This window comes from Struthio camelus, chromosome 1, assembly GCF_040807025.1.
Source record: "Struthio camelus isolate bStrCam1 chromosome 1, bStrCam1.hap1, whole genome shotgun sequence".
NCBI lineage: Eukaryota > Metazoa > Chordata > Aves > Struthioniformes > Struthionidae > Struthio > Struthio camelus.
This window is the reverse complement of record NC_090942.1, coordinates 179,752,353-179,824,441: the sequence shown is the minus strand read 5'-3', so window position 1 is coordinate 179,824,441 and position 72,089 is coordinate 179,752,353. Positions and strand designations below refer to the sequence as shown.

Here is a 72,089-nt window from a genome sequence, read left to right as displayed (position 1 = left end):
ACTTGTTCTTCAAGGGTAACTCTTGAGGAGGAGCAAGAGCCTTTCTCCTTCTACGAGAGGTCACCAGCTTCCAGCCCTTTTCAACACTGTTATGATGTACCGTTACACACGGTGCTGAGCCCTCTGACAACTCCACTGCAGTCGGGGCAGGGGACTCCCGGAGCTGAACAGTCTCCGAGAACGCCCTGTCAATCTCCCGCTCATCCTCTCGGATGCTACGCAGCCTACTAACTTCCTCCCGTAACTCCTTTATCTGGTGATGCAACTGGTCAACCACAGCACACCCTCTGCAGGAGGGCTGACTGTCAGCCCAGGCCTCACAGAGAGGCCCCAGGCACTCCCTGCAGCCTGACACCTGCAGAGCTGCATCTGCTGTCCGAGGGTCTGTCTGGGTTGAGGCCTCAGACACAGCTGATGCAGCACCTCCAGCAGCCATGGGGGAACGTGCTCTGCAGTGTGTCATGACCATGCCCCGGGGAAGGACACACCACTGTGCAAAATGGAGAGGTGCCTTCTGGCACCCTGCTGCACAAACTGCTGCATCTGTTCACCTGCTCACTGCCTCTGTTGGCTGTGCTCTGGGAGCTGTGCTCTGGGCCTGGCTCTTATATAGGCCTCTGCCTAGCAGTGGCTCACAAGGGTGCTTGACCCACCCAATCAGGAGCCACCTGAAACAAAAGCCCCAACTCCCTCTGAGCAGGGCAGCCCAGAGAGCTCGTTAGCAGCAGCCCCACCTAGCTAGAACTTCCCAGGAGAAGTGAAGTCAAGGTCCCCTGCAGGAGTCCTTGCCCAGCTCTCCCTTCCTGCTAGCAGCAAGCACTGTCTAGTTCCTCGGGGGTCCCCAGAAAGTCTCCACAACTTCCAACAAGGCCCACAAAAGGCCCAGGCAGAACCCAGACACTGCTGCGCAAACTGCTGCGTCTGTTCGCTGCCTCTGTTGGCTGCGCTCACACTGCAGAACAGGAAAAACACGCTCTAGCTTGAAAACAGAACTGAATCTTTTCTCTAACTCTTAATGTTTTCCCTCCATTGAGTAGTTCCATGCAGCAATGTCATTAGGAACCATTGTTCCCAATAGAGCAACATTCCTAATGGAATTATTCCATTCAGACTACCAGCTGCTTTGAACCCTATTTTGAGATATGGTGTTCTCTTAGCACTGTACATATTCCTAACACCTACCTCAGATTTTTGAACTTCATCTGAGATGCTGAATAAGTAGATTTCACAGTGCATATCTTTTAGGTTCTCTGGACTCTTTTTTGCATATAACCCTTAAAAGTAGATAAAAATTAAGTGATAACATCTTTTGGGTACTGCGAGTTCCATGAACCATGAAAATAGTCCAAGTAACATGCCAAACTAAAAGGGAAAAGGATGCAACAAGTAAAGCCAATTTGAAAAAAATGTGTGGGAAGATAACATAGGAAAAAAAGGTTATAAGCTCTGCTTGTGTTAGGTGTCTCAGTGTTACCATCACACAGTCGGTGTAAATACCTGCATTATATTGGGGCACTACTACATGGTAATATCTCATTCTAGTGACTAAACACAACAGTTATTGCCCACATAATCTGTCACTGGTCAGTTAAGTGATTTTAACAAACACAGTAATGCCTTAATATGAAAACCCACTTGATCTGGATCCTCTCCTCAACTCACTGTAGGTCAGACAGCGCTCTGACATTATATATCTGACACATACTGGTCCTCCAGTATGAGGATGACCATGTGAAAATTGTTGAGTTTGTGCTCTGGATACTGACAATAAAGGTCATGACCACAGATTCTATAAGTAGGTTTCAACTACCACAATGATTGAGATTTTGTCCTGCAACTAGACAGAAATGCTCTGCCTTGCTTTGCCTTACTTTGACTGGCCTCTCCTTTCCTCACCTCACTTCACCTCTTAAAGTATACAAAGAATGAAAGAGAAAGAGGAAAATTTTTAGGAGAACAGAAGGAAACCTCTAGCAAACACTATTGGCCCCAAATTTCTGGTCTGAAATAGTTATCAAGGAATGATGACAGTATATGGAAAGAACCTATTTATTATAAGAATATATATTTTTTGTTCAAAGGCTACCAGAAAACCTAAAACTGTGTAAACCTGGATCCTCTTTTTGGAAAAAAATTCTCTACATTATACAAGAATTCCTAATCATACAATTAATTTCTATAATGCTAAACTTTCTTAGATAATGCAGCTCTGCTCTTTGGGGTGGCCAAAATTCAATATATCTGATAGAAAACAAATTAAACAGTATAAAGGCAGTATAAAGCTACTCTGAGTACAGGGAAAGAAGAATTTAGCTATTGCCCTTTTCTGTTGTTACGTTAATGGTGACTCAGAGATTTAAAAACATCAGCTAAAAGTAATCATGAAAGTAAAATATCTGAAAGAGTTTTGGAATATAGCAGACATTTTCATGTGCAAAAATGGGTTATTACCAAAGGGACTGCTGGATTTGCAAACTTAAGTCCATATAGAGAGAAGAGAAACATTGAATCAGGAGAATTAAATTTCATTAATGAGTGTTGCTTGAATACTTTTTTTAGTCTCTTTTTTCAACACAATTTAAACTAAATGATGATGTGAAAAATCTTCACAGTGTTCTTTTTATTCTCACTAAGCTTGAAATAAAAGTTGCTGCCACTAGAGATCATTGTTGCTCTTCGCAGAACTGGCCTGCTTTAACTGTTTATCGTAGCACGTAACAGTAGCTGCAGTCCTGCTCTTTTTATAGCAGAATTCACCTCAGAATATCGAAATAGAAACACAGCGAGAAATGAGTTCCATCTCCCACATTTCTCCTATAAAAGTTGATCCTGTGATAATAGCAAATGGAGTCCTAGATGCTTCGAAACCAACGCCAATATATCACTGATAGCCTGTAATAACCATAGGCTTGATTGTGCCAATCTCAGACTTAGTTTCCACACCAAAGACCAGCTATCTCCTTTCAATCATATAATTGCTAAATGTAAATAACACCTTTTGAAAAACTCCTTCAAAACTGCCTATTTATAAATGCAAAAACTGTAAATATGAGAACAAAATTTTTAAAAAATCAATAAAAACATTTGTAAACATATGTTTTTCTGTTTGTGGTCTCTTAATTACAAAGTCTACATCCACACTAAGAATTTTTTATGTGATATCAATCAGCTGTGCTGTAGATTTTTGTTCTCCTTCTGAATATATCAATGCAATTTCAGTCTTGAGTCCTCATTATAGACCATCTTCAGGAAATGAGAAGAGGCCTAATCTAAGTGACGGTGAAGTCATGTAAAATCTCCTGTTGAAACTTTATTATCCTTAAAGTATTCTGTGCATAGTGGTCCACATTGTATTAACATCAGCAGGGTAGCAAAAATAAATCAGATGGGAATAAAAGAAGGAATTCCCATATCTTTTTGTCCCCATCTCCCGCTCAAGTGGAAAAGAAAACTTCACAGAAACAATGTTTGCAAAGGAGACAGTGAGGTTAAATCCTCAGTCCAATGAGTGAGGTTGAATCTTCACTACCAACTTTATTTATGAGTATAGTAAAGCCAGGATTGAACAACATTCATATCTCTGCATGTGGGAGAAAGGCGGAATAGGCCTAAGTTTTGGTGGCATACAATAAGTGGAAGAACAGTCATGAAGAAGAGGCTGAGAGGAAGAAAAGAAAAGCAAAATACTGGAAAGTAAATTGTTTAGTTAGATTCTTAACTTTTTGAAATCCTCCTCCAAAACTAGGACAGATTGTTCTATGTTTAGCTGCAAGTCTGCCTAAGGTTTTCTTAAATTTACTTTGCCATTCCATACCATTCCATCTTTTCTTCTATGTCTTCAGTAGAGATATATGTGTTCAAAGACCCTAAAATATAAATACTGTGTCAAGCTTGCTTTCTTCTGTGTACCCATTAATAAACTTCAGTTAAACATCTTCAGGGAAATGGATGTGCTCTCCTTTTCTGTCCTCGTCACTCAGCCACAGTAAGACTATATAAATTATGATAAATAAACTTACCTCTTCCCCTTCCTAAAAGACAATGACAAAATAATCCTTTCATCCTTAAAATTGCTATTCTGTGTAATAAATAATCATCACTGCCCCAAAATAAGGACTGCAGATAAATCTCAGGAAATATTTTGTTCAAAATAGAAAAGATGAAATTTCAATTGATAACTGATCAAAATGGTAAGCATGCACGTCAACCAAACAGCTCACTCCTATAATACATTAAAATAATCCCAAGTGTATAATTGGCAACACTAACTATACTGACTTCTGAGGTATGAAGGATTTTTAATTTACGGCTCCCTATGGTAACATGTTGTTTGTTTTAATGATTGTTGATTGTTTCAGTGATGATTTTCCAAATATGTCCCTAATCTTTTGTGATTTTTTTACTCTTGGGATAAATTTCCAATTGCTCTTAATATGATACATACCCTAAGGTATTTAAGGTTTTATTTCTGAGATTTTTATGTGTACATGCTTTTCTTAAAGTGTTTTTAAAATTAGTTTAATTTGATTTTCAAAATTGATATTGCAATCAAGAATAAGAAGAAAATGAGTACATCACTTTAAAAGACTGCACAGAAACTCTAAAGAATTAGGGAAAAAAATGTACCATACTTTGGCTTGGAAAACGGTGACCTAATTCGTCCTACCTGAGTAGGACTAAAGGCCCTGATAAGTGTTGTGTATTTCATGTAAGTAATTGTATGCATAAAGCACTGAGGTTCAGGCCACAAAACCGCAATTTCTTCTTGTTTGTCCCTTGCTGGCTGTTAATATTTCAATGAACTTCAGGAACTTTGTCAAGCAATGCTTTTGATTTCTCCTGGGAAGGCAGAAAAGACCTATGAGTTACACAGTTTACAGTTAAAATAACAATATTTGTTTACAAGGTCACTTCAAGAAATAATTTATCTGTCCTTCTAGGAAAAAAAAAAAATTGATTGTTTTTTCCTGCCTCGGCTTTTCCTCTACTCTTCCCTCTTCCCCTCCCTTTCCAAACAGGAGCTATGACTGCTGTACTTGTATTTGATTTACTAGGTTACTGAATGCATTTTAAATTCACATTTTACCTTAACCTGAATTAACGTTGAAATGCATGCAAGTCCCTCCTAATGTCAAAACATCAGAAGCTTTAAGCTCCTGATACAAAACATAACTGGGTGCTATTTAGTGGCATAACTCACACAGGGACGCATCAAGTCAAATTGCTGCATTATTCAAGTCAAGGGACTATGCAGATCCTGAAGACGATCTGAAAGATTATGTTTGTTTTCACTTCCTTCATCCCATGTGCTGTCTTCCTCGTTCAAGACAGAGGGATTCCTAGAGTGCAGGGAGAATTCAGTTTGAAAGTTAATACATTTCCAGATTATATTGCCTCTCCAGAAGGTAATAGAACCTTAACAGACCTTCATGACCCTTACAGAAAATACAAAGAACAAATATTTGAGAAATAGAAACTACTGTGCAAAAAGAACAGATTTGCTCTCCCATCTTGTCTTATATCAGCGTGTCCTTGAGCTACCATGGAATGACCTGGTCAACAAGGGAATAAAAGAAGAAAAGGAAAAGGAGATTCTGAGATGCAAAAGGAGAGAAAGAAAATAAACAGCCTATTAGATTAAACTAGCATATGCAGTTTCATGCCTTCGGTGTGATTTTAAAACATAGTTGATATGGAATACCAAAATGGCTACTGCGTGATGGTAGTAGAAGTCTTTGGCATTCTTTGGTGGCCTCCTTAGTCTCCTCTGCATCTTTTGCCTACAAGGACAAGATTCAACAGTAAAGCCTAGTAAAATTTAAGCTCCTTCTTCTTCACCTTCACAAAAACCAGTAGAGATTTCATTTCTTAAAAATCACAAAATCTGCATAATATATTTCATAGTAATAACACTATTCATAATAGATGAATAAAGCCCAAATGCTTGCTTTATTACTTTGTCTTTCCATTGCTCATAAAAACAGTTAAAACCTGCTTTTATTTCTAAATTAACATTGATGCACTTCTGATGCTAACTAAAAACAAAAATACAGTAGAACACTTTTTTCCACCTTATAAGCCTTCTATATATCTTCCAAATTGTTGAGGCACCTATTTTGGGGGCAACAAATACAAAGGAAGTAAAGTGCAGTATATCTTTTGATACAGATTCTTGATGTGAGTGATTATAATTTTAACAGATGCTACATTGTTTGATGAAACATTTTAGATTCTGAATGAAGAGTCCTTGAAGACCAAGAATGAAAATAATGTGTTACATGTGCAAAATAAATCTGACTTCTCAAGTACAATAGTCATTTACTGCTATCCAGAGTGCTGTGCAATGCAGTCACCACAGAGTTCATCAGCAGACAGTAGATGATCATTCTTCTTCTTTGTGCAAGAATTATCTCCTCATCTTTGATAGGTGTTGGGCCAAATCCTTCAGTCCTTTCTTACTCAGGAGTTGATTTCTCTGGCCTTACTCATGGTAAGCAGAAGTACTTCAATCTATGACAATTGAACACTTTGAACTCCTTCAGTAAGACGAATAAAGATACAATTATCCAGGTCTCAGGCAAAAAAGATGATTGGGGAGTGAGTAGTGAGTAAGCATTTTGGCTGATTATGAACAAAACATTTAGTATATCTCTAAAATATTTCATTTCAAACAGGAATAGATATAATTTAAGCACATTTTATTTGACCTAACCTTTGAAGTATCTCTTGAAGAGTCTATAAGAATTTGTGCTAATAATCTGAAAAAAAGAACTTGGATCTAGACAGTAATTGATGCGTATTTGCAAAATAATTATTAGTTATAAAAATAATATTAGTTTCTTTGTTTTCATCAAGGTGAAAAGTTCAGACCCTTCCTGCACACATTACTCATTCTCACTTAGCAGTTCCTTTGACTTCAAAATGGCAATACTGAATGGACTGTATATGTTTATGAATGAGTATAGGACCAAGCCCCTATCATTTCTATCAGCTATTAATAAATATTCTAGAAAGTAAATAGAAAATGATATCATTTTTGAGAAAAAACACTGAAGTATAAATTTATCGAAATGTGTCAACACTTTATTTCACAGTTACTTTTTTAGTATCTGGAAATAATCTAGAAAATATTGTCTTGTCCTAGTAACTCTTTAGTGTCTTTTGTTTCTACTTTGAGTCTGCATGTTTTTGAGTAAATGATTAACCAGAAAACCACACAGCAAGAGCTATGCTACTAAGAGCCTGCCATATCAAATTCATTATTTCTATTTTTGAGCTATCAAGTTTTGAATTTTACTATTAAAAATAAAGGATGTCTCTAATACGGAAAAATATTATTTGAAACAAAAATCACTAAATGGAAATACTGATCTTCACATCTATGAGTAAATTTAAACAAGAAACTAATATTCTAGCTGTGTTTATAAGTGAGTCGTGCAGTTAAAATGAATATCAAAATTTACAATGTATGAAATATATCTTCTGTTGAATTACAACTGGTAGAAGGCAAGAAGAAGGTCACAGTAGCTGGTAAACATAGTTAGGCAAATGTGCTATTGTGAGAAGGCACTGAACAGGGTTAAAAAGTGTGCTAAGCAGGAGGTCAATTAGAAATGTCATGACTCTTTCTGGCCTTGAAATCTATAAATGGGGGGAAATGAGAAGGGAAGGAAATGAAGATGGAAGCAGGTTTTTGATTTTGTAATCTGAGGCTATTTGATGAATAAAAAAACTATTGGTCCAGTGGGAAAAACATATCATCAACAGTTGTTTTAGGCAGAAATAAACCTTAATTTACCACAATATTTTTGAATTAGCCATATCCTCAGGTCTCTGCACATCCATCCAGCACAGAGACATTTACATAGCCTCTCTAAGATCCTTCACTTCTAGATTTCTCCCAAGCTCCCTGATTATGCATCAGAATGACTCAATCAATTTCATTTGTAGTGCTAGCTTTAAGCGTTCTACTCGTAATAAAGGTGCTAGTTCTTTAGTTTGTGAAAGAACAGAGAGAAGAACAAGCCAGTATCAGGGTCTAATAAGCCAGTGCAGACCTCACCAGGAATTCTGGATACCTGTAACCATTACACTCCTGGGTGGCAGACACCTGGATTAACTGGCTAGCCAGGGTCTCCAGTGCTGGCAGAGGTCAGGCAGAGTAAAAAAGCAGTCCGTAGTGGATCTGGATAGTGGAATTCATTTAAGAACCAGTGAGATTAGAGCTTTTATCTTACTTGATTATCTCACACCCTCAAGGACCCCCACCAGCCCCACATTATGTTCACTAAGTCTCAGCTTCCCTACCCCCGGGAGATAATTGCTGTGCTGGGAACGTCAGGTAGAAAGTCATGTCTGTTTATGTCATATCACTACTTACAGTTGCCAGTCTCAGGTGTTGCTGGCCACAGTCTCTGAGCATACTCTGGCATTCATGTCTGTGATTTTTTCCCACATCTCAAATCTTTCCTTCAGCCACAATCTGTCCTCCAGCCAGGTTCTTCATCTTCTGCTTTCCAGGCCCCCTTCCTTTCTCAGAGGCCACTTCTTTTCAGGAGCTTCTCTTTTTGTGATCCTCTACTTTCCAGAGCCTCAGGCCTCTGTTTCTCTGTCTAAATAGATGATGTGCAGAAGCACAATGTGTAGTATGAATTCCTCTGAATATGCGAAAAAACTTGTTTACTGTGAGGGAGACTGAGCCCTGGAACAGGTTGCCCAGAAAGGTTGTGGAGTCTACTTCCCTGGAGATATTCAAAAGCTGCGTGGATGCAATCCTGTGCAGTATGTTCTAGATATCCCTGCTTGAGCAGAGGAGTTGAATTAGATGATCTGCAGAGGTTCCTTCCAACCTTGATCATTCTGTAACCAGCCTCCTAACTGGCAGTTTTGTCTTATGTCTTTTTATTAATTGGAGGATTCAGGACATACTATTTCTATTTAGTCCTGGTGTTGTCAAAATTTACAATCATCCTATGCTTACTAGCTACATATAGTATCTTGAGAGTTAAAGAGTTCAGTTTTGGACATCCAACCTCCCCCTTGCCCCCCAGTGATCTGCCACCTATGAGCATCCTCAGTCTAAGCTATTTTTTTGCCTATGACAAAGTCTGCACCAGGATCAGCTGCAGCTGTTTCACACATGTATTCCAACATGTTATGGTCTGAAGAAGTATCAGGAGCTCTTTTGTAACTGTAGGACAAGTCAGATCCCATTGATGGAATAGGTGAGCAAGAGTCATTTTGATCTCAAGACTTTGTGGATGGTGGGATCATCATGTTTGAGTAAATGGTAATGAACTGAGTTTACCTCATTTCCACACCTTTTTTAACACTTCATTGCACTGTGCAACTGTCTTTGAGGAGGTTCCTTTCACAGTACCCAGGGAAATTCAGCAAACTGAGGCAAAGGTTGATGTTACTTCTGACACATGCCTCTGCAGCGCCTGCTGTAGGACCTGGAGCTCCAAGAGGCCTGTGCACTCATCCTTCACCCTAGTGGAATATCATCTGAGCTTTGTGTTATGAATGAGACAAGAAAACTAGTGTTCTAGCTGGTCATTCCGGGCTGATATGCAAAGACAGCCATGAGCATGAAGGAAGGGTAATTTAACCGGCTTGGAATGAGATGCAAGAAAACCCTAGTAATAAATACTGCAAGAGGAATTGCAAAAAACAGATCAAGCACAGAACCGAAGTGCTATATGTAGGTAAGGGAAGGAGCCTTCTTCACTTTGGGGAGAGAACAAAGGACTGGAATATGTTCATCTAACATAGAAGAGTATTTAAGTACAAGTAAAAAATGTGAATGGTTTTGTCCAGTTTGTAACTTTCTCTTTTAGTCCCTTTGTGTGGTTTTCCCCTGAGATATTTTATGGAATAAATTATTCTGATACATAAAACTTGAGAAACACCTCTGAAACTACATAATGAAGGGATGCTACTGTAATTTGTGTTATGTGAAAGGTAGACCATACAGCAGTACCTTATTTTGTCTAAAGATGGCAGCAGAAGCCTAAATCTCATGAACTCTAAATGGAACAGTGTTTCAAGAAAGTTATCTGTATACTAAAGATGAATATTCTCTTAATAATACATGAACATTATTCAACTGGAACTATAGAGTCAATAGAATACGAACAATGACTCCCCCTTTCCAAAAAAAAGCCACTGCAGCCAGAACTAGTCCTTTTCTTCGATGAAGTGAAAAGCTCGTTCAATTTGCTCAGCGTGGGAGTCTTTGTCATTTTAACTGGATAGCACAATAGATATTGATAAAAATAAAAGTCTTTTAACATAATAGCAATGCAAGACAATACCAACAAAGTGTCTTGTCTGTCAGCAACGGCCATTAAAAATGTATTAAAACATACATTCAGCTCTTTTATTTCCTAAAAAATAAAAAAGATTGGTAAGTGCTTACAAGGAAAAACCTTCTCATAAGGAAAGAAAGAAAGAGAAACAGGGAGCTCAGGAAGGAGGCCACCCGATCTAGACATGGAAAACAAAAGCAAAGTAAAGGAAAAGGGCCCATGAGGCAAAGAAAAGGCTCAATGACTAGATTAAGTCAGAGACAAACATAATAAATCTTAATAATGCAATAGGCTTCCTGTATAACACTGAGAAAAATATCATTTGAAGCTCCTGCCTGTCTACAAAAAAATACCAATTTTTTTTAACTCCACTATAAATTTTTTTGTTACTTTCTAGAATTAATAGGTGTTGTTCACTAGAAGGGATTGTGAGTATTTCATTTAAAAGATGCACTTGTGCAAAGCTGTGAGGCTTTTAACTGTATAGTAGTAAACAAAGGAAAAAGAAATCTCTCATGAAAGCATTGCCTTGCTTTTACTTACTGCCCCTACTAAACTGTTTTGTACTTAAGTGAAGTATGCATGGCAGACTGTCTAGTAAACAGAAAGGATAGCTTTCACTGTGGGAGAATGGTGGGGAGAGAGAAAGATGAAAGGATCCAGTACAATCCATGGCAAGATTTTCCGATGAAATAGCTAGAAAGGAAGGAACTGTTGTTTTACAGTGCCTCACCAGGTTCAAAGCATGCATATTAAAACAACTGGCAGATGCAGGTTGTGCAAAATATTAGGGACAGTTCTTGCTAAACTCAGTTTGCTCAGCTATTTCTTCTCTTCATAAATTCGTAAGTCCTATAAATCCTCAGAGCCCACTGTCTAATTATACCGGGCATCTTGCATACCTTCTCATTAAAAACTAACCTCCTATTTTAATGACTTGGTTGAAATCCTTTGAAGATCAGACTGTTAGTGACTGAATGTTGTGCTGTGAATGCCCCTTCATGCTGCCCTCCTCCTTTTATTCCTTTCTAAGCTTTGGTCATTTCCTTTCTTTTTTCTTGAAATCCATGTTAGACATCTCACCTATCTCCAAATGCAAAATACTAAGGTGCTGCTTTTGAAGGCCACTTCTGCACCCTGACTGAATGGGTCAGTCCGAGTTAAGTGTTTAGGTTGCTTTTGGCTAATGGAAAAAGATATCTTATCTATTTAGCTCAGGCAGTTGCTGAACAGATGTACATAGTGCAGTATTTACAGTACCAGATCTTTAACAAATCAGGCTATATTCGTTCCTGGGGTAATTCCAACTGACTTCATTCAAATTACACAAATGATTAATTTGTGCTCTGGTTTTCAGATGAAAAACCCTCTCCCAGTTTCATATTTAGAGGGTATATTTTGTTCATCAGCAGATTCTGGCTTGGATCCTTGTGGTCTGGACAATCATTTTAACTTACAATTTGCGTCTTTGGCCTATGTCATGCACTTGAATATCTTAAACAGTATCAGCCTTAATAAGGACTTTAAAAATCAGGAAATGGAGATAATTTTGTCTTTGTTTCTTCCAAAATTTTACTTGTTCAAATCCTTAGCAAGTACTTTTATTTCCCTTTTGCATATGTTCAGCTAGCAGTTTGGGCAGGATTGTTACTTACTTTAATTACAAGCGTCCTCTAGCTGTACTTTTTTTTATATACATATATATCAATAAGAATTACAGGTATACCCTTCAGTCCACATGGACACCACCGGGGTTTCTCCCAAACCAGAAAGCCTGAACTTAACACTGCAGTAATGAATAAATGCTATTTCATTTGAAGGTAAACTTTTACTTCATTTTCTGCTTTTTAACATCATAAATTATAATATAAGTTTGCATGGGATTTATTTTACAGAATCAAGTACATAGATAATAACATTTAAATAAGTACCTAAGTATAATCAATACACAATAATTATTTTATTTGCAAAATGTTTGCAGGTAATTAATAATAAAATAATAATAATAAAATAAAAAAATATAAAATAATTTCTGTGCTATTGAGTAGATTTTATATACCTTACTGTAGCAAATTTCAGAGGGCCATACTGTGATACTTGGACTTGTAATGAATGGTACCTTACTCCACAAGCTTTCTCGTTTATTGCAGTCAATTTCAAAGTGACATGTTTTATATCTACAGAAGAACACATATGAATCTCATCCCTCATCTGAGAGGAAGAGGGAGAGACACTGGAGAGATGAAAATATAACTTGCTAAGAAAAATCTAAACTCTAAAATTCATTACAAATTATCCTGGAAATTATATTTTGTTTATTTTGATAGGTGCAGAGAAAAATTCATAAAATATTTCATCTCCATATTGAACATAATGGGAAATAGGGATATTATTTTGATGCATGGTTTTACTAACAAGTTTCAAGATGAAATATTGCCTATCATAGAAAATACACCTATTCACAAGCAAAAAATAATAATAATACAAAAATTGCTAGCTTTAATAAAAGTCAGGACTTACTGATTAAATAACATTTTATATTCAAGAGATTTTCTAACATAAAGGCCTTTATTGAAAAGGTCTGATGGATTGAGAGAGAAGTTTTATTTATTTTATGGGTGATTTTCTTAAGTGCAATTCCCTTATGTCTAGAATAAACCTGGAGTTTGGAAAGCATGAGTGGAGCTCTTATTGAAACAAGCCTGCATCAAAACACAAATAACTTTCTATTAGCCATGTCACTAGGTTAAAGAATAGGTACGTGGAATCTAAGCAATTATCAGGGAAATACTGGAACATTCTTCAAAACAACCCTGACCTTAGTAACTTGTTTAAAGATCTTTGCCTGATGGCTTATGGAAGAAGCCCAACTTAAAAGACAAAAGTGTACTCTTAAAGTACATTGTTAATCACGGTAGCCCCTCAGTGGCACAGCTATCCGATGGCAATTACTTTTGTGGTGACTATGACCATGTAATTCAACCCCCAAATATAAGTGTTTTATTTTATCACTCTATTAGAGGGAAAAAAAATGTCCTCTCCTACTTAATGAATAATAACATGCACTACAAAGAATGTTCAGTAGTGTATCCAACCAAATGTCCTTGCACTCCAGTTAACGTGTGGATCAATCACAAAAAGTATGATGGAACAAATGTGCAAAGAATCTACTTTTCGTTAGTGGAAATGATGAAGCCTCTCAGAGAGCTGAATGCACTAACACCAAGAGATATTCTAATCTGGGGTCCTCAACATACAAAGCTTCGTAGGTCAACAACAGATGTGTTTATGAGCTCCTAACGCTACCTCTTGAACACCTCTCAGGTGCAAGGACTCATCCTTCTAAAATGATGATCTTTGTAAAGAAACTATCACAGCAGGGATCTTCAATCACAATTTCTTACCACTTTCCATAGGACATGCAGAAAACAAAAGAAAAAAAGAAAGTTTATTAATTTGATTTATAAATATAGATGATTTATGTCATTTAAATATTACTAAAAATGTTCAAATTCTTTCTTACTTCTACAGATCTCAGTAGTTTAATATCTCAAGAGAGTATTACAAAAGTCACATGTGATATTAATATTTGTCTAATAGTCAACTGCAGAAATACATGGTCAAGAAATGCCTTTAAGCACAACACCTTCTACTGATACTTCGCCAGAAGATTTAGAAACGCTGTTCGTGTTATTTGACAGAGTGCATTTACTCCTTCTTCCACTCTTTTCTATTTTCTTATTCTTTCTTGTACTTCTGAGGGAAGTATTCTGATTTCCCAGATCTCAGAGGAAGGAGAAGTTTCAGTGTTTGTGAGAGCCATTTGAACTTAAAGTTCAAGCAAATTGCTGCATTACTTCATTATTCAGACTATTAAGATTGTCCCCTTATTTCTAAACTGAATTTACCTTGCTTAAGGTGTCAACCATTGGATTTTGTGTAATCATGGATTATTAAATTGTTCATTACCAGAAATTCCTTCTTACGTAGGTGTTTACAGACTACACAAAATTAACTTTTTAAAAATAAGCCAAATAAATCCAGATTCTTCGTAAAGGTATTTTTTCAGTTCTTCACTCATTTGTGCTGGTTATTTTTTTTTTCCAACCTTTCTAAATATCTTTTTTAAATTTTAAAAATCACAAATCTCTAGTTTTTTCTGGTCATGTTTTCATTAATAACATATACAGATGTAAAAACTTCTAGCATCCTGCTTTTGTTTAGCTTTCTTTGTCTATAAGGACGCTGGTTTTTCACTTGGCTATCACTTTGCAAGAGAGCTCATGCTGCCAGCTACTATGTGTGAGGTTGTCTCCTATGACTTTGAAATCCTCTTCAGTCTCAGTATATTTCAGGATTGAATGTTGAATGTGACTTCATTCTTTGTTCCTGCATTTATGATCTGTTAAGCCGTACTAAAATAGCTATTATTCATAAGATCCTCCTTGTCAAACAAGACAAGTTTTGTCTATATAGCTGACCAGGACTTTTTATTGTTTAGTATTTGTCAATTTTAACCTCCTGGACATTACTACCAGTGATCATTTTATTTATTTCTTAATCTCTCTGGACCCTGAAGAGAGGCACTGAATATACTGCACCAACAACAGATCTCTGTAGCACTCCAGAAGGAGTACTGTCATTGGATAATCATGTCCCATTTACCTTTCTTAGTGTATGATTGCATGAAATCAGACAATGAATTTGCATCATGCTTATTCTTTAACAGCTTGACACATATAATTCTTGTATGACTTGAAGTACTGTAGCAACAGTTGCGTTTGTCACCCAAAGCTCTGTTTTCATTAAAAACATCAAGTTTGAAAACAGACACAGTCAGTGCATGCTGATGGATCACCTCTTTGTAATCATTTGCATGACATTCCCAAAAAGTGTTTGTGCTCTGTACATGGCCTTTGTAAAAATGAAATTATTATATTTACTGCCTCTGATTCTCATGGGAAATTTATTCTATTTGGAAAAAATATATATTTTTTTCCTTAGGATGTAGTATTAAGCTGAATTATTTCTGGTGTAATCATCATCAATTTCCTTGTTTCTTTGCTTTACAAAAAAAGTGCAAGATTTGAAAGATTTTTCAGATCATTTTTACCTATGAATGCAGTGATTGTTTAGTTGTCTATGTCTAAAATTCATACCAAACCCTGACGAACACACATATATGTTGTGGGGTAGGGGATTTCTTTATACCATAATTCCTTTAAGAACACATTTTCCTTCTTCTGAAAGGGACCATCCACTAATGTGTGCTACTGAAAATAGGAATTTTTTTTCTTCTTACAATTTAAAACAAAAGAGAAAAAAAATTGTTTAGTTCAAATTTCTATGACTTTTCATCAAAACAATGTTGAATGAAAATTACAGTTCAAATCTATTCAACAGAAAATTGAATTCAGTTTGATTATATTGGAACTTTTTATTATTACTACTATTTTATTTCTAATTCTTTTTTCTGTTTACTTTCCTTCCCCTCAAAAAAAAAAAAAAAAGGAAGTCCTCAATGATTCCTTCATTCATCTTTAACATAAAATGAAAGGAATTCAAAAAATGTTCTCTCGGTTCCAGTTCACAGTGCTACATAAAAGATAGCTAGGGAGGAAGCTTGAGCACTAAAATTCCTGATTGTTCACACTGCTGAATTGTCAGCTCTGAATTGCTCCAACTAAGTCTCTCTAAGACAAATCTGCAGCAGAGGTGCTATCCTTAATCAAGCTGAACGTGACCCATCAATGCCACTGGGCCTCAGGGGCAGCTATTTGTCTCTTGTTCCCTTTTATTAGCAGTATAGTCATAATCTTTGAATGGAGGCATTTATTTCTTTTCAAATAATTTTTCCAAAGCCTGAAACATTTCAATCGATGGTAAAAGCTTTGCAGAAATGTTGCACTAGATAGGGGGGAAAAAACCCAAACACCTATTAGCATTTTTGAATAACTTATTTTATTCCAGTGGCTCGCTGTGCACAAATAGTGTTTCAGCCAAAAAGGTCACTTTATTACCCACTCTCTTCACATACCTGCACCACTTCACAATATGACTCCAAAAACTACTTTCTTAACAATCTTCTTAGAGGTTGAACAAGGAGCACTCAGAATCCCACTCCCCCTTTCCCTGGAGGACTCCCGCCAGCAGTGAGCCAGCACGTCTCCTGCATATCATCAGCTCTGCCTCGACTGCAGCCATCACATTCCCGTTTTTGTCACCACGGTCTCACGACACTGTTCAGATAGGTAAAGGGGCAGAGACAAATCTATGGGAGTTATCGTCACAGAAGCGTTCTTTTGTATGGCAGGGTGAAAACCTGTTCACGAATTTCCCTTTCACTGCAACTCTGAGGCCATAGCCAGACTTGGAATAACCTTAGGGTATATAATGTTAATAATTGAAATGTTAAAATTCTCTGTTTTTCAGAAGTGCCAATTTAAACAAAACTGTATAAATAACACGATTCAAATAATGTAAGTGATAAAGTAATATTTGTTTCTCTCTCAGTAAATAAATAAAAATACAGTCCATTCCTCTGGCCAAGAAACTTAAAAAGTCTATCAGCTTTTCTTCTAAAGAAACCAGATGGTTTTGTAGCTAACTGATATGAGTCAGTCCCTCCCTCAAGGTATGGACGTGCTGACTCCTTGGGGTTTCTAATTAAATCTGAAAAAAGGATAATCATAATTTACTTCCTTTGTTTCAAGTCACTTTTTGATTAAGTATATAGAATAAGTAATAATTTAAACCAAAATGTTCACGTCTAACCAAGAACCGCCTGCTGAAGAAGAGTGTGAGTAATACGCTCACTTAATTCCAGTACAAACCTAACCATTCCTCCATGTCATCACTGTATAACAAATGGTGAACTATAGAGAGCTGCTTTTAAGAGAGCCCTCACACAACCTTGTTTTTGTGTTTATTTTGTACAATTTGAATGAGTTCGCACAAATACAGGGAAGTTGGCTTTCATCTACATATGTTAGAATGGAATGATTCAGCTGCTGAAATACAAATGTCTAGTGCTAGCTGAGATGCCACAAAGTACCTGAGATGTCTGCATATGTCTGGTAAACATGTCACAGGATTTGTAGGAAACCAGGGGGCTTCTAGATGAGGAACTGCAGATCATATGTGATAACCTAATGCATCTCACATGACTATGGATACCTATGTTTAAGTAATTTACTGCAGTGCTGAATTTTAAGAAGTATAAATCTCACCTTAATTGACTTGTGTGGGGATAGAATATTATCCCCAGTTTGGAAGAGGTTCCTATTATTTATTACAAACTGGAAGCATGCTGACTAAAAAATAATAACTGGGAAATCAGTAAGAATTAATCACAAAATCAAAAATCAAGAACTGAGATTAGAGACTGATTCCAGCCTGTAGTTCATATGACCAATTAATCTGATCAAGTGTAGATGTCAATTCGGAGCAGGTGCTTGATCTTTATTAAGTTACCTAAAAATATGTGCCTAGTATCACTGGAAATATCTGAGACTTTTGCACCAGGCTGGAAATACAACACAAGAGCTATGTGAACAGCAAGGGAACACGCAGGATACTTTCTGGTGATTTCAAATGCCACAGTATGCTGAAGTGTGAGCTATGGTATCAACTCTAAACTTTGATACATCTCTGTGTAGTCAAGGGGGAGGTGGGGGGCACAAATAGCCTCTTTAGGAGGATCTTAAGCTGACCTACTTCAGGTATATTTTATGAGAAGATGAATTGTTCTTAAGAGGACTCATAGCCAGACCTCTATAGGGGTACCTGGCCCTGAGTAATTATTGAGAGGCAGTACCAGGAGCACTGTGAACTAAGAAAACTATCTTGAGACTCATGAAGCAGTTAACTCATAAAGAGGATATTGGGAAGTCATTCAGAAAACACTTCACTTTTTATACGAAAACAATAGGTGACAGCTACAGAGAAGATAAAACCTACTTTGATTTTTGAAAATCTTTCATTTTGAAACAATTGATTATTTTAATAGTTTTTAGTTAAATGGGAGAAAGGGAGCTAATGAAAAGTATATTCCTAACATTTGAGGAGAGCTGCTTTACAAATAAAAATGTAAAAAGTGATATGATTTTAAGCAGAAAGTAAAGAAAAAAATAAAAATACTGAAATTATATAGTGTGTTCAAGGCTAAAGGATGTTGGAATTCTGAGAGGTTAACTGAGAAAGAAATTACGGGGATCTGAAACAAAGAAGATGAGAACAGAATCAGTGAGTCAGAATAATTAAGATTATCATAGAATATAACTGCACAGTCAGTCCAAAATTGCAGGTTAGCATTAGATGAAGTATTAGAAAGCCAGATAGTCACGGTGAAAATGTTAGGCAAAACTCGTGTTTCCTGCATGCATGCATTATTTGCAATACTTTCAATGAAAATATACTAGTTACCTTTTGCCTTATAGCCATGTGAATTTGACAGGATCCTATGAAAAGGTGTTCATCTCAAGTAGATTGAAAAAAAAAGTGATTGGAAAATGGAATTCCTAAGTACATTTTTAATTACTCTGTTTTCAATTTGGCTTTGGACAACAAAAAATAGTCTAGAATTTAAAATATTTTTAAAAAGTAATGCAATGAAAAGTAAAGGATTAAAACGCTCACAAATAAAGCAGGTAAAAATTGATCCAAAGTAATCATTCCAGCTCCTGTTTTGTAAAAATGATAATGAAAAATATTCTTCTTTGGTTTGCTCTGAGCCAATATTTTTCCTCTCCTGAATTCCTACTAAGGGAATAAATTAAATGTCTGGATAAATAACCAAGTGAAAAGTCTGCAATTTGTAACTATGTGAAGGAAATAAATCTTTTACTAGATTAAAAAATTGTTATAGCTTCAGTCCCTGAAAAAAGTGTAGTGACTAGAGACAGTGGGAACAAAGTAATTACGAAAAAATTGAAGCACTAGAACACAAAAGAGACTTGAAAATACCCAATTTACCCCATAATTCATGCTTCTTTCAAAACACTTTTCTTGCGTCATGCTATAGGTATAAGCTCATCTAGCATGGAGATGACCTTGTAACTATAAATATATTGAGAAAAAGACCTATTGTTTTGTACAAATTAGTGGAATACTTTTCGCATGAATGCTTCTGAGCAACTAAGAATATGGAAAAAGTAGTGCTTAAGTTTCTAAAATGCAACTATAGTAGAATTAAATGGCAGGATTCAGTTAAATAGCATTTGACACCACTGGAAATCCTCTGGGATATCCAGGATGAGGGACTGCAGGTACGACGCAGTACCTATGGAAGACATACGCAGAAGAAGAAGATAAACTCAATGCAGGATACTCTAAAATACCTAAAATTGCACTAAATATCTTTTTTTTTTTTAATAGAGGAATCTTATTCAATTTATCTACATATACAAATGTATATATTTTAAATGCACACATACACACATACATATGTGTAAACACACATATATATACACATATATATATTCATTTATTTATGTTTAAAAAATGACCCAAGTTTCCTGATAGCAATTTTCTTAAGAAATATCTAAAATTTTTTTACTGCGTAAGCCTGGAGAATAGTTCATATTAGTTAATCAAAATGAACACATCATGTTAGTTAAGAGTTATATCAATTAGACATCCCTTCTCAAAAGTCTCTTCAAGAGCCTAGTCTGTTAGTTTTGCTCAAATGACATTTGCTACTGAGAAGCAGTAATGACTTTATTCAGATTTCCTGGAGGAGAAGCAGAGTGAAAGTAAAAAAGACCATTTTTGCAATAGGTTGCTGGTAAGCAGAAGTGAGAGATAGGGGCTTCATTTCCTCCACAGCCTGTGAAAATTCAAAACAATAGTTCTAACAGCTCAGGAGAGTGTTCTACCATCGACCAGTGCAGGAATTATGGAGGAGCATATGTGAAGCGCGATGATCACATCACTTCTGTTGATTGCTCTGAAGGCAAAAATGAGAGTCTCACAAAAGTTAGAGCATAGCAGTCACAAAAGTTAGAGCATAGCAGCTATTTTAATAGTTAAGGCACACTGCTGGAAGAAGTACCCAATGGTTTTAGCTCTTTCCTTCTGCAGTGGTTATGCATTTTACAAAAGATTAACCATCTCCGCAAAACAGAAATAGCCCTCTTCAAATTGGTAATATAAAAGCATTCAGTAAAGACTACAAAGTTTAGAAAAGATGCTTTTACAAGCTGTATAATTAGTCCTTTGTGACATCTGAAATCATATTCTCAATAAAAAAAGTATATTATAAACTACTCGGAGTAACTTAGAGGTCGGACAAGATCCTTTATTTTCACTATATGACAGTCATTCATATTCATGTATATTAAATAGCATGCAATATTTTTTTATAATCCATGTGGGACATGAGATGCACATGGACTGGAAGATCTTCCAACAGAATCACATTCCCTTCTTTTTGCCTATTCTGCTAATACTGTTTCTGGGCCTTTCTTCTAAGGACAGTTCCTGCCAATCCTTCAAATATGCAGAATCTCATGAGAGATCCGTAAGCTGTATCCAGAGTCTGCCAAAGTCAATAAGGATATTCCTATTGACGTCAGCAGCTTTGTTCACAGTCAAAGGTTTGTGATATATTATCCTGATTCACTAGTACATAGCACAAGACACCTAGTTTCATTAAGCCAAATAAGCAACGCATCCATCCCAAAACGTTCTTCATTTTCCTTATATGACATGTGTAAGGCCAAAGGGTATACAGTTTATCTGTTTAGTTTTATTTTCATTTTTATTTTGTTGGATCAGATTTTGTCTTAATAGCCTCAGGATCAGGAACTGCAGCATAATCTTCTGAGTCAGCACAGAGCAGCCAAGTCTCTTCAACTCTTCTATTTTAGCAACAGATGGATAAGACAGTCAGGCCTAAAATACAGGCAAACATCTTTCCCATACCCTCCATGATCTAACCCTGAAAACTAGTGTCGTGTGCTTATCTATTTCGGAGACTTGTTCCGTCTATCTGAACTGAAGTATGTTTCTTATAATATTTTAACAAATTCTGGTAAACATAAGGGAATTGATACTTACTTCATCTTTCTTGAAAGATACTGTAAGTAAGGTATACACATAGGAAATGAGTAGATTTGTCAACTAAAGGATTTCACTTCAAATAAATGTTATTAAATAAAATATAGATTCCCACAGAAGCAACAGGAGCTAGACGGCTAACCCATCCCAGTGAAATAAGTAGTATTTGATAACTATCGCATTCAAATAGCCATGTTACTTATCAAATCCTGTTCATTTTCATGGCAATAAATTGCTATTGTATTGAAACAGTAGTCATTGTAATGTGGAGAGGCCAGCCATCAAATTGCATTCATTTCAAAAAATATTTTGTCAATTATCAAATCCCATCCCATTCATTTTAGCCAATACTCTATTCAGTTAATGGCATTATTCCCATTGATTTCAAGGGAAACTTAAGAAAAAAAAAACTAAGCTACATGTAAATAAATTTTATATATGAAAATATATGCTAATAAAAAATACTTTAAGTTAAAATTATGTTACATAAAATCATATACATACCACACACTTACCACAGACATCCACACACATACGTCTATGTGTATCTTGTAAACGCATAAGGCTACTACAGTTCACCACAACTAATTTTGAGGTATGTGCACTTAAAGTAATTTTTGTAACATTTTGAAAAATAAATCTGAGCTTACAGTTCTGCAAGTTATTAACTTGAGCCCCAACTGAGCATTAACCATTTCATATAATTTTTAGTTTCCTGCTGTTACCTTGAGAAACAATCCGAATTTGGCTACTCGATATTGGTTTTGCTCCATTACAGGAAAGATCAGTTACTTTTGGGATGACGACTGTAAAATGTTCTCCTATCCACACTGAAAGAATAAGGACATCTGCTCCTGAAACCACTAAGGGTTATTTGTCTTTCCTTCAGTTCTGAGCAAAATATGGAAAACGCTGTCTCCAATTACCTATTCTGAAAATTCACAAAGAAAGAGAAAAGGTTGACTGAATTGATCTATTTGCCCCTCTGTATCGCCATTTAAGCAGTGGTAACTGCAAGGTAGTCATACCCCCACCTTCCATAAACTGTTGGGATCCTGAGATCTACTCTGCCTTTTGGATCCTCACAGTGAAATCAGGAGACATTCAGCTGTCAGAGGATACCTATACCAACGAAAGGACCTTATGAATCATCAGGGACATAGTCTGTACCTTGACTCTCATCCATTAACATGACCAACTATTTCCAAGACAAAGAATGATCACAGAATGAGGCTAAGACAGTTTCAAGATGGCCAACCTTCCTAGTAGCTATGGGAAGCAGCTGGTAGCAAGTGAATCCCAATAAAAGTAATAATGAAGCAAAGCAGTTAAGAAAAAAACCTTGCTGAGAAGGACTGTGCACAAACTTTCATGGATCTGGGGAAAAAATAATGAAATCTTTATTTTGGTTTAACCTTACATAAATTCTGCATGTTTTCTTCATGAAATAAAAATATTAATTTGGGATCAAATAATTTTACTTAATCAGAAATATTTTAATTCTGTGGTTGAACAAAATGCCTTGCTCAATCTGAAACAAGTTTATCATGACAGATTTTCGTTTTTAAGTTTTTAAAATCCATTAAAAGGAAGAATGGAAGAAAAGAATATTGAAAGCAGACATACTGTTTGGTAAGGCCTATTTCTCGGGGAGAGAACAAGTCATTCAGTTCCCCAAAAAGGCATGTGAGAACTAAAGAAAAAAAAATTATTCCTCACTGAAAAGATCCTCTGTTGGGATACTATCCATAGAAAACATCTGTTTTTAGAATGAGATACACAATCTTCTCTTCATTGAAAAATTATGTTCAAAATATTGTTTTCCCCATGTTCCCAGCTGGCCAACAACACAAATAAAAAAAAACCAAAAACTCCACCTTCTGGGAATGTTAAACTACTAACTAAGACAAATACTTTTGGAAAGGGCTTGTTAAATGTTGATATATCACTGACAAAAAAAGCTGTGCCATGAACTAATCCAGGAAGCACTGAAGTTGTTTTATGGTAAGCAACTGTTACTCCAATGATTCAACATTTAAAGTACAAGACGATTAAAACTCTACCAAATATTTGACATAGTGGAAATACAGGATGGGATTCATCTCACTTAACTCTAGGCATCTGAATGTTAGCGGTTAGCTCAAGATACTTGGCTAGTCTCCTTCTACATCAAAGAAGACAGACAGACATTTCCAGAAGGTGACTCAGTTCATCCTAAAATAATTTTCTAAGATAGTTAAGATGAAAGACCCGATAGAGGCTCTTATCTGATTTATTCTACCTCCGTGTAGGGGAGAAATGGGATATCATCTTGTGGCACCCTACTCTGTTGCTACAGTCTGTTTCCTATTTGGCACAGAGCAGAGCTGCTTTTCCCTGGAAGATATCCGGCACGTTGGATTATTTATAGCGCATCAGTTTTTGGTTTTGAAACATCATATGGCTATTCAGTAATTTAAGAATTAAATATACATGTTTTGGAAGAGAATTTTCTTCAATAACAATTTATAAATGATTTGCATTACATGAAAAGTTTCCACAGGGAATGCAAAAAATAGTCGTAAAGGGACTTTTTAATTTACATATGTATTTTTATATTCAAGTTCTTTGTTATGGTCTTCTGTCATTCTTTCCTGTATCAATTTTTTTTTTCCTCCTCTTTTGTAAGTTACATCATCATATTTAAGTTTTGGCCTGCTGTACATACATACATATAGGCCTATTGTATTTCCAATAATATTTTAAAGTTAATTTTTGAAATGTCAGCTAAATTAATTTGAAAGTTTGATTGGCATTCAAGCTCAGATTCAAAAATCCTAAATGTGATATTTACAATATAGGTCTACAGGTGATCTAGTTGTCCAAGCTCCATTATACTCAGTAGAGGTAGTATTCAATTGCTTAATACCTGGTGCTACTTGGTATGTTCAAGCCTATCAAGACTTCTTCATGGGATAGGCAGTTATGACAGAAGACCCTCTGGAAGTATATGTCCTTCTGAGGCTGAAGGTCAGTTGTGGATACCTTAGGACATTTCAGATGGCACTATACAGTTATGGTTAGGCAGATTAATTGGACTGCCTGCTGATATCTAGAAATCTATACTGTAGCCCCTGAATTTAGGGGATGAGAGCTGAGGCTTTAACAAAAAATCACTCCTAGATTTCACACTGTCCGTTGTTCCTCAAAGTATTCCACAGAAAAATATCACAGCTTGTGTGCTTAGTAACACTGCAGTGAGTACTCCTGCATGTACGCTTAACAATTCCTTGTAACGTTATCCCTGGTTTTACACGCAATTCCTTGTAAAAGTAAGACTCAGAGACTGACTGGAACATTTGGATACAGTCACAATAGAAATAAAGCGACATACAAAATCATCATTGCATTAAGGCAACAAGGAGCAACCCACAGATTTAAGTTAAAACAACATAACGTTCTGTTTTTCCAAGAGAGCAGGTTTTGCAGAGAAGGGAGAAGCAGTGGATACCCTGCATTTTGAGCTGTTGACATGATCTCATGTTACATTTTCTGATGGCAAGTATACATAAATGACTGAGATTAAAAAGTTGTGGAAGTAATGTACTTAACTGGTTAGAAAACTACTTAAAAAGTATTAACCAGTGGATCACAATCATACTGGGAAACTGTGTCGAGAAGAGACTGACCTAGGTCTATTCCAAATTTCTATTATTGATTTTAACAGTTAAATAGCACATATTCTTATTAATTCTTACTTTATAGATGATACTAAGATGCAGAGGAAAGGTTGGAAGCTTTGAGAATGAGAATTCAAAAAGATTTTAGTAAATTAGATAAATTATCTGAAAGAAAAAGAGATATGCTATTGTTTATCTGCAAAGAATCAAGGGTTTGTCATAGAAGTCTCTGATTTGCCACAGGGTGGATGAGATTTTTAAACAGCTTGCAATTGGGTGCTCTATATGGCCAGGACTACATAATGCAGGTGCCCGGGGCTTAAAATTGGGCTCAAGTGCACTGTATCAGCTATAGCGAAGATTCAGCCAGTTAGACCGATTTGTATAGTCTTGACAGGGGTTTATTCTTTGGAATCCATGTTATTACTATGACAACATTTTTACTTATGTGGCTATTGTGTTAAGAGCAACATGTTTTAGAAATTTTCAATAATGAGTCTGGTTACATTTCTGGAAACATAAAATAAATAAAAATAAAATATTAAGATAATGCAGGAGTGGATACAACTCCAAAACTATCAGTTCCCTAATTTATAGTTTCTGGGGACTTCTTTGTTTTCTGATAATTCTGTCTATACAAACTTTTCTCACATTTAAATTTAGTGTAGCTGAGCTGTTGTCAGCTTGCGTGGTTATTTTATAACCAGCATTTGCTGTCTATGCCTCTGTCTGTTTGGTTGGTAAATACCTGTTATGTTTCAGCTTCCATTTTCTTCTTTTTGAGGATGAATGAGGACATTTTCATCATCAAAGAAATACAGAACAGCACAGAGTCTTGCTATATACATGTACATCAGATGTGTGTAATTTTCCATAACCATAAATAAGAGCTTGAATAACCTTGATCTTCTATTCTGTCATACTGTTTTTAAGCTGATGTAACACCATTGACATCAATGGACCTACCCCAGGATGAAATTGGTGTAATGGAGTGGAAAATCATTGCTGAAATCTCTAAGGGGATATTCAAAGTTCCCTTCATTGTAAGCTGTCCGTTAGACTGGAAGATCCAGAGCCTGTATTTCCATGTTTTGATTTTTATATCAAATGATGAAAAACCGTAAAACAGTTCAAATGGGAAGCTATTCATAACCTTTTTTAATTAAGCATGAAATATTTCATTTTAAAATTGTCATTTTTACTGTATGTTTAAGAATCTACTCAATGCCACAATTAATTCTGACTTTGGAGAGAAATATGGTATGCAGCAATTTAATTTGATAGTACACACTACAAGAATCAACATAATTTGTTGAAATTTAAACAAAATGCGTTGGTTTATCTTTTTCAGCTGAATGATACATGGAAAAGGAGTTCCATTTGTGGTCACCTTTATAAAGCTTCTTAGTAAAAGGGAATCAAGATTTCTTAAGCCTAAGTGTCCAAGCAAATATTAGTTAACTCCTAAATTAGTAACTACATGCAGGTCTTTATATTTTTGTAAGTGATTTTCCTCAGATGCCAGATTAAACTGCCTTCCTCTTTCTTTTCCTAATTAAGAGATCAACATCTGAATATCAAGTGGAAAATAAGGAAATGATATATCTGTTCAGTTTCATACCCCACTTCACATGAATTTCTGTTACAAGATGATGAAAATATGAACCACAAACCACTTTTTTTCAAAAGCAGAGACGGACACACGTGGCTTCATTTTCCTTTCACCTCTGCAAAAACTGAATCAAGCTTTCAGAGTAAAAATGATAATTGAGCAGAATCATATTGGTGGAAAGAGTTGATAACAATGTGGTTTTTGACCACCTTGTGAAATTTTATTACAGTTAGGAAGAACTTTGTCAAATCAGTTGTATATCATTTATTTTACTCTTCCATTACTTCATACTGAAAAAAAATCAAGATCCTGTTTTTTTGGCTATCAGTGAATAAAACATTTCCTGAATTCTTTAACTTCCTTAAGAATGCAATCTTTTGTATTTTTCTATCCTCTTTTTTTTCTATCAACTTTTATTCTCACACAGAAAGTATTGTTTATCGTCTTGATCACTTTTATTTAAAAATTGTTACTTAAACAAAAAAACTATTTTGCGTCACTGTTGCTTATACAATACCTTTCTGAATTACTAGCGAGAAAATTCTTCCCTCATTAAACGAAAGAAAGATGTAGTTAAAAGTGAAGAAATAGCACAAAATCAAAAATGTTGTGTGATTTCATTATTCAAAATGTCCTGATGGAAATGCAAATCTGAAAGTGTTCCATAGATAGAAAATATATTTTTTGGACATTTTTCAGTTGACATGGGATAATTTGCATGTCCTAAATACAGAATATTTAATTCTCACTCTCCTGTGCACTGCCATGTCATTTTCCGTGTGAAATATGCTATCACATCAGAACTATCCATTCATTGGTAGCAGCATTTTTACACTTGTTTCGTATAAGGGAGTGAGCATGTAATGGGCAAGGCAGCAGACGCTGATGTTAACATGGTCCTAATATGCTTTCTCAGCATCACAAATGAATCTTAGGGAAAGCCAGGGATGCAGCTCTGAAGAGAATTATGGCAAAGTATTTACTCTTCACCAGCCATTTACACTGATGTATCTCTACTGACTTTGGTTTCACATGGTACATATGGACAATATTCAATGTGGATGGTCTCTGTGCTTCCAGCTTGTTTCCAGAGCAAATCAAAGAAGTCAGACTTCAAGAGATTCTGGTCCTGTGTAGGAACTGTACTGATCTCGGATCTGTACCGCTATCCTATTTCTAATTGTCTGTGCATCTGAAACTCTCAGTAATTTCAGCTGGCATTTCAGTTGCCCAGGGATTTAGGCCTGGGTCCTAATTAACTATTTCAATTTAGGTTTTGTGCCTGGTTTTGATTAAGAATATCTTAAACAGAAAGAATTATTTTTCCTCCAGATACATTTTTATTTTATCTTTACATTCTTTGAACTTAATTCATTTCCTCATTAATCTTTATTTAATAACCATTTTCTTTTGTCAATAGCCACAGGATATCTTTATTAAAATAAAATGACATTTGTACCATTTCTAGCTTTTTATCACTTTCCTAAGTGTAAATATCAGTCAAAAAATATATCTCCTCATAAGTCCTTAAGAAGACTCACTTGAAATTGTGTTCTGCTCTATGTTCGTAAAATGATGGGAACTACTCTTAACTACTTGAAAAATAGATGGAATGAAGATTTTGGAGTGACTCTTGAATATTTGCTAATGCAATGTGTTTATCGATCTCCCTCAGAATTTTAGAGTAGATTTGCTCTGCTAGCAGAATTCTTTATTTGTTGATTTTGATTTGTTCTGATTAATCTGGTAAAGAGGTCTGCACTGCATGGTTAGGACAAGCTGGTGCTCTTCTGAGTTCCAGCAGCAAAAGGCAATGAAATAATATCTGTGAATCTTTCTTACTGAGTTTCAGTCTGCATGTGCCAGCCTAATCGTCCACATCTTTGAGACAAATACACAATCCCTTCTCATTCGGGCTGTGCTGGGGAGGATATTTTCAGCTCTCAGTTGCTTCTCACTACCCACTAGCTGGCAGTCATTCTGCAGCATTTCAGCCACTGGCATTGTTAACATCAGCATTCCCTAATTCATTGCAGGAAAATCACTTATATTAGTGCAGATATCTCATTTAAACTGTTCCAGGTAGCCTGCCACAGAGGAGAGAGTGCTCTCACGGATTTCTATTAGCAAAAATGTGTGTGAAGTTGCCCCTAGCAAGGGGCTGGTGATGTGCAGCTGGGGATGCAGCAATTTTTCATGACTGTAGTTAAGGTTTTGCACTGGCCAAACCTCTTTTGGATATTACTAAATTTTCTGAATTAGCTTGCTCCTAATGAGGACAATTCCAGAATTCCTCATCAGCCGTACTGTGTTATATGAGGACTAATTGATTTCAGTTGGACTATTTACAATACAAACAATTATGCAGCTGAATTAGAGCTAACATAACTGAGCTTTAGTGATGTCATGAATTTCTAGATACTGGACCTAGTTTTTGTCTTGCACTGGAATGTCACTGAAGAAAAAGCTAGTGTAATTGGAGAAAAGAATTGGACCTTCTGATCAAATAATATCTAGCAAAATATTTTCTTGTGTTTTGCCATGATTCTGATTACGGAGCTTCATTTAATAAAATGATTGAGACCCTATTTTTTATATCTGTGAAAAGTAAGATGTAAATTATTACTTAAAAAGGGAATGTGATTCTGTGAATAATTCTAACTTTTGAAGCTGTCATTAGCTGATCATAAATGAATGCATTTCTAAAGCAATTGATTCAGTTGCATGTTCTTAGAAGAATCCATGATATTAAAGATGTATCATGAGGAAAAAAAAAAACCCTAATAACTGACAGAGGTCATAGTTACATAAAAGAATTGAAAAATGGAAGAATATAAGAAAGAAAGAGCCACATGCAATCATGGAGGAGACAGATACATCAGTGCAAAGTTGTCACAGTTCAGCTCAGGATCAAGCTGGCTGCAGGAATCATCATAAATGTCTGACATGCTGAGGTTAAAGAAAGTATCCGAGCATTGCGCTGACTTGGTAATGGAACCAGATTTGATAGTGCAGATTTGCTACTTAAAACTCCATGGCTATTTCTGTTAGTTGATTATTACTATTATTTTTGTTTGTTTGTTTTCCAGTTTACACTGAAGAGGACAAGGCTTTAAAACTGTCCTTTTCATAAATTAATTATGCTAGTGACATTCGGAAAGGGTGGATAATCTTAAGGAGGACTCTGATTAAATTTTTGGTTTAGTATTATAACACCTCATGTAACACTTACAGAGTAAACTGACGTTGGAAGATTCCGAATTAATATTTTTTTCTTATAGAAATCTATAAATCTATAATTTGTTTATAGTATGATGATAGATAAAAATTGAATCATAATCACAAAATATTTCCTCTGTAAATGTAAGATAGTGTAATGTCAGCACAGGATGCTGGCTAATGTACATTACAGCTCTGTAAATCTTGGTTTCACTGAAATCTAAAGTTTTCATAATGGGAAGAAATGCATCAAATCTTATTGTTTCTGCAGATCTGTAAAAAACAGAAATTGTTTAAGGCTATAAATGTCTTTACTGAAATTATGATTTTAACCTAATTTATTTTAACAAGAATAGTAATATATTCTGCCCTTTGATCTCTTAGCTTGAAACACTGCCTGTTGTTCCATTATTCCACCATCCATTTGCAGATAACAATACATCAGAACCTTTTTCTTGCTGCAGAAACAATGCCCTTTATTTGAGAAAGGACATTGTTTTGACAGATAAAGTAGGCATTTGATAAATTGGAACAGGTTCTGAATTATTTTGAGGGGAATGTGTGCTACATCTGTCTGCTGATTTTCCACTGAAGCAGTGCTTAACTTTCTTGTCTGTTTGTGATTTATTGAGCTGCAGAAAAGGTTAGGAAAATTTCATGGCTCTTCTCTTATAATTTGTAAGTGAATCAAAAAGCATTTGTTACTGTTTATGATACTCAAAAGACAAAATTACCCCAAAACATTTATCCACAACAAAGAATGCAGTGACAACAACAAAGGTAAACAAAATAATAATCTTCTAAATTATTAATCATATAAATACAGCACAAAACAAATTCAGCTGTTTGAATGCATGGAATGTTAACTCAAAGTTTTGAGCGTAGGTAGACAATTTTTTAACTTTAAAGTGATGTGAAGATGGTAACTATTAATGGGATGATTATAAGGACTATTATTACATACATGCTTTGTAAAATACTTTTCTAGTTTAATAATATATATCAAGAACCTCTCACAAACTATCGTAAAATCCTGGCCTCAGAGAAAATTATGCTGAAATTTATGTTACTCAGCATTCGACACTGATTTTAGTTACCGGAATAAAGACTATTTTCTGCTGTTTAAGACATTCTAGGGTATCCCATCTGAACTATAATTGCTGGAAAGGTGCAATTTTCCCCTATTTTCTTTGTCTTTACATATGAAAGTCTCAGATAACCTATGGCATCTCAGAAAGTTTTAGATGCCTGTGTTTACAATGGGATGGAATACAGCTTCAGACTGTTGAACCCAAAATGTAGGTGCTTTAATGTAGATGTACACATATAAGCCAGACTTTTAAGGTCCCATTAGAGTCAATAAAGAGCTTATTAAAGTGATCAGTGTAACCTGGTGAGCACTTAAGCCAAAGAGTTTTAAGGATTCCATTCAGTCATCTGAATTTTGCTGTCTCATGTCCCTTGAAACATCTTAAAGATACCAGAAAGATCTGTGTCAAACAGAACAAAACCGTAAAGGAAATGTGCTCTGTTCTGAATCAGCAGCCTCAGGTCAAGTGGAATACCATAGGGTATTTCAGATGGCACTGAATGCCTACACATACGCCGCTGAATCAAGTCATAGGTGCCTACTTTAGATAAATAGCTCTCCAGATTCCACTGGGCTCTGTCCAGCTGCCTACACAGAAGTACCAATGCCCTTAAAGGTACCCGGATATCCTGGCTGATCTCTATCTGCCACTGCAGAAAAACGCAATTTTCCCATAAGCCCTGTCATACGAGTCAGCCCTGTGCAGACGCCCTTGACATCTCCAGGGATCACAAATGGCACTGACATCTCTGAGGAGCGTGCAGCTGAATTAAGGGCCATTGTCTGCTCTGGGGGAAAAAAAAATAGGAAGAAAGAATTAAAATACTGCGGGGTGGATCTCAGTTGGCTAAACATAGGTGTCTGGTACAATTTGAGACTCCCATTATCCTGTCTAGTCTTCAGCTGCTGCTCCAGAGGTATATGCATCTCCCATAGGTCTTTTTTCATTTCTACCCTTCTTACATAGATGTCTTGACTTCCCTAGGGAACAGCAAAGGGTGCCTAAACGTGAGCAGTCAAACTCAACTCCTCTCTCCTCCTCTCTCTGTGGAGAAAAAAGACCCCTCCTGAGGGACAACTCATCCTACATAGCTAAGCACTATGAGATTAGTATGCCTCTGGAGTACAGAGGAAACCTAGATCATTATTACCCTAATCATCCAACTTATTGATGACTGAAGGCAGAGGAAACCACTGTAGTTTTACCATTGATTTTTGTTTATCTCTCCTCCCTCTTCCTTTTTTTTTCTCTCTGCTTATAATAGATGATAAGCATTCATATCATAATGAATATTGGATGTATACAGAGATCACAAAAAAACTGATGTTTCTGAAGTCTTTGCACAGAGTATCCCCTCCATCCATTGAAATACTGCATATGCGGTTTGTCTTGACATTTAACTTTCAAAGACTTCCTTTTTTGTTTTGCAGTCTTCAACTGTTGATGTGACTTTCATGTTATATCACTTTAAAAATCCTTTATATCATTATCTTGTTATCTTGTTATCTTAATATCAACTTTAGTGGAAGCATAAATTCAGTTTGCCTGCTGAATTATTTATTATTCAGTTTCTAGAACTTTCCTATTATATCCAACTATTACATCAAACTACTTTCCTGTTACATCAAACTAATTCTATGTTCTCTCTTTAAAAGCTGGAACAGGTATTTGCTTAGGCTAAGGTTCACTGCCCTTTATCTGAAAGACCTAGTTTAAGCTAACTGTAATTTTTATCTCTATAGTCAGAAATATATATATATAAAAAAAGAAACTAGTAATTCTCAAGGCTGGTACATGCCATGCTAAGAGTTTTTTTTAAGACTCTTGAGATACATCAGTCTTTGCAAATGCCTATTTCTCTATTGACCGGTAAGACATCATCAAAGTTAGTAGTTGCTTAGTTTAGAATACACAGATGATATCATAGGCACCTAATAAATCTCAAACAAATTGGAGCATTTTATGCATTTCCAATTCAAAACTTTTGTCTGAGTCTTTGTGTTCCATTATGTTTTTTTCCTCCAGTTTTTAAGGAGAATTCGCAAAAAATAAAAAGAGCTAGAGAAACTGTTTACTAATAATCTTGTGGGTTTGCTGAAGAAACTACACATTTTGATTGCATTCAAAACTTATATCAGCATTCTGCCCTCATCTTGTACCATCCACAGAGAGTTGGAGGTCAACACATAAGATAGCATAACTTTTGAGCAAAAGTTTGGTTGGAAACAAAATGCACAGGCCTTCCAAGTTCCACAGAAATGGCCTACCTCTTAAGATTTCCCTTCCTCTTTCTTTTACAACTTTTTTTTTTTCTTCTAAAAGCAATCATGCATAAGACAAACTGATGCATTAAAATTCCCATTGTGTATTTTCTGTTTACTTGTTTGTTTTCCTTCAGAAAGGGGCAACAGAGCCACATCTTACACAAGGAAAGCATATGTAGAATTGTGTTCACTGGTTTACGCAAATTCAGTAGTTATTGTCCAGCTGGGACTTGTTTTTGCTATCAGTTTGCTTTCTCATTTGAAAATGACTGTGAACAACTGGCATAAATGACGTGATGTACCTCACAGGTTTAAGATATACACTTACACTGTAAGCCCAAGCCTTATCCCATTTTCATTACAAATTATTTAATTATTGCTTGACATCAAAAATCGAGTGTATTCCATTGTTCCCAATGAGGACAGCTGCTACAGAACAGATAAGACACATTGCCAAACCAGGCTCTACAGAAAAAGAAAAATATTTCTAAAGTTTCGTGACATCCAGCTGACCCCAAGCAAGCAAAACTGCATGCTCAATAAAGAGAAGGGGCAACACACTAAAATCTCCTTCAAATTGTTTTTGTCTATTTTTGTTCATTTCCCTCGGAAACTGTCTGTTTAATCTATTTTTTTTAACAATGTCATTTCCTTTATATTATGATAGCTAATATGTATCCTGTGAAAATGAGAGATGGACAGGCAATGGCAAAAAGTTATTTTAGGAAATGAGGAATTGGAGAGTTAGAGAAATACACAAACATTGTTCCCAATGATAGAAATTCTAGAAAGAAGACTTCAAATTAAAGGAGAGGAATATGATTTATTATTAGTCAGGATAAAAGAAATAATTGAAATGAACTACCACAAAGTCATGGAGGGCTTTCAAATCAAAAGAAAGTACTTTTCTCTCTAGAACAATCCAAACAAGTTATCTAAGGGCAATCTTGATGAGATTAAGATTTTATGCAGTGGTAGGTAAAACAATAAAGGACAGCATATTCCATGTGTTCTAAAGCTTAGAAAGATAAGTTATGGAGCAAATTATTTTTAGCTCAATTGCACTCCAAGATTATATTCTAAGTGAATATATTATTATTCGTATTAACTTCAGCAATATGCTGCAAAAAGTTTTGTTTAAAGTATATCCTGTATGATAGTTTTCCATTCTATATTTCTAATATATTTCTAAGGTCTGAGATTGCAAGCTGAAAAAGATAAGAAGAGAAGAGAAAGAGCTGTGCATGCTCTTCAAAAAAAAAAAAATGTAATGCTTGCTGTGGATCAAGTTCTGTACATGGGTATGGATAAAATATATTCACGACTCACACTTCTAAGGGAAATATTTTTGCCATCATAGTTATTTGATTGACAACAAAGTCATTCAAGCTTTTGAGGGGTACTGGATTATGGGAGTCCCATTAAAATAGCCGAATGCCATTGGAAGTCAGTAAAATGTTTATAGAAGCAGACTGCAACTGTTTAAATAAGTTTGTCTTTTGGTGCTAAACCTAAGAACCGAAAAAAAAAAGAAAAAAGAAAAAAAAAACTAGTTGCAGTATTAATGTCCTTAACTCTCTGCAAGCAGACCCAGAGTTTAGAAAAAATTTATTGCTTTCGCCCTTCAGCTAGCCGAAGCTAGCCCGATTCAAATGCTCTTGCATGAGTATAATGCATGAATCATGACAGCTACATGGATTTTGAAAATATTCATACTACTCTACTAGAGCAGAATTGAGGCTGGTCAAAGCACAGATGCCTTTTTGCTGCTCTTTGCGAGTTGTCATCCTAACACCTGCACAGATTGCCTGTGTGCTCACGTTGCTCTGCACTCTAGCTTTTTGCATGTGTACTGAAATAGTGAAGGTCAAATCTTGTTTTTTCTTTCAGTGACCTCTGTGCTTAATATGCAATCAAATGGTATTGAGATGGCTTATTTATTGTGCAAAATCCTTATTCCCCTCTGTGTTTTAGTAAATATCTTGGGAAGGCTGCTGAATGTCTAACAAAAGGCTTATGTTCAAAGGCAGAGGGATATTCAGAAAGAAGTAAGTGATTGTAGAGCTGGTAATGTGATGTTATGCTTAGGGCTGGAATGGCACTTTCATTGTAAGCAGCATTTTTTCAGATGCTTTTCATTTCACTACCTGTCAGAGGGATATTTCTCATGCTTGTTCTCCCCCTCAATAGTGAATATTTTGGAAAGGCTGGTAAAATTCCATTGAGCTATTTTTTGATAATTGAGCATGGAAAATATATTTTCATTGGCTGGGGAATTATTCAGATTCCTCCTCCATTCTCAGATAGCTCAATATATTTTATTTAGAATAGTGTAAAGATTGGTTCTGTGGATTTTAATGAGTTTGATGTTAGTAGAAGTACTCACAATAGTGTTTCAGATTTGGGTCCTAAGTTTGTTAAGTACTCAGGACAACTTTCCATACCATGTTTGCAGAACTTTATCATTATAAATACATATCTTTATTTAAAAGGGATGTTTCAAATGCTTAGCAGTCTCTGCTGTCTCTAGTTATCACATTTCATTGTGCAACTTATGCAGGAGAATGAGCCTCTAACACCTGGTGTCACACAGAGACTGGCTTCTGTGTCTGCAAACTGAGAGTGGACCACATTTTACAGATTCATCAAATGCTAAACTTTTCTATAGCTCAAGTCCTGACAGTCGACTACATTCTTACATAGCAGCTTCTCCATTACCAGAGTGCTAATACCTTTTCAACGCCAGTGTGGTTTGTTGGCTTGATTTGTTTATTTCTCACTTTGCTCCTCAACCCAGATCATTTTACGGATCTAAACAAGGTAAAGGAGAGAAGACAATGAAACCAGCACAACTGTGGGGTGCAGTAGCCTTTTACCCCCGTCAACAGCAAGTTGATTTTCTCTAAAATCAGACTGAGGGTTGGGGGGGAAAAAAAAAAAAAAAAAAGACAGACTGCAACATGCTAGCCTGAGATGACTGAATCTGTTACTACCCCTAGCTGCTGTCCCAGTCCTGGGAGATGCCACCCCAGGAGCAGGAAGAGCTAAGTGCATGGGAGCATTCTCTTGAACTTAGAGCCTGTTGCATTAAGATAAACTAATGCTGAATTCAGCTTACTTCTTTAACATGTTAGGGTTGGTTAAGAAATAGATTTTATTCATCTGCCATTCATCTGTCCTTGTCATAGGGATAGCAGCCTCTAAAAACAGGCTAGGGCAGATATAGGAGATGAAAAATGCTTTGGTTTAATCCACAGCCAAATATGTGTCAACACTGTTAATGCAAATTGGCAAAACTCCATTCAGGTCAGCAGCAGAGGATCTAAGTACACAGATCAAAAAACAAAACAAAACAAAACAAAACAAAAGCACTAGAAACATTTCATGTCATCTATAAGCTTAAAACTCTTTAAAACCAAATCACCCCATAATAATCAGTGATGCTGAGAGAAAAAAGAAGTTAGAGATCTATCTATTTTATAGAATCTTTTTATTATTATTTTCACCACTGTGTTAGCTGACATCTGATAAAAATCTGTCTATGGTTTGTCTATTACAAGCAAGAATATTTCTCTTGCAAACTGTTGCCATCAGACACCCTGGAAAGCTCATGAGACATAAACTGCTCAAAAGAAAATAATTTTAAATCACCTCACTCTGAAGACTGATAGTGAAGCTACGATTGTGATTATAAATTACTGATAGTGATTAGGTTTTCAGCACTTATCTCATAGTTACTGTGAACCAGATAATCATTTAGAAAAGAAAGATTTGGGTTTAGTCATATATCTCTGTAACGTTATATTGGCTTTCTTTTTCTAGACTTTATCACTGTTCAGAAATAACACTCGTATACACATAAAAATCAAAGGACACATTACATGGTAATAGAAAACTCAAGGCACAACGATTTTCTATTTCCACAGGTATACCAAAAATACTCTAACCAAAACATTACTGTCTAATGGTAAATGCTTTTGGGGGTGGGATGCTGTTAGATTAAAGGAAAAAATATAATTGTAATGGAAAGGTACAAAGTAAAGAATCTCAGTATCTCAAGAAAAATTGTTCAGCCTGTACAGCATTGTTGAGTTAGTTATTTGAGAGATAAGTATTTCAATAGTATCAAATGTATACCTATATATTTTATATCTATATATATGTCCATTCGAGAATTAGAACTAATGTGGGAATGTTTAGAATATTGACAAATCAGGCCAGTTTTAAAGCTCAAACTTTACTAAATTCTTTCCTTAGCAACACATTTCTTGCTAGTAGTTAATTCTTACACCATGTATACAAAACTCTTACCATTAAAAATGTCCATTCTAAATTGTCTGTGAATATGTAACATAACGGAGCTGATGCCATTTAGTTAGCACTGCTAGCTGTGGTCCTTGCTGGATCACTGAGGTCATGGCAATCAAGCTTAAGAAGTCTTTAACAAGAGAAATCAGAATCAAAGTTATCTTTTCTTCTTTCTTCTCCGCTTCTCTTCGCTTATGCCTGAAGTGCTATTGCCTCTCCTTTTCCTCCAGCCAAAAAGGAGTTCTCTTCTACTCATGATACTTCTCATCTTGTTTTTGGTTTTGTTAGTCACTTGTGCGGTTTTGGCAGGATGTCCTCAGGATTTGTAGTCGCTTGCACTTATCTTGTCCATTGCCTGGCAAGATTTTGTTGCTTAGATGCCTCCTATATACAACTACACCCATCTTTGCCCTTTGGTGATGACATTGGTCACATAAGTACATAAAATACATATACATTGTAACTGGCTATGCCCTGATAGTATTACAAGATACTTGCAAACTATTCCCAGTTACACTGTTTTACTGTGCTTTTATTTGGGTTCAAGGAAAACTAATATTAATTATAACTTGATTAATGTACTTTTATCTTATAGGTGTTACAGGGCTCTGTCTTGGCTACAGAGGCCAAGCTTCCTCTCCATGAGACAGGGACCCTCGAAAGTTGTGTAAAGGAGAATAAGTGGCCACTAAAGCAATAATCAGAAACTTTGATTTTTGTCTCAATGAATGGAAGATGAGAACATGGTCTCCTGATGTGACTGCTCACTTGCTTATTCTTGCAAGTTGAGTTACTCTGCATGTGTGACAGAAAAAACTCGATATGCATTCTACAAAAGAATCAATAAAAATAGATTCTAAATCTTTGTCTTTCTTCCTGCTAGGAAGTAACTCAAATACTTTAAACTATGGATATATGCATTTCCACTACTTACGCAAGAGATTTCAGTCAATGAATTTCAAAAAAGTTTCCCAAGGATATCGGCCTTAAAATTTATCAATATTTTGGGGCTTCCCTGCCCCCCTCCCCCCCCCCCCCCGGTATTTGCCAAACTCTTTAAATAATCTTGGGATTTTGTTTGTTTGTCTGTTTTACTGGGGACTGTTACACTAGTTTTAGCAAAGGTATCATCTGTACAGGCATTTAGTTAGGATTTTTAGAGCATGCCTTCTGGAACCAGAAATAGAAAAGAATCTTAGGGGCATTGCAGCCTTCTGTCTCTCCACGCTATGCCAGTTCAAGAGAACCAATAACGTTCAGCAGATCAAAGGGCCAATATTCCCTTTGGGAAGGGAAAGAAAAGATGCAGGTGACTTCTTAGTCTCCAAGGAAGCTGTTGTTTGTCTAAGGATTGCAAAAGGCATGCGACAACAGAATTCTCAGCAGCCAGTCTGAAGGATGGAGGGATCTATACATTAGCCAGAAGGAAACTGAGAAAATAAGGTATTTCTGAAACTGTTTCTCACTTTGATTAAGAAGCCTTAAGGAAAGCACTTCTGTGAGACTAGATTCATAAGCACACATTCTTTTCTTCCATTAGACATAACAATTTGCTATTTGAGCACAAAATGTGGTTTCTGCATACAACATATCTGATGTTATAGATCCTCTTGCATAATAGCTTACCTATTTGCTCATAGGATTCCTGGACTCTGGCTACTCATAAGCCTGAAAAGACTAAGCCTATTACATCCTTTTAAAGTTGTGAGTAGCAGACAGAATTCATTGGGACCATTTTTAACCCATCTATTAAGCTGAAGCTATTATGCGACCAGAAACACATGCATGATTGAGATCAAATATTGCCATATAGCTAAATGTACCAGGTAGCCATAGAATTATAATTGTTAAGTGTATCTTTGTAATCAAGCTACCTAGGGTTGTTGCCCCCACTTTCCAGGGCTGTTCATTTACTTAGTTATAACTGTTAGTTATTTGCGGGCAGCAGGAAGGACAAGAGCTGGAAGCAATCCTCAGAGTGGGAAATGAAATTCTAGGTATGCATTTAATAAACTGAGGGTCATTAGCAGTAAACTATAAATTCATCTCTCCTTTCACTCCCACATATGTTCTTATTTTAATTTAGTTCCTTCTCCTTAACCCTTTCCTACAGAACTATGTTTTGCATAATTGGGTGTAAAATGGAAGCCATGGGTTCAAACTCTCTCTACTAGAGGAAGAGGTAAAATCTAATTCCTACTACTTAGATGAGGACTATGACCACTATGTGTAAGGATGCATATTTCTTCATATTTTGGACATTTTTCATAGAAACGTTTGTAACAGATCATCTCAGTGTAAGTGATAGTATTACTATAGTGACGATGGTAAGATGGTATTTTTAGAGGGAGATAATATGCTTTATTTAATTACTATCAGCGGAAAAAATAAGACAAACTTTCAGATCCTTCTGTGTTCTTTTATAGAAGCAGTGAACTTCAAAGCTAAATAAAAACTGCAAACAACTGCTCTGAGTTTAATAAGATGTACATTGGCTAGTGCAACTGGAGGGAACAGCAGCTGGCTCCTGTCATATAGAGGGGATGGTAGCAGGGAGTGAGGCAATAAGACAATTTTTTCTTAATGAAAAGATATAAGGAAAAGAGTTTATGAAACATGGAGAGATTAGTGTTCACTGAGGCTACGAACTGAATGCTGTTAGCATGAGTCAGACCATATTTAGTAGAGTAGTTGAGGATTTAGGCACCAGGATTCCTAGCTGGTGAATCCCAAACAGCTTAGATTCATTCCAAGAAGTGTGTACTTTCAACACACAAAATTGAAGTTCTTAAATAGTTTTCATCTGGAAATGAGGTGCCTAAGACTACATCTACATCAGCAAATTCAGGTTCACTTCTGAGTTCCTGGCTTAAGGTGTCTGTCCACCTGTTAGGATATACATCTTGTGGTTCACAGCTCTTATAGCTTTTTTACGCCTACTTGTCAACTGAAGCAATCAAATACTACTTTTAGACCTTAAATTTTTTGATAGTCTCAAAGAAAATGACAATTTTCAGTCAATGCCACCTGATATTTACAGCTGTAGCTGTAGCAGTAGTAGCATAGCAGATTGTTTTGCTAGGTCTAGCATGAGAATAATGTGGGACATAGGCTCCCTGGCTCTGATATGAATCTTCTGCTTTTGAAATAAATTCCACTTATAATACAATGAACCAAAATATAGCAGGTACTGTAAAAACACACAGAAAAAAAAAAAAAAGTGAAGTGAAGTGAAGCGGAAGGGAGGGAAGGGGAGGGGAGAGGAGCAGAAAGGAGCACAGAGAAGAGGAAAGGAGTGGAGAGGAGGACAGTTCATAGCTGACTACATTATAATTGCTATCATGTTTTAAATTCTTTTACTATTTTTTTTTTGCAATTACTTACTTCTGTTTAATATCTGCATTTTCAATATATTAACTTTCATTCTCAATACTATGTCTCATTTTGTTTCTAACCTATTATGTTTCTCACCTTTTCTAGGTCACTTTGTTTTATATCTGTCCTCAATGGTGTTTGCAACACGTTTCAGTTTGGTATCATCTGCAAATTTAATTAATGTGCTGTTTACCTCATCTTCCAGAAAAACTGCAGATACATATTCTCAGTTCAACAGTCAAACACCATCTGCAGCCTCTCTCTCTCAGGCACACCCTGCACTTGCACTCCTACACATGTACATATTCCAGTTCATCTGGATTTCTTTATACAAAACTCATACTCATGAATTGGGATAACCCTGTCAGTTCCATTCACTTCACATAAGGATGATACCATTATGAGTGTGTGTTATCAAAGCTTTTTAAGATACATGCTAATTAAAGACTCTTGTCCACGATGTCTAGACAATAGCTGAAAGGACAAGGGAGAATATTTAGGGGAATATTTTCTGAAACAAATTCTAAATTTCCAATTTGGGAATTGGAGTTTGGAGCATCCAAGATTTTGTTTAGTCAGGTCTTGGTTTCTCATGCCTAAACCATCAGATATTGCTATGGTGACATTACTGGGATACTAGAACGATCAGATTGGACATGGAATCCTGAATGCGTAAACTCGTGGGTCAAAATAAGGCAATTCGAATACAGCATTCAGTTTAGTAATATCACCATTCTTGATACATCCAGACTGCTTTTATAATCACTGGGCAGAACTGGCAATGTTAGAATACGATTCATTTGTTTCATTTTAAATGACTATGTCAAAATGGGATGAATTACCCTTGAAAGTGGCTACAGCCACCTACTCAGGTGCAGATGCTACATTACATACTTCAATAGTTAGTCAAATAAATCCCACCCTATATGGCAGGCTTTTGAGAGGGGGATGTAGAAAAATGTTGTTTATAAGAGCATTGTAATTACATATGTTACTAACGAGACAAAAAATATATAGCATAAGAAATAAAGAATTAAAAGGTAAAGTTCATTTAAATATGGAACAATTTAGTTGTCTCAATTTTAAATTCATTACAATGAAAGAGGAGTATAGACTAAATAAAATAATAAACTTGCCATAGGAAATGTTGATCTATATATTGTCCTCCTGACATCTTCTTTAGTTTCCTTAACATAGGTAAGCCAAATAGCATATGGTGTTTTCTAAGTGTCAGCCCAATCACTTGAATCATGAATGGCTCCCTAAAAAATTTCTGAAATAAGGTGTAAATACTGAAACTCAAGAACATTCCTGTAAGTTCACACCCTTCATTCTTAGAAAGACAGATTCAATAATATATTGAAACACGTAACTCTTCACTCAGAATAATTTCCTAACTTTCTTCTCTTGCTTGGTAGTCCTAGCAAAAGGGAATAGAAGGGAGGATTCAACAAGACCATGAACATATACTTTATTTGTCACATTGTGTATGTACCAAGCAGTATAACATAAATCACAGTAGCAGAAGAAAAATTCAGACTACGAAAGAAATTCTGAAAGAAAGAAAATTTTAATGTAAATTTAAATATCAGGTTAATAGAGCACTATCTTCTCCAGCTAGCTGAGGAGGACAGATCCTAACACATCTTTGTTGCATATAAATATAGTCTAATTATCCACGATTTAAAAATATATCAGGTATGCTTCGTCAATGAGTATTCATTCTGGAAGAAATATTAATCCTCATGCACAGGATTTGTGTTTGGTTTGCATGTATGTTGCTTGTATTTGAGAAAAATCCTTGCCCAGTTCTCCTACAGCAGTTAGGTGTCCAGTTGTTAACTTCTCAGTCTTTTTCAATAAAAGCATAATATAAACTTCACATGGCTTTCTGTTCCATATTTACATTTCCACGGGAAAACAAATCATTGGCATTTGGCAAATACTGTGCAAAATTTGGATAGAATATATTTTGATTTGCAGGGGTTTACGTATTCCAGAGGAAGAACTCTCTTCTCTCCAACATAGAAATTTTTTTGTCATAGAAATAACAGACTGCAGTATGTAGCTCTTTGCCAGTGGAGAAAAAAGGCTAAGTTTAAATTGCCTGTATTGACAAAGCGTAACAATACATTATAAGCCAGACAAACTGTGGGCATCTGTGGGATGGGTGGTAATATAATACAGATGCCCTTAATGCCCTGTATCTAGGAAGAGTTACAAGCTATCATTTAGAGAGAATGTGCAGTGTATGCATTTAAAATAAAGTATTGAAATACAGTTTTAACGACAGCAGCCACAAAAACACTTAGCATGTTCACTCAAACACAAATATTTAATCCTCTGAATTCTTTAAATCTCTGATCTCCTTCGGGAATGAAATAACTGCAGGGCTCAATTTGTACTGGTAGCTTAATGATTAAAGATGAAAAAATCTTTGCCTATGCATCTGATTTTTATATGCCTTGTTTTACTGCAAATCCTATTAAAATAAACTCTGTTTTTAGTTGCTGGGAGTAATTGGATCCAATACTTCACAGCTGAAAAAAAAATGTTAGCTCCTGTTTTGAAGGCTGTGTGCTGGAAGGGAATATACACTAGGAAAAAAAATATATATATATAGGACTCCATTAGGTGAAAGCATGCAAGCAAAAAGTAACTGGCCGTGTGGATGCAGCTTTCTATTATTTCAGGATATTCAATCTCTAAATGAACTTGATTATAATAAAAATAAAACTGACTTTGTTCTTCACATTGAGCACTTTTTCAGTATTGCACACCTAGCATAATATATAAGTCCTCTGCAACGTTTACTACTGCAATGGTTGGACGCTTAAAAATTATGAAAATGGCTTGCAGGCTGGAAATTCTCAAATATGGCTTGTCTATACGATAGTGAGAATAATAAGATTTGCACCACAGTTGTATTCTGCAGTAAAACATTGATAAATATAGTTATTATGTATAGCTTTTTGTACAACAATTTCTATATTTTATTTATTCTATTGAAAATATAAAATAACTTTAAAATAAGAATACTAAAGTTCTGTTTGCAATACTGAACTGAAATACTGTAGACCTACATGTTTCACTGACAAAAAACAACCATATAAATCTTCCATACACAGCTGCAATTTAGTGAAATATGCAGTTTTCTGTTTTCCATTACTATATACAGTATAAATTCTTTCTGCTGGAAGACAGATTGTGACAAATTTGTAAACAGCATCTGTATTCATACATTCGAAACATTAATTTATCTGGCAATAAAAACTTTGATTTCCCAAAAGGAGTACCAGGCCTCAGAACTAATGCCTATTTTTGAGACTTAACTGAGTTTTCAGCGTTAGTCATTTTCTTATGAGTTACAGGGCTCCTATGGAAAAATATACAACTTAACAGCAAGTACAGAGAGTTAAAAGGGTCACACAAAACATAAATCTGTATGCTTAGTTTATGTGTGTGTTTAATTTATATAAACAGACAAAGTTCTGACTAGGTACACTTTCCATTGTGGAAAAAGCTTTTGTTAACAGCACCATTCAAAAGAGTAACAAGGGATATCTGTAGTGTATTCCATATATTCATTACTTAGATGGAAAACTATTTTTAAATAATGGTGAGAAAATTTAATCGAAACCATACCTTCACCTTTTCTAAAATATAATTAAAGTCTACTTTCATTTGGTGTCTGTATATTCTCGTACTAAACTTTTTACTTCATGAAAGCACTTTTCAACATTATTTGCAGAGAAATGTTTTAGAGATAGCCTTGCAAGGTAATTATGTTTATCTGTTGGTGGAGGCATGTGACATGTTAGAAGATTGTGTTCAGTGCTATATGCTGGAAATATTTTCAGAAAAGCCATTCCTTAAAACAGAACAATTTATTTTAAGGAAAATTATTATCAGGCTTTTACCAGAAGCATCTTGTTGGAAATTAGTGATAAGTATTTCAAAAAACAGAGCAACTGAAAAATTAAAATGTTTAAATACAGAAAGTCATATACAAGCCTATATAGTTTGTATATCAATACATATTTTATTTTTCTAATATGATAACCACCCAAATTTACAAATAAGAGTTTTAACAGCTCTGAAAACCAGCCCACCCATGTTCTGGGGGTAGGTTTTGACTTTGTTCACTTACATTAATAAAACCGTTCTCCCAAATAATTGCTTAATATATTTCCCCATTTGGGATTTTGGTAGGGTAGGTACAAAATACAAAATATTCTCACAGAATGAATAACTTGCATGCGACTTAAATGTATTGTGAAAGGGATATATATCCCACATGGTAGCAGTACATAAAGAGTTTTGGAGACCCTAATAACTCCACAATCTGCAAGAGAGCCAACAGTTGTTGTACAGAAAGTTTTATATTTCAAGACAATAACTGCAGAAGGTAAGGATACTATGGGCCATTGCAGAGAAGATTCAGACACATGTGCTGAGCAGAACTGCAGAAAATAAAGATGTAGGGAGAAAGACGCTAGACAAATAATTAGATTAGGAAACGGTCGAAGAAAATGGTGAAGGATAGGAACAAATGGTTTTGCTCCACTTTCAATGATATTTCAAAGAAGTTAAGGCTGTCCTTCTACTTCCCTTCAGAATAGAAAATGACTGATCTGGAAGACAAAAAGGCAAGTATATAAGAGACCCTAGAATGGATATTCAACCTCCTTGTCTGCAGGACTAGATTTTGAGTTTCATTTCTTCTTGCTAACTTGATCTCCTGAGTTATAGGTACAAGAAAAAGATCACAGGTATCGGAACAACTATATATCAGAACTAATCTGAGGGGCTGCCCACGGTATAGGTGGAACTTTCTTAACTCTGTGTCTCAAGAAGACCCCTCAAATGCCTCTTAGGGAGATTAATTCTAGTAAAAAAACAAGACTTCTCTTACAAGTACTAAAAACATAGCTTACAGTTTCATGATGAGGATGCAATAATCAGTATTATTATAATTGTATAATTGCTATTATTACACAGATACAAGTTTGAAAAACATAATGAGCTAAAAGTCTTTGGCTATATATATATATATATATACTTTTATATATGTTTGTATATATGTAGATATTTATATATGTGTACATATCGAGGTACATATGGATATACTTAAATCTACCTCTCTATATGGATAGATTTCAAGAATTACTTTTATATTTTCTTTAATCTACAGGAATAGGATTCATGTCATTCTGATTGACTGAACAGACTTCAGCTCCAAACTGCAGACACTTAAAATTAGGTGTCTACACTACAGGAACCTACAGTAATAGCATGCTCTTTTTCAGCTGAGGTATGGTAGGTGTGATAGCTTATATATCTATTTTTGCCTTTCTAGATGACCTGTAATGTCTGCACAGAATCATCTGCAGATATGATAAAAGATTTGTGTCTTCTTAGAGTAGCAGTTGGCAGCAATGCAGGATATCTAGGGTATCTCAAGCGGTCCTTAATGCTTAAGTCTAGATATCTGAATCCGAGCTAGTAAGACTGGATAATCAGTGGAGAGAAGTAGGTAGGTTTTGGCACATTTTTTTAGCTATACCTAGATTAACTCGGTGATATGCAGCTGATGTCAGTATTGCAGATGTGCGAGCTGATATTCTGATTTACTAAATGTTCACGTGAGGGCCCTGCTCCCTTCCATAGCTCCCTTCCAAATAATTCATTTGAAGGACCTTTCTGTAAAAACTTGGGAAATAAAGATCTGAAAGAGGAATAGCACGTGAGCAGACTTAATTCTAATATGGACTCAAGAAATGTCTAGGGGACAAACTAGGACATGCAGAGGGTCTCAGAGGTGTTCCCAGAAGCCAAACTTTAACTATAGGCTTAGACACCTATATAGGATGAAAAAACTTTCCTGCTGAGATGTTTGTGCCTCTAACTATTATAAAAGCAGGATACATGACTAGTTTAGAACTATGAGTCTAATTTTTAGCTATCAACATAGGGATAATGAATCCACTTTGGGAGTGTAACTAACGCAAGAAAAATACTCGGGCAGTTCAGTGAGCTGTAAATTTTTTCCAATTGCTTTCTACTTTATATGTACCCCATGGATATTTCTGTTTTCCTTCCTATTGTCTCTGAGAAGTGATAATGTAAGTCTTTTCTTTTTCTTTGTATTAGCTTTTGTTAGGTTGTCTTTTTAAAATGCTTGATCTTTACCTCTGAGACTATTCTAGTTTTGTATTTACACATACAGAGTTTTTAACCAGGTGTCACATCTTTATATGTTCAAAGGCAGGCACAAACGGATGTCTTGTTCAAAAAGAAAAAAAAGAGCTAGAAAGAAAACCTTTTAACTTCTATAACTCCAGGCTTCAGAACTTACAGTTAACAAAGCTTTTACCCATTGCACAAACACACAGTGCCTCACAAACTGAAAGGGTGTCTATGTAAGTGCTCATATGCCTCAAGAAACCATATTAAACTCAGAAAGGGAAAAATAAACTTAACATAAAACCTAGACCTTTTTTTTTTTTTTTTTTTTTTACATTTACCCTTGGCTATTGCATATCTTGGTTCTTAAGTAATAGACTTTACATACATCTGCAAACCTGATGGAACTCTATTTACACAAATGTATCATATGAATACAAATGTGATCATCCTTGGATACAGATCAGAAGTGCGATAAAAGGGCATGCAGAATTGCTTACGTAGAAAAAAGAGCTTAACGGTCAGATACATGGCCCTTCTGTCACCTTTTTCCTCTGTTCCCTTTGTATAGAGCTGTACAAATACAGGAATAGCCAGTGACACGTCTCCTCAGTATGATAAAAATATATCTGGCCATGATCAGGTGAATGGCAGAAGAATTGCAGAGCCTTGGATACCCTTGGTCACCGTGAATTACAGCAGATATGTGCAAGGGGCGCTACCTTTCCTTGTCCCTTGGATATGAAAACAGATGTTTGTTTTTCAAGTTTAGTCCAGAAGGAGACATTGCATCTTGATGTACTTCAGGGTTCAGTTGACTCATAAATTCTGGTCAATCATATTATAAACATTTTAAGATTGAGATAGCAGAAGCCTTTTTCTAATGAAATACCTTATAAGATTTTAAAATTCAAACAGCTTTCTCAGCTATTTGAATAGTGAAGATCTAAAACCTGTATCCATGCTGCTTTTTTAATTAAAATTTTACCCAAAGGAAAACAGCATTCAACAGTATGCCAGTTTCCTCTCTCCAGAAATTGTATAGTGAATTGTTTGCACATACCATAAGGTGCCCCGGCGTCTTGGGTTTTCATATGGTAACTGACTGATCTCTTTTTCCTGCTGTTATGCTTTTGACCTGATTTAATTGATATTAGCAATAACATTCAGACCGTACTGATTACCTAAACAGGTAGTGAAAACAAAAACGTGAAGGACAAAGCTATCATATTCATTCACCTGCAGATAGCGTGTTATTGGTATAATGTTGCTCACAGAGAAAACTCACAGGATTTTATAGGAAAAAAGTATTTCCTGGAAATTCTGAATCTTTGATATATTTGTATTCGCAATGCTAAAATGAATTTTATTTAAGATTGAGAATTGCTATCTAAACACCTAGGATAAAATGCAACTTTCTGTCTGAGGAGAAGGTCAAATAATGCTGTCAGTTGTTTAGCTTCTGTATGATAAATTTGTGTCTTATAAAATCCAAGGAAGTATAGTGAACCTTCAGTTTAAAATGACACTGGAGGAAGTTGAATTTGCCAAGAAAAATTGATAGAAAAAACAAAGGTTAGAGGAGTTAACTACCACAAACATCAATGAGAATTTTTAAAAACATTGACAAACTTTGCATATGCTCATAAAAGTATTTAAAAAAAATAAAAATATAATTGTGGCAAATGCACCAGTATTTGAAACTGTTAATTTAAGTATTACAAGTGGCATGATTATGGCCAAGTGTCAGTTTGCCATTCATATTTTAACATTACACGCAGCCTCATTCACTTAATTTTAACACTCTTGACCTATTTATCTCTGCAGTCTGTTTTTCAAGCATAAATAGGAGAAAGATTCTAGTAAAGACACTTCAGGAGAGAGCTCCCAGTTGCTTAATCTTTATCTTATGTTTTGACTTAAATTTCTACCAAAAGTTACATTTGTTGTCTAAATTCACTCTTATGCAAACTATTTACAGCCATTGTGCTTCCCACTTTGTTCTTTTTTCGTCATGCTTTAATCTCTAAATTTCCTTAAGTAGCATACAATGTAATTTAGCTTTCCTAATAATATAATTCCAGTTTCCTTTATCTATTTCAATAAGGAACTATTTATATCCATTAAATGAGCAAATTCAAACATTAAATCACTTTTTTTTCCTTGTTTTTTAAATGTTTCTTGTTATATATCTTTTCTGTACATGTTAGGGTCTTTAGAATTATCAGGTTAGATTTACAAAGTAATGTAGGCATTATAGTATAAATATTTATTAAAAAAAAACATAACAGCATTTAGTAGTGTTATCCCTCCAAACATCTTACCAGACTTACTGGCACCCATTGGCTCACGTTCACACGGCTGATAACTAGGTCCTGTGTAGCAAACGTATCCTGGAAAGGAACAGTCCAAAACAGAGCCAATGAGCTCCTATTTCAGTCGTAAAGTGACTTGGGGTCGGATGTGTAAGCTTATTCCATGGACCGCTTTATTTAGCTGTGAAATCATACTTTCTATTTCCAGTGCAAATCTGACATTTTTTCTGCAGCTTTAGGTCAGTGAAATAGCCTCAAAAGGTGAATCAAACATACCAGTCTGAATTAATCTCCTAGTCTGTAATACAATTTTGACTAGTGGCTGCTTTTTTTTCCTTCTTCTTCCCCCACTTCCTATGCAAAAAATTTAATAAGATAAAAGTAATAACAGTATACTTACATCAATCTAAGTATACATAACAATGTGAGTGTACTAACACTAACAAGTTGCCTAATGACACCAGTACAGCTAAAATAGTACAGCTTCTGTATATGAGCAAGTACTATGTTCTAAAATGTACAGTAGACCTTAATGTTTCCTGATTGCACAGAAATAGTTTCTTAAAGTGATACTCTGCTATTAACTGTATTTGAATTTTTGAGGAGTGAAAAATAGATACCTTCATGATATGTGTGTATAATTTATGCGTGTGTATAATTTACTGCATTGTGTATGGGTACTACTTGTGAATGTACTTATAATAGCATTTTTTTGCTCTGTGGAATGGTATTTATTTTAAGACCTATGACTTTCCAGGCAGAATTACCGAATCTATACGTTTCTAGTTTTAAAGACACTCAGTTTCTCAGAGATTAGAACTCTCAAGGACAAAACTTGTAGGACCCCAAGTGTGCTGCATACAGTATAGTGACTGTATAGAAGACTTTGCCTTGAAATATTTCTGCTCCAAGACATCATAACTCAACTCATAGAGTTATGTCTCATTTCTTAATTAATAGGGTGAATTTTGAATATAATGTACATGACTTTGGTCAGGCAACTCTTATCAGCCTCAATAGGAGTAAAATATCTTTGCACTGCTTTGAAATTTTACCTTTAACAAATATCAAAAGAGCTTTATTCTTTAGTGATCAGATATTTGATAGATGTGTATAAGATCAGATTAATTGCAATAGCCTTACTTAACTAAAGTTTTAATCATGTATTACTTGTGCTAAAACTATTTGAAAAATCGCCTTATAAACAACTTTGAGCTATTATTTTAAGTACCTTTCTATGTCTCTTTTCTTCCTTCTCCAGGGTATGGAACATAACGAGCATTAAATATGTTTTACCAAGCCTAATTTGAAATAGTATGTTTTACCAAGTTTAATTTGACAAAGTTGGAGTTGGAAGGGAATTATCGTATTTCCTCGCATTTCTGAAAATTTTGTAGTCTAAGCTAGAGCTGCTAATTTTTTCACGTAAGGTTATGAAAATTTAGGTAAATTTTATATACAAAAAAGATCAAGACAAGTAAGTTTTTCAAGTGCTTTGAAGAAACCTGGAGTAATTTCTTCCCCTTGCATTATATTAGAATGTGAGTCTCATATATATGTCTATAGGCATGATTCATAGGACAACAACAAGCAATCACTTACCTGCTGAAGTCACATATAAGTTTTGTTACAAATTTCCTTGAAGCTAATTAGAATCTTTCCATTGACTTTGATGGGCTTTGAATCAAGATTATACAGATAAAATTGCATTATAATAGGCAAAATTGACTGTATTTATGCTATGTCTTTTTTTTTTTTTCTATCCCGGTATTCCAAACATAAGGCACACGATTTTGAAATTTGTTATTTGAGTGAAAGAATGAGAAAAATATAGTTAAAAGTTTGAAAAAAAAAGAGTAAAGAAAAGAGGTAAAGTGAAAGAAGCATTTATGTTGCTCAAACACTTTGGAGACAACAGAACTTATTTTCTTTGTACAAAGGTGAGAAGAACCAGTTCTGTCTCCCTGTTACTGTCAGTATTAAGGGGTCAAATTTTCACACAGATTAACTGTTTATGGTATGCCTCTTTAGCCAAAGCATTAGACATAAGCATGATCCCACTTGGGTACAGGAATATATTTCGTCCCACTTTGAAAGTACACTTATTTTAAAAATATGTACATAAGGAAAGCTCTTTTCATGTTTAATGCCTTTTACTCTCATGTTAAGTCCACTAAGTTGTCTCACTTAACATCAGAAGGTTTTGATACTTTGATCTTGATTAGATTCTAGATGTTTAAAAATTTGAACAATTTACTTGACGTTTAAAGTAGTGAAGTTGAGGATAACCACTTAGACACAAAATCTGTGCATTTGGGACAGTACTTTCATAACTTTAATTTTTGGCTGTTTAACATTCATTGGTCTTTTAAATCTAGAGTTTGATGGCACATGCTATGCAAGAATGATATCGACCCATCCTTCTTTCCAATTTTTCTCTACTTGTTTGTGTGTATATATATATGTATATGTATGTGTATATATATATGTATATGTATATGTATATGTAATATATGCATATTTATACAATGCACTCACATAGTCACACATAAAAGCCATTTTTACATATTTATATATGTTCTCTCAAGAAACTTTAATGAAAAAGGTGAATGTTTTTTTCATAGCTGAGCTATCAACTGAAAGTTCGCTAGAAGGAGGAGAACTTCTACATCCCAAGAAGTTATATGGCTTGCTGTAAAAAGGCCACGCTGTGACAACAATTGTGTGACAACAGTTAGGTTATCAATATTATTTTGCTTTCACTTGCATTTCCTTATACATATAAAAGCACTCAAGCAGAAAATCTGCAGAAATTAGATAATTTCAAACACAGATTTTCAAGAAGAATTATACCAGGAGTCTATACACTGGGAAAAGGGATGTAATACTTCATCTGAGGTTAGTTATCTATATCTTACAGTCATTGCTTTTATTTCATTGGGAGAAAAAGATCAATTGGGAAAAAGAAAACCCACAATGTTTCATGTATCTCTTCTGTATCATGTATCCATCCTACAGAGAGTGAGAAATGTTAGTGTCTGTGCGATTTTTTAGTTAGAGAAATTAATACTTAGAATTAGCATTCTTTTTCATGCAGCAATGTGAAGTGAAATAATCTCTTAGAGATAGATGTCTTTCATATTCCTGTTTTCGCCTGTGGAAGTTTTCAGAGTAGCGGACTTCCAAACCCTAGTTCTGGCTTCCTTTATATAATCATTTCAGTTGCATATCAAGCTAGTTTGACCATAAGAACATCTAAGAGTTTTCTTGCTCTGATATGTGCTTCCAATCAAATAAAAAAGAAACTCATTTTATGTCAGCATAATCACTATTCACCTCAGCTCTCTTAATAGGTGCAGATTAATCAGAATAACTGAAAGAATTAACATTTTACTCTCCATTCAAAAATAACCCCATTTAACCTGACATACTAAAACAATCTGGTAGCTTGTCCCGTCTTTCATATAATCATTTTATTTAGAAGAAAAAAAAGTCGATTTTCTATTAATTGACTACTTCCACAGAGAACAACTTTCTATTGTAACAGATCACTGTCTTTTTACCAGCTACATTGTTGGGTGGCGCGTAGGTCTACACTGCTTCCAAGCAATTGTAAAGTTGCCTGTTTCTGCCATGATATTCTTGCCAAAAGAATAAGCTCTGAAGCAAGCAATGTCTTCCCATAACACTGTCCATGTTGTGCATAAGCAAATACTCAATTTGAATAAGAAAAGACAAGATAAGGTACTTTGAAACAACAGATAATCAATGCAGGAGTCTCCAATTCTCTGTGGGCTGTGTAACATAACATTATTTTATCAACCTCACTTAACTATTTATTCTTCCCCAGAGTATCTAACCTCCTGATTAATTTAGAAGTACTTTTAAAGTTACAGTTACCAAAATAACATCTGCTTAAGTTCTGACTTGCTTTAAGGTTGTTCCAAGAGACAAGAACATATAAGAAAACGAAACAAATATGTAGCTTTAAAGGAATGAAAATAATTTCTGACTGTGTTTCATAAATGATGACGAGATATAGACTAAATATCTGTACAGACTCTCTCCTCAGTCCAGAATTTGTACTCTGCTAGGGCAGATAACATTAGAACTATATCTATTGTGACAGGATTTAGGGAGATTGGCTCAAAACAGGACTAGTTAAGCTACGAGTGATGCAGATGTAATACAAAAAAACTCTGTTCTGAAGATTTTGCCTATGCACAAACACGGAGTTGGATTCATGTTACCAGCATAAGTCTATTAAGTTAGGAACATAGTCACGACATGTTCCACTCTAGTCAGTAGAGGGAACTTAGCATTAAGATGCTGTTCATCTTGAGTCAAGGTTAAGCACCCTTGAGATGTTCATCTCAACTGCTTACAGAAGGACTGTTGGCATGACTCTAGGCCTATCTCAATACTAAATCTTTACAGTTAGTTAGAATTTAGCACCGTAATAGTTACAAAGTCCAGGCAGCTAGACTTTGATTTTTTTTCCCCCCCAAAAAATTGATTTGTAATTGATTTTTTTTTCCCAAAACCTTGTTGTCTTAAAGGAAAAGCACCAAATTAAAGTGTGAAAAAAATGTAGAATTTTACTTGGAAATAGAACTTTCAGAGGAATAAGAGGAATATGGAGATGAGAGAAATGAATTTGAATATAAACACTATCATGTTGCTGTGAAGGAGTTCGAAGGTGAGATAATCAGAAGGCTGAACTTTGCAATGCAAGAAATTTGGATATTAGTTAAAAGGTAAAAGATTGAATGCAGCAGATGGATATTAGCCCAAGCTTTCCTCCAAGGTAAGTTAGGGTATTCTAATGCACACTGTTTAGTTAAAACCAGAATGCAGATCATTTCAAGCATTCCTAATACCTTTGGCCAGTGTGTTTGATCATGGAAGACAAGGAGCAGCGCCGAGGGAACTTAGCAGCCCCCCGGGCTACCAGAGCATAGTAGTATAATGCAAATATTAGGTCAGAGTTGATTCTGTTGTTTCTTCAGTAACAACTCTGTGTTACATGAGTTCGTTTTTAGCTTGCAAATTCATGATTTTTTTCATTTCCCAGATAATTTTTCATTTCCCGGATAATTTCCCAGATAATTTCTTGCTTCCTTCATTCAGAATTATATGACCTTGTAACTCCCTTCCATTTCTCAAAAGGCCTTTACTGATTCTTGTATTTAAACTGCAGTAAATACCTCAAAGCTTATGTTCAACACTACACTACACTAATGTGAAATCTTGCATGTAAAAAAAAAAAATCCTCTACGATCCAATTATATTTCTAAATCATGAAGAGTGATAGCTTTTTGGATTATTTTTTGCATCAGATTACTTAAGAAAGTTGGTTTTAAAATTACTAAATCTTCATAAGCTATTGACAACAAATTCTAGCTGTTTGATTTGTGAAATAGATGGATAGTCATCTGTTCTTTGTATTTGCATCTAATAGCGTATCCCCTCTGATGATAGCAAAATTCCCCTAAAATAATATGTTCCACATAAAGGAAAGATCTTACAAACAAATTCAAAATTCTTCACTGAGTTTGAATGCTGCTGATGCTTCTAAAAATTAGATAAATTAATTCCAGAGGTAGGGAAAAGAATACAGACATTTGGAAGCCCAATCTCGTCCTGCATCAGATAGCCTAGTATAAAATATACATCTATTACAAAACTCCTTAGTGCTAATCTTTTGGCTACCATACAAGGCCTAGCACGCAACTCTCAACACGCTTACCTGTATTTTATTGAATACGAATCCCATCATTAGTTCTCTCACACTGCAAAAGTAGCAGTTACATTGTTAGCTTTCAAATTCAGACTTCCTTTTCTACTTTACCACAGCCCAAGCAAGAGTATATGAAAGACAGCAGAATATATTTAACATTTGTTAAGTATTACAGCACAAAGCTTCTTTATTCAAAGACAAATATCAAATGGAATTAATTATTGTGCATACAGAAAAAAAGCATATTATTTTCAGTGAAATAAAAGAAAAAGTGACAAAATGATCAGACTCACTTGCCTCATTTTATGTATCTCTTCTGTAGATGTCTACACCTGAGCTAATAATTCAAGTTCCTATTATAGTGAATGAGGAGTATTTTTAAGCTGTGATTCATTTATATTTTTCTCAGATGTCAACATTTCAGATATCTCTATTTCCTTTAGATAATTTTCATTCAAGATGTCTACAGACTGGTAGATAAGAAATATGAATGACCACAGTCAAAAACTATTTATCAGAAAGTTTAGCTGAAACTTTGGCCAAGGCACAAAGGATGATTATTTAAAAATGTAACAAGCAGAAAATTGACACTTTTAGCATAGGCTTGGTGAGATTTAAGAGGTCTTCCTGTATTTTTTTTTATTTTGTTTGCACTGGTATATCTTTTGATATCTTCTATACATAAAATATGCATGAGTTCCACCGAGCACTGAAATGTATATATATTAACTTTTGTATTGATTATTACTTTGTCCAGTACTTGCTCTGTCAGATTTTCATAAAAATACTCCTGTGAAAGCCTGATGAGAATGCGGGGCAGGTGGGGGGGAACAAGAAAGTTTCACTGAAAGTTTTATTTTGAATAGATGTTGATTTGTGTTGCTGTAGGTCTTATCACTGCATTGAGCAGCAAGGTAGGACCTTGGGAGCCAGACAGCAGCAGCTATTATGGCACCAGGGAATCTTTGTAAGTCTGGTATTTAAAGAGGCCTGTAGGATTGGGATTCTTTTCCTCTAAGCTAAATCCCCTCAACTTTTATAAAATGTAGCAGCCTCATTAAAGGCTTAGATTAACTTTAATGAAGGAAGCAATAAAGAGAGAAATGAGAGAACTGACACCTGGCACACAGAGACTTTGGGGCATTTTTGTTTGTTTGTTTCAATTTTACATACAGTAGCCTTTGAGCGAGACCCTCAGGTTAACCAGAAGGTGTAGCCCCGGTGGTAATCTGTGGAGAGGTGACACAGGAGAACGGCAGAGTAAATGCAGATGAACTCCTCCTCTGCAGAGGAGGAAAGGAAGAGTTCTTATTTCCATTTCCTATATTTCTCTAAAAGAAAAGAAAAATGCATTTTCCAGTTCTTACTCTGTTTCCTTTCACAGGACTCATTTGGCTGACCAAGGATGGAGAAGGGTTTCTTTCACGTGTAACTGGGAGGAAGGGCAATCTGCAAGGCACCCCACTTATATGCAATATATACATGAACAAATTTTGACTTTTACTAACCTATCCTCTTCAAAATATACTCATATTTATCACATAATTCATTTTGTATCTTTAAGAATTTCTTTTTTTTTTTTTTTTTGCTGTTATTTAGTTTATCCCAGACATGAACTGGTTGTGCTTGTAGTTAAAGGGCATCTGTTCCTATTTGTCCAGATATGTTCAGTTCAGATCTCATTGTCTTGGGAAAAAACTTGTGTTAAAATACTTTAAACTATTAATACAGCTGAAGAAATATGAACTAAGGAAATAATGTCGTATGACCTTTAAAAAGTGAAAATCTGAGTGACTTACAGGCAGACATAGTCATAATAGTCTTTTGCAGAGGTCCAGAAATTGCCGTTAGATAAGGTTAAAGTTCTGCACATCTCTGTCCAAATGGTAAATGGTTTCTCTGAGACAAGCCAAAATACATACCTCTACCAGCAAGACCTTTGAGGCTAATCTATATTTTAACTGCTGTTTCAAAAATAAACCAAGATTACATTAATAAATCATAGCTTGGTGGTATAAAATTTAAGGAAAAAAATATCACATAGAAGAGAATCTAAGATGTGACTTAGTCATTGCATATGAGTATATACATACCTTTGAAAAATAGAATGAGACAGCAGCCAGGTTTTTGGAAAAAAGAATAACTATTCAGTTCCTAGAGAGTATAGTTGGACAAATGCAGCATTGAAATTCAATGAAATTTCTTCATAGCAAAACTAAATATTGTAACAGTTTACCAGGTGACAGGTAAGTGGTGCTTAGGGTCTCTGATATAGATTAACATTGTAAATAAATAAATAAAAAAATACAGCTGAAATCCAAACAATTTTGCAGTGTGTGTCCTGATGGCTGTGCTTCTGGTCATCCCTGTTCTTTTCTTATATAGATCTACGGAATGCAAATATCTTTTCACTTCTGTTTTCATCTCCAGACTCTTCCAGCTTTACATTGTGATAGAAGATATAATCACATTTCATCCATTTTATTTGTCCTTTCCTTTCCTTTCCTTTCCTTTCCTTTCCTTTCCTTTTCTTTTCTTTTCTTTTCTTTTCTTTTCTTTTCTTTTCTTTTCTTTTCTGTTTTCTTTTCTTTTTCCTTTCCTTTCCTTCTCCTCTTCCCCTCTTTTCCCTTCTCTTCCTTTCTCTTCCCTTCCCTTCTCTTCTCCTCTCTTCTCCTCCCTTCCTTTCCCTTGCCTTCTCCTCTCTTTTCTTTCTTTTCTTTTTCCTCTCCTCTCCTCTTCCTCTCCCCTTCTCTTTCCTTCTCTTCCCTTCTCTTCCTTTCCCTTCTCCTCTCCTCTCCTCTCCTCTCCTCTCCTCTCCTCTCCTCTCCTCTCCTCTCCTCTCCTCTCCTCTCCAGAATTTTACAGTGTGAATTACATGCATGTGTAGGAGAGGACACTATCTCTCATGACCACATTTGGAATAGGAAAGATAGGTAGACAACAAACTTGAGAATTTTTTTCTTCCAGGAAGATTAAAGAGAATTTTTTCTTAGTAGGATTATTTAGGCAGACCACTTAATTTCCTTGCAGACCAGTGGCACATCATGTTACATGCATACTAGTAACCTAAATGTGCCTGGAACCATTCTCTGGCACACAGATCCATCCAAATCCCTGTTAGTGCTGTCTTATGCTCAATACAGAGTGGTCACTTGCAGATTGCCTCTGCTGATGATCTCTGGCCATAGAGGTTACCATAGAAGCTCCCAGATAATGCCTGAGAATTGTGTAAGAGGTAGCTAGCTATGCTGGGGCAAAACCTGTACTTAAACCCTTAGGTGGTGGTGCTCAGGAACAGTTTAATCTGTTAGTTTGGATGTGGTTTCATTGTCTCCTGCTCCTTCCTGTAGTATACAACAATTTGTTTTCTGAACAATGAAATATGTTATCCTAAAACAAATCACAGAGCCCAACATGAATATGGCTGAGTAAACTGTAGTGTTTTCTGATAGATAAGAGGTCAGGCCACACCTAATCCCTTTTGTCATTAACCGCTATGAAATAGGTGTGTCGAGAATTAATCATCACAGTGTTTACTGCTTTCTGACAGGGATTCAAAGAACATAAATAAATATATTAAAATGCTGTGTCTCAGTTTACCCTGTCCTAAGACAGGGTACTGATAGTACTTCTACTTGTGACCTCACAAAAGCACTGTGATGTTCATGCCCTGGCTTTTCAGAATTGCAGAAAAAGGAGCTTCAAATTAATGACCTAGCTGGTCATCTGAATGCAAATTTACCACAACTCCATACTCAACACCTGTCTACAACATTGCTTATCTGCCTATATTGAGACGAATTTGACATCATAGGTCTTTATATGTGATGATGCATCCTTCTGCTTTTGGAATTGTAAAATGTTTAGGAAAAAAAAAAGTGTATCAAAAAGAAACATCCAGGACTAAGCTCATAGTCATAATATGGGTCAGTGCTACACATCAAATTGATCAAATGTTTGCTGAAAACCATAGTAAATGGCAAAATCAATTTACCAATCACTTCAGCAATGTTTTCATCCCAAAGCTATGCAGCCAGGTGATTAGGTACATACTAGCTATTTTTAGGTCTATCATTTCAAGGATTCAATGAGTGACTTGTCTTAATAATTTGAGAAGAATGCAGAAACAAAACCCCAGAGCAAGTCACTCATCTCTGGCACAAATTATGACTTGACTGAAAAATTCAGTGAGTAGCTTAACCAGGTAGATGGAGCCACAGTAAAATATACGATGTAGCTTTTTGCACAGTATTATGACTAATGTTCAGATAGCGGTCAAGTTGATTCCTTCACAATGTACTTTGGGACGAAAATTATTTGAGAAGGTCTTAAAAACCTCAATCTGAAGCAGGCACACAAATGCTTTTAAAACATACATCAAAACCAGGCTAGGTAAAGTCTTAAATGGCATGAATTGGTGAACTGTCATTGCAATGCTTTGCAGAAGGAACTGCATTTTAATAATGTCTGGTAATAATGGCTTAGTAATTAATTCTGCCTAAAATAGATACCTAAGACTTCAAGGGACCTCCTGGGTGATGCAATCCATCATCTGCTTGCAATCTATCCTCTGCTGTTACAAAATTCTTTACTAATCTGTTAAAGTATTTCTTAGAACTAACTAGCTTTTCTTTTCCCCTTTGTATTTTTTATTTTTATTTTTATTTATTGAAAAGCAGTCCCAGAACCCTCTTGAACTGCAAAATAAAACTCCTTTTCCTAAAGGTACTCTTAATCTATTTACATACATTTGTGCAAATAGCATTTTTCTTTCCCTTGTACTTTCGAGAGAAAGCTATCATATCCTATTCAAACTAGTTCTTTGTAGGCTGCGTAAGCTGTACTTCATATTTGCATTGCAAATACCAGATCTTAAAATGCGAGGAGGCCGGGTATTCCCATAGCCCCCTGGAGGCTGCGACTTGCATTACTTGCTCTGCTGCTTTGGCTGCATTACTTGCCAAGCGAAATCGAGGTGAAATATGTCCGCAACAGTGAAGTATGAACCTATCTTTTGTATTCTAGGAAGATAAGGACGGCTATAAGGTCAAGAGTCTTGTCAGCTAACCCAGTATATTGCCTCCAACAATGTTCGTTAGTAGATGCCAACAGTCAGTCTCCACTCCGCTGGCCATCCTCTGAAGCTATTATAGTTTGGATTCCTCTTTTCTGATCAAGGGCATTGTATGGAGGAGTGCATACGAAGTTTCATTATTCTTTTGCTCAACAGTATTAATATCTCACACATTTCCAGGATATCCTTTGGCTGAGTAGATGCCATCTCAAGTTAGTTTTGTAGCCAACTCAATGAGTTGGGGAAAAAGCAACAATAAAAAAAGTTGTTTCCTCGCATGACTTATGTCATAGTGCCCCCAGCTGCCAAGAAGGACATAGCACATCCTCCCAGAACTACTATATGGCTTATTTAAGGATGTAAATATTAAAACTATCAAAAATGAAATTAAGTAACGCCTGGTCCAAACATAAGCAAGCGTATTTGTAGGAATATGATGTTTGACCAAAATATTTTCAATATTCACATGACAACATCCAACAAGATTCAAGTGTAACATGGTCCTTAGGACAAATCCTCTAAAGACAGAGCAGGCCTTACAGAAAACTTCACATCCACATTTTTTCTAGCAGGATATTGATGCACTTCCTTTTTTTTCTTTCATATTGTCTTAGAATAAACTCCATGCTTTTTTTATTATCCTTTTCTTTTTGTTTTTGTTTTGTTTTTTTAAGTAAACATTGCCAAGGTAGGCTTTTATATAAAGTCATTCTGCAAAGATATTAAATTTTAATCCAATAATTCAATATATTATAGTTGCATCTTGTCAATGTCTTTTGTATAGGTCCATGATAAATAAGAGTTCCTTATCTCATATAGATTGATGGGTTTTGTTTCTGCATTTTGCCTCTGCATTACATCTCTTTGTGTGAGGCTTACTCAGCCTCTATGGGAATAATCAAACTTTTTCATTAACAGTGTAGCTTTCGCCTTCATAGTCTTCAGATTCCCTCAAAATTTCACTGTCAGTAGCACCACCCATCACCCACTTACTCTGCCATTCTCATGCGATCTGCATTTTGGTGCTTCAAAATAAACTTTGATTCAAGAACCTGAGAGATTTACAAGTTTCTAGGCCTATTTACATTCTCTATAAATATTCCAGATATTTCAATATTTCAATAATTATGGATAGACTTCAGGATCTGTTTTGTTTTTTTTTTTTTAACCTCTTCATTCCATCCTTAGCTTCTTGTATCTGATGTTTTAGTTTCCACAAAAATATGGATGTGTGGGCCAGACATGAACAGTGATATATACCAATTGGTTCCCAGTCTACTTAATCTCAGAATGTCACAGTGGTCTCTACAGTATAGGTGCAGCCACGCTTGCCCATCCAATTCTTTAATGTCGCTTTCCCAGTATTCTTTTTTAATGTTAAATATTCCAAAAGAAGCATGGAGACTACTCTTAAGACCATGTGAGATAAAAAAGTAAACATTCCAATATATTTAAAGAATTTCTGTAAAGATGTTTGAACACTTGGTTCTTATATCGTTGCCTATTTTGATATGTGCTACTTAAACAAGAGCTTATTATTTGAAAGTATTCTTCACAGTTTTACCTCTGACTTTTATTTAACAGTATTTTAATTCCCCCCCCCCCCCCCCAGGGGTATTGAATAGCAAAGATTTCATTCTCTAGTAGAGGTATCTTTCTGAATTGTATGTTCTGCCATAGCTGCCAGTTTCTTAGAAGATTAGTCATTTTAACTGCCAGCAGCCTGGGCCTGTTTTGCTTTCTGTTGATTCCACCTTCTCATTATGCTCCAACTATTCCAAAAAATTTCCCCATTTGGTAGTAAGCTTAAACTGTCACCACTACAATGTTTTCTCTAAAAATGCTTCCTATTATATGAGTCAATAAAATTTCCTCTCTTTTCTCTGGAAAGGGTTGCTGGAGTAATGAACTGAGATGGACCCAAATGTTAACCAGGGCCAGTCAGATGAGATTGAGGCAAAGTTTGTGAAATTGTTCCTCAAAAAATCTCAAATGTTTGGCTCTTCTAAAAAGCAATTTTCCTCCTAAAAAAGTTGAATTTATTGACAGAAATATACTAGAAAATATCCTTGTGCAATTAAAGTCACTATCTGAATTTTTCAATTCATAGTAAATTATTCTCTATCTTTTTCTTTCCAACCTGTGGGTCTCCATTTCCTTTCAGCTGTCATGCACTCTTTTGCAGCTCCCAGTGTTCCTTCTCATTGTGTAATATTTTGGCTCACATAGATTTCTTTTTCACTTTTTTTTTTTTTTTTTAATAATTGGTCCTTTCTTTCCCACCCCTAGAGATAGGCTCTTTCTCATCTCAATTACAGGAAACTCTTCTATCTACTATTCAATTTTCTCCTTTCAGATACAGCCACTTGTCGTCTTCTCCCACAGTTACAACCCCTGTGACTAACATGGTTGTAGCTTAGCTTCTGCTTGTCTTATGCTTGAAATTTAATCTCTTTTTCAGCTCTGAAGCTGTGTGCAGTCCTGATCTTGCCTGCACCTTTGCACTCTTTCTCCCCTGCATCTTTTCACTTCATGCAGATATCTTTCTTAAATCTTCTAGTCTATTCTCCATATCACGTCTGCACGTCTTTTGTACCTCTCCCCTTAGACGTAGGAGAGAAACTATTTTTTAATGAGCCAATTAGCTAGTTCTTTTCCCTCACCTTTCATCCCAGTTATGAAAAAAGGATAAAAACTGTTGATAGAAGAATACATTTTATAATGCCTTAAAATACAGCTTAATATACTTTAAATACAAAAGCATTTTTGATGCCACTATTGCAATGCAAACTCATCAATGAACATAAAACAAAATATTCTAATCTAATCTAGAATAAACTTCCTATAAAGGATAAGACTGAAAAGAATATTCAGATGCACAAGTCCCTACATCAAATTCCGACTCAGTTTCGACATAACTCACAAAAATCCTGAGTTTTTGTAAAATACAACATAAAAATGCATGACGTATAATTCTAGAACCCAGAAGTTGTTCCAAGTTCCTGGGTCTAGGTACTATTCCTAAGCTTTTTCAACTTCTGTCACAAAAAGATTCAAGCAAATGCATCTTTCCCATTTCTCTGTCATGATCTAAAACTGCTGCACACTCTGACTAGCTTCCCAGCCTGTGTGCATGAGAATCTGAACCTGTGACACTCAAAACTCAAATCGCAGTGCAAGTAAGACATATCCAGAAAGTTTTCTGGAAATGCTCAGGTAGCTGAAAATCTTCCTTATGCTTAAGTCCCATCAGAATGGGCACATCAAATATATTAATTTTTACTTTTCTTTGGCTAGTTCAGGTATTTTCAGAATACACCTACCCAGGCAAGTTTTGACTTTTGCCCAGAGGACATTTCTCAGTCTCAGGATCCCATTCTTCTATTTGCTGGATTTCAAACCCAAATGTTCCAATTCACTGATGTGTTCTTTGCCTATAGTTCCTAAGCTTTTCTTAGAGTAGCTGGCTGGATAGTAATTTTTCTCTTTTCTCCTAGAAGCTGTGCCAGATTACATAAGAAAATCAAGCATTCATAAATATCCAAGAGAGGAATGACCTGGATTTTTTCCCCTACCCTTTAACATTTCAAGTAAGGATTGGAGCAAGGTTTGGAAACTAGTTTCTAGCTGATTTTTTTAGTCCATATCCACACTTTTTTGTTTTTTTTTTCCTATTTAATGAAATAAAAACTGGGACATCCCAGTCTGAGTATTCTCCCCCTTCTCTCAAAAATGCATGATGTCCTTAAGCTTTTTAGGAATTTTTGAACCCCCATGAGACAGGCTGAAGAGTTGAAACAAGATCTCTTAAATTTAGGTGAATTTTCAGGCTAGGAGACATTATTCTGAAAGGGTGAAATGAGTAAGTTTTTGGAAGAAAGATAAAGTGTGGCAGAACTTCCTTCAGTTTGGACTCAGGCAAGCAAACCTGGAATATGTATGTTCTCTGCATTCTCCATTGGCTAATTTATATAGCTGTCCACTCAGCATTTTGATTTTTATGAATCTCTTTATAAAGCTTAAATTATTGCAAAAGAAGCATGTCATCTCAGTCCAAACTGTGGATAAGGTTGTAGGAGCCAGCTGACAAAGTCCTGTAATAAGTCTTACTTCTACCCTCCTTATTTCTGAATCATTTTCCTTAGTGAAGTGTGTTTGTTATACTTATGTATAACTTATATGCAATAAAATAAATAATTTTAAGTAGCTTCTGAATATTAAAAAACATATATATACTTTTATAGCCAAAAAGCCTATCTACAGTGAACAGATTTGTACTTACATATTTCTAAATGTTAATGCCATACCAGTATTTCTCTTGCAACTCGTATCTATTGAACACGTTTTTGTTTTGTTCATTTAATAGTTACAGCCATTAGAGTATGAATATCTCAGCTGAGGTCTTTAACGTTACCTAAAGATTGTCTGTGAAAGCTATCCTGATCTGGTATATGGTTCTACATTAGGCTGTACCGTTTGAAAGACTTCTTTTTTCAGTTGCTGTCATGTTTTCTTTCCTCAGAATGCTCTTTAGATGGAATAATTCAAACTGGTAGTCGCAGCTGCTTGATTTGCCATGTACAAGAGGTTCAATATTAAAACCTTCTTAAGGAGTTTACGGGTAAATACCTCAAAGTATACGGTCTCATGATACTATAACAGATAGGGTATTACTGGACTATTTTAGAACTGTAAACATTTAGTCCACCAAATTCATAGGAAGCAGACTATTGCCTGGCATGATTTTAACATGCAACAAGGAATAAGGAAGTAGAGAACGTTCGTATGACTCAGGATGCAATATATGGAGGCTGTTGTTCAAAGAAATGGGAACATACTTGTTATTCCTTATTATATTTCAGCTGCAATTCTGATTAAGCCTGAATGAGACTTTTTTTTTTTTTATTTTGTCCTCTATATTGTTTTTGATATGACTGAGAATTTAATGAAGTTGGCATAGAGCCAGAAACATAATTTACTATTTTTATTACTCTGTCAATATTTTGCATTAAGGCCCTCAACACCCTTCGATGAAAGTAAAAGAACTCTTTAAACTAAGCAATGTAGAAATGAAAACAGGAAATGTCTAATGCATGTTTCTTAATACCATAGCCTAGATTAAAGCTTTTGAAGTAGTCTCGCTAATTAATTTGAAACTGTGATGAAAAAATAAAGTGGCCGTAGATGTAAGGTTTCCAAGGTTTTCTGACTAGAACATTTCATAACAGAACTCCTTTCTAGTTTTTGGCAAATGCTATATATCGCTAGGACACATAATAGCCCAGATAGAAAGCCTGCTTCTGCTCTGCCCATGAGGGATGGAATAAATCTAAACTTCTGGTTAAACTTTCTGGCTGAGGAGGAGGCAGAACAAAATTTAAATCTTACTTTTATTTTCTTCTTATAGTTCCATTTTATATTTTAGGAGCACAAGATTGGATGATATCTCTTGGGTCATCAAGACCAGTTTCCTAGACAAAAAATTTCCTTGATCTTCAGTTATGTAATGAATATTTATTACTTAAACTTTTTTTTATTGTAGCACTGACTGTGAAATATGTTTCATAACATCTCAACAGATCCTACAGCAGAAGCTATGTAATCTTTTGTAACTATATACTATTTTACAAACAAGTTACATCAGTAAATAAATATGTCAAACTAAATGGATGATGCAAAGTGTAGCCTTTATTTCAAATATTGAAATATGTTATCTTAATAAGTCTGGCAGAGAAAAGGAGTAATTCTGCTGCAAATTGATCAAAATACCTAGGTTCATTTGAGAACAAATTACTCTTCATTTACTGTCAAAGGAGAAACGTTATGTAAACAGATAAATATTCCCTCCTTCAAAAAAAAATCAGTCTGAATCACAAGTTGTCAAGCTTCTCTATATCATTCTCCATGAGAAGAACGGGAACCTAGCCAATGAGTTTGTGTGTGTGTGTATGTGTGCATGTGTGCACGTGTGGGTGCGTGCACGCAGCAGTGGGGAGGGGCGTATGTGGGTATATGAGTGAATGACTCTCTCCTAATTATGTTTGCAGCTTGAAAGCCCTTTCCTACTGCTTTTTTGAAGCTGACTGCATAAAAAGGAAGCATTCAGAAACTTTTCTTTATCAGAGCAGAGAAAAAGCTGAACAACACATGTCAAAATACTGGAGTCCAGCAGAAGACCACGAAAATAGTCCGGGAGAGCCTGAGAGAACTGCATTGTCTAGGCTGGAAGGAGAAGGTAAAACTAGTTAATTGCCGTTTTCCAATTGCTAAAGGTGGTCTATAGTAAAGACAGAGTCTTCTCAGAGGTGCGCAGAGCAAGGAAAAGAGGCAACAGCCACAAGTTCCAGCAAGGGAAAGTGCAATTGGACATAAGAAAAGAAATTTCACAGCGAGACTAGTTAAACACTGGACCAGTCTATGTAATCTCTGTTCTTGGAGATAATCAGCCGGCAAGGCCCCCCGCAGCCCAATCTAACTGAAGTATGCCCTCCTTGGAGCAGGAGGTTGGACTAGATGACCTCCAGAGGTCCCTTCTGACTTAGTTTTTCTATGATTCTATTACTGAAATGTTTTCTATATCAACCAAAAAAAAGACCCAGCACTGTCAATGAGCACTCATAACATGCAAATCCACTCTTCTCCCTGAACTGTGTTCATATATAGTGTTCATATGGTGGCAAAGAGGATTTTTTTCTAGGAACCTTCAATTGCATTTATCTTTCTGCAAGGAATAGTCAGAGATACAGACCCAACCATCATGACTGTTTCATGGACACCTAAATTTTAAACAGGAGTTAGGTGCATATATTATGCAGACTGAATCCCACAAAGAATAATTATAGAGACTGGAGAAAGAAAACAGTCCTGTATCTTGGCCAAATTGATTTATTTTGTCGGAAAACTGTTATACCTGCAAGGATTTAGCTGCCAATACCTAGAACAGGAAAAGATTCTGGGGGTAATTAATAAATATACACTTGGCACAAATGTTTTAGATGGCACCAGCTGATTTTCTCAAGTCCTTCAGATAGCAAAAGATACCCTGGACTTACCTCTTTTGTCAGCTTAAATTATTGTGTGAACTAAATACATGTCACTAGTCTCAAACACTTAAGATGATAAGCTAAAATGTTTCTTGGATAACTCTGCATAAGGGTCTTCACAAACCAAGGATGGTCAACCATCAGCTAGGAAGTTCTTTGTAAAATTCTTGTTCTTCCTAATAGCTTTACTGATCCTATTTCCTGAGCAGGGGTTCCGCAGGTTTTATGTGAGCACTGGAGCTCTTGAGTGGTAAACTCACTGCAAAAAGTATGATAAAATCACAGGCCCTTTTATGTGTACAACATCCAAGTTCACCCTTTGACTTTCCTATCTTCTCTGCACAAAACCCTTGTATTTTATTTTGATTTATCCATTACTTGAGGGGAAGACAAGTCCTGACTGTTGAACTGGACTTACTCCTCATTAAACTTATTCTTAGGCTCGAAAGTAGGCCCTGAAACCGTACTTTAGAAGTTCTTCCACTTTTGTCTTGATATTGAACTACAATCTTTATTAAAAATAGCATACTTACTTAAGATGTTTGAACACAAAAAAAAGTGAACTTTCTGGAACTGGAATATGATTAAATGTTTAGCTGAATTAAAGGAAAATACTAATACTTAAACCTTCACTAAGACTCTGAATCTGTGAATCTCAATGATTTTAGCAAGAGCAGGAAAAAATGCTTCCATTGGTTACATAAAGAAATCAAGTTCAGAGGTAGAGTGATTCAGCATGTCAGACAAAATTCCTAGGTCAGGGATCAATGCACTGGAATAGTTCATCATTGAGATATAGATACTTTATACTAGATGTCATGTATTCACAATATGATGCTGCACATATATTTTTAAATAAAAATCTCTGATCAAAATAGATATAGTAGACAATATTTATTCAGCCTTCAGACAACATTCAGCCTTCTATTTTGAACCATAGAATTTTACAAGCTGATTTTGTAAGTGTAACTGCTATCATAACTCACTATTACATGGCAACAGTACAATAATTACATCTCGAAATAGTTACATAAAGGGAGGACAAACTGTAAAATTGTGTCCATTATATCTTTACTACTATTTTTATACATTTACTTATAGTTGCAGGTTCCAAATGAAGTTTATAAGTGCTAGAATTTCTGAACTGCTGAAGTTGCTGGTGAAATATGAATGTGGTTTTTAAATATGGTACCTATATGACACTTTCTTCTTGCCACTGAAGGTATGGTTATATGCTGAGCAATTTGCATTTATGCAGAATTTTACTGTAATAAATAACAGTAACTAATCAATCTATGTTGATCCACTACAGTAATAGAAATGGCTTAAAAGAAGAGAACTCATAGTTTGCGTACATTGTTACAGGACCAGGCACCTTTTTCCTATTTGAAAACACTGAAAAATCTCAAACTTGGAATTGTGCAAAAAAGAGCAATCGCCATGGTTTATTTATTTATTTATTTATTACTTATTTTTATCTGGAGAGAACTACCTTCTCCTCTATTTAAATATTCTGCAAGAATCTGTTATATTGATTTTGCATTTGGCTTCCACCCCTGTTATTTTGTGTTACTTTCAATCTCTTTGTACTGATATCACTATTAAAAATGCATCAGAGCTAGAAAAATATCATATAATGACTGAGTTGGTGAACAGAATCATGAATAACTTCAATTTTGTGTCATTTGGCCTAAAGTGAACAAGAGAGATTTAAGCTTAAATTCTTATAGTTGGAACAGTCAATTGAAAAAGAAAAACCATCTAAAATACAAGAGAGAAGGGGAAAATTACTAGATAGGTACTGTATGATGGGATATTCTTTCTTAAACCCACTCTGTTATTACTCCTAAATGATGACTGCAAGCAGCACTGAAAGGAAGCCCGTTTAGATTGTTATAAAGGTTGCAATGATGTGTAAAATAATCCCTTTTTATGTAAGATTAGTAGTGCAAAGTAAAAATACTTTAAGCCAATGGAGTGGAGATATTTCCTTCTGTAATGTAGTAATTCAGTAAACCATAATTCAAATTAAGTATTAGATTTTTATGTCTATCAAGGCACCATTAAATTATCTTATTTAAAACACCTGAAGGCATTTTGAGTGACAGTCAGCAGTGTTAATATCAGCGGCTCCTTGTGTTCATTCACATTTATGCTCCTTTTTAAAGTAGATGACAGAGTGTTAACTAAGTGTATCCTAAACAGTCTTGGTGAATAAGACATAAGTGAGTTGCGAAATGAGTCAAAATTAGAAAGCAATATATATATGTGTGCATATACATACACATATACACACACATGTTCACTATGTTTTCAAATAATCATTCTGTGGTTAGGTTCTACCAAAACATGTTAGAAGTTGATCTTCACAAACGAAAAGATACTACACTATGTACTGGGCCATTGGTGCAAAACAAATGAAAATCATTGTCACTGGAGGGTTTAGAATATTTGCACTAACCAAGCAGGGACAAAAAACAAGAGTTCCCATTTCTGTATAGAGGGTTATTATTCATATTGCTTTTTATCAGGCCCCTTGCTAGAAGACAGATATTTAATTGAGTTATCCAAGTACAAAGTCCAGTCATCTCTTAGAGTAGTCAAATAAGTCAAGCTATCGAGAGAGAGAGAAAGAATGATGCTATGTGATTCAGTCAGTCAAGGATAAATGGTGGATGAATGAGAAGCAAAGAAGAGTAGACCCAAAGCCAACACTCTGTTCAAGATCCAATGAGAGAAAGGACCAACTAAGAGAAAGGAGCAATCAGGTTCAACAAGAAAACAGAAAAAAAAAAAAAAAGTAGGGGTAAAATCTGAGAAAGGATTATCAAAGACAAGGCTTACTGGACAGCTTGATGTAAAAATGAAGTCAGTACCACTTATGCAAAGACAAAGAAAGACTTCCTTGAACAATGTGTATAACTATTTTGATTGTCACTGTTCTTGCCTCGCTCAAAGTCTCCTTTCTTTCATGTTCTGCTTTCAATATTTCCACCCTTTTACTCTAAATCAATTGGAAAGGAACCTAAGAATCAATTTAATCTAAGATGGAAGAGAAAAAGGATTTTTTTCTTAAACTGCTAGACAATCAAAGAAATGTTATGAAAATTAGGTTCAGGTTTCTGAATTTTCTAGTTCCTCAAGGTTGGGAGGCTGAGAGAGAATTTTCTCCTGTGAAAAAATTGTGAATATTACCACTGGAGCTGTATAAATGTTTTCAAAAAACATAATGGTTTCTGTACTCTCTAATTCCATTAATAACAGTGGTAAAATGATGTTGCCATGTGACTTCAATACCAAGATAAAACCAGAATAGTATTCGGCAGGAAATTAGATGTGACTGCAAAGATTCAATTTACTAACAACTGAAATAACCAGTAATGAACCTAATGTGAATTGTTCTGAAGCGTAAAACAGATTATTTTCCTAAACAGAACATAATTTTTTGCAATATAGAAAGGAAAGAATTCTGCTCATTTAATAGCAGAAAATACACACTGAAAACAAATAAAATAGCTGTTAGCATAGCAAATAATAGCATAATATGCAGGGAGGGGGGAAATGAAAGAAAATAATTACTGGTAGTGCTGAAGATGCTTCTGAGGACGTTAAAGATATTAATTTAAATCTCTAAAAAATCAGTAGCTCTATCAAGACCTATAGGCCATTCCAATGAACATATGGAGTGATGTTCAGCATAGGCATTCTAATCTCACTGGTTTTTAGGCACAAATACCATATGGAAGGACCATATTGCACTTAATCTCCTGAGTGTGATGGTAGGTAAAACCTTCACCCTATTACACAGTCTAATGAAACCAGACAGAGTAGAATCAACACATATGCCAAGATTCTGCAAGTGCTTCAGAAATGCCTTTCTCTGAAGCTGCTGGTGATCATGGAGAATATTCTGGTTTAATTAAAAAACAGATAAAAAAGAATAACTATTTTTACAATTGTTAGTAGCTGTTAAGAAGCTTAGAGAACATCACGAGCAACCCCTCTCATGCTATATTAGTCTTTTGTTTGTCTAATCAGGTAATATACACCTCACACCATAGGAGGCTAGAAAGTTACAATGTTCATGATTTAAATCAATCACAAATTTCAGACTTAGATGGGCTTTTTCAAAGAAATTGACAGGTGCCTTGAATAACTTCAGACTAAAATGAGTTTACCAATAGCAACATGTTTGCTATAGCTTGATGTAGTAAGAACATACCTCTATATATACAAAAATAGCTACCAGAAAAGTCTGAGATTAAGAGATCAAAATATTGACTAGGAGGCCTTTAATACCACCAGCAAGCCCAGAAAATGTCATACAAGCTTAAGTTCTGTACCCTGTGCACCCACTGGTGAGTAATCCTCCATACTATCACGTTAGTAATCTGTTTAAAAATATTTCATGAGAAGTTTAGCTATTAAACACCAAGTCTATCCATGTAAGTGGCTTGTATTCAGTCCCAGTCTAAATAATCCAGGATAAAGATATATTGTTATTGGGTCAGATACATGTGGACTTTGGATGACAGCTTTATTGGAAGGTTATCAACCTGAGGAGAAAGTAAGAGAAATCCTGATATTGTTAGTGTCCAGTACAGTAAATTGTAAATATCTCGATCTATTTTCTGCAGTTATGAAATGCTGTATTGCTGACATTCACAGCAGCATCACTGGTCATGAACTAGAGAATACTCTTGTTCCCCACACGCTATCTCCTGCCTTCAGCATACTCATATGTTTGGACTACATGAATTAGGGTAGTAAAACGTGCTTCGGTCCTACGCTGCCCTTGCACCAAGGAAATTCCTTGAGGAGCAATTACCGCCCAT

At 35.4% G+C, this 72,089-nt stretch overlaps 1 long non-coding RNA gene across 1 annotated transcript; it reads left to right on the top strand.

The window, feature by feature from the left end:
* The first annotated feature begins 38,855 nt into the window (after positions 1-38,855).
* LOC138065818 (uncharacterized) lies at positions 38,856-68,431 on the top strand. The gene is made up of 3 exons (XR_011138885.1): positions 38,856-38,964; positions 66,259-66,446; positions 68,356-68,431. It is a non-coding gene; the product is annotated as an uncharacterized lncRNA (long non-coding RNA).
* The last annotated feature ends 3,658 nt before the right edge of the window (positions 68,432-72,089 follow it).